The sequence below is a fragment of the Gossypium arboreum genome, chromosome 10, assembly GCF_025698485.1.
Source record: "Gossypium arboreum isolate Shixiya-1 chromosome 10, ASM2569848v2, whole genome shotgun sequence".
NCBI lineage: Eukaryota > Viridiplantae > Streptophyta > Magnoliopsida > Malvales > Malvaceae > Gossypium > Gossypium arboreum.
This window is the reverse complement of record NC_069079.1, coordinates 2966805-3038893: the sequence shown is the minus strand read 5'-3', so window position 1 is coordinate 3038893 and position 72089 is coordinate 2966805. Positions and strand designations below refer to the sequence as shown.

At 34.5% G+C, this 72089-nt stretch overlaps 2 protein-coding genes across 9 annotated transcripts; both read left to right on the top strand.

Moving 5' to 3' along the window:
- Window positions 1-1580: 1580 nt before the first annotated feature.
- Window positions 1581-6460, top strand: LOC108487329 (agamous-like MADS-box protein MADS1). 5 transcript variants are annotated; one of them, XM_017791639.2, is made up of 9 exons: window positions 1581-1966; window positions 2150-2385; window positions 4855-4933; window positions 5098-5159; window positions 5255-5354; window positions 5495-5536; window positions 5743-5784; window positions 5952-6136; window positions 6232-6460. In XM_017791639.2, exons 2-9 carry the CDS (start codon window positions 2159-2161, stop codon window positions 6233-6235), a joined length of 741 nt encoding a protein of 246 aa, XP_017647128.1. In that variant the 5' UTR covers window positions 1581-1966; window positions 2150-2158; the 3' UTR covers window positions 6236-6460. The 5 variants fall into 5 exon arrangements, with proteins under 5 accessions (XP_017647128.1, XP_017647129.1, XP_052876044.1 ...); XM_017791640.2 differs by having other exon boundaries at window positions 1724-1893; XM_053020084.1 differs by having other exon boundaries at window positions 1955-2031.
- Window positions 6461-31166: 24706 nt separating this feature from the next.
- LOC108486896 (agamous-like MADS-box protein MADS1) lies at window positions 31167-41202 on the top strand. 4 transcript variants are annotated; one of them, XM_017791056.2, is made up of 9 exons: window positions 31167-31402; window positions 31664-31899; window positions 34853-34931; window positions 35152-35213; window positions 35319-35418; window positions 35539-35580; window positions 40443-40484; window positions 40584-40768; window positions 40868-41202. In XM_017791056.2, the coding sequence occupies exons 2-9, from the start codon at window positions 31673-31675 to the stop codon at window positions 40869-40871; spliced, it is 741 nt and encodes a 246-aa protein (XP_017646545.1). In that variant the 5' UTR covers window positions 31167-31402; window positions 31664-31672; the 3' UTR covers window positions 40872-41202. The 4 variants fall into 4 exon arrangements, with proteins under 4 accessions (XP_017646545.1, XP_017646539.1, XP_017646544.1 ...); XM_017791055.2 differs by having other exon boundaries at window positions 31168-31480; XM_017791050.2 differs by having other exon boundaries at window positions 31167-31899.
- The last annotated feature ends 30887 nt before the right edge of the window (window positions 41203-72089 follow it).

Below are 72089 nucleotides of genomic sequence, written 5' to 3'. Positions count from 1 at the left end.
ATTCTGATACATAAAAGAGGGTCAATTACTCACTACAGAAATTTAACGTTTTAGCAAAACGCCGCAAATATTATAAATTAGTGGCACTAATGAAATCAAACAAACAAGGCGAAACATGGAAGAATGGTATAAAACATTTCAGCAGCAATTACTTTTTTGACTTAAAATTAACATGTATTTTGTGGGTTGAAAAAGACGGGATTGTAATCCTCAAATGATGTATTTTCGTGTCCAAAGGGATTTAGATTTCCATAAAAGCAATTGACCAATTAGTTTGATCATTAATATGCTTTTCTAATGTCTAAGTAATTATAGTTAGACAACTAAGATTAGAAAATAAATCTCAATAATTTAAATTTATCACTTAATTTTTCATTAATTATTTATTTAGCACTTAATTTTTCAATTTATCAAATGTATACTTAACTATATTGAAACCACAACATATGGATATCTTCCATACAATTTGACCAAACAAAAATCAATGGTGTATTTGAAAAGCCACTTAGTAATTAAATTTGAGAGTAATTTCTTATAATTACATATGTATGAAAATTTTGGGTAAATGTTATAATTATTGGATCTCAGTGAACTGAATATAATTGGTGCACCTAATTATTTACTCTAGTTCTTATGAAAAGTTGAAAAATAGAGAAATTATTCAGACGAAGTATTCACACACGTAGTAGAGACGTAAACACTCTACTAAGGTTGAGCAAAAAACCGACCAAACCAAAAACGAGCTGGAATAGAGGTATTTGGATAGTTTATAGAATGTAAGTTTAAAAATTGTGGTTACTCGAAATTGAACTGAAATCTGTTTTTTATTTAATATATAATTAATTTAAAATTTTAATGATATAAAATAAATATTTTATATTTAAAAGTTCTTGAAAAATTATTATTATTTAGAAATATTTATGAAAAAGACTTTGAAATTTTGTCAAATAATATTCAAAAGTCATAAAATAAATATTATATTTTTTCAAAACAGTCTAAAAATTCAAAACAAAAAATTAATATGAAAAAATCAAGAATCGAACCAAATTATGATTGACAGTTCAAAAAATAAAAAAAAAACCTAACCGAATTAAACCTAAATCACCCCTACACTCTAAAGTCCAAAGGGAAACACTCAAATGAATACTACTACTTACTTCTTCGGTTATATAAATGAACATCTCTTAACTACGAGGCAAATCATAAATATTAAATTTCTTAAAATTACACCTTCTTACAATTTCTATAATGTTGAAATTTAACCAATTGCATTTTATTGGAACGTCCTGCCTCATGTAACCATGATGGAAAACTATGGTTTGAGGTAATAAAAATAATGTTTTTCTTGTCATCCAAACAACAAATCTATATAACTATGATTTACTTTCAAAAGAAAAATTTTCTTATAGAAGAGAATTTGAAGTAAACAAACGTAGCCTTAGCCTAACGTCTCATCCACCACCATTAATAGTCCTTTTCAAAAGGGTCCCTTTCTCTTCTCTCTCTAATGCAATGCCATCCCTTCGTTCACATGAAAAAAAAAAAAATAGAAAAAAAAAGGGTTTAATGGTTAATGGTGTCTGAACCATTCAAGTGATGATTCCCAACTTTAACCTTTCTTTTTTATTCCCTTTAACTTTAAAATATAATACACCACTTATATTATTAAAATAATGAAAAAAAACCCAAATAGTACTAAAAATGGGATACATAATAGTATTTAAAAATGGAAGATTAAATTAACTGGTTATATAAAAATGATGATAAACACAACAGAAAAGGGTTTTCTGGTTTATTTACATTTATAAATAGAAAACTCTCAACCCTTCTTTGCTTCCATTTTCTGCATCTCTTCTGGTCAGAGATTGCAGCTAAAAAGAAAAACAAAGAGAAGTAAATCAAAAACTCTTTTCTTCTTTATTTTCTGCCTTTAATTATCATACTTGCCTTTTCTTTTCCTTTCAAGGTTAGTCAGCCATAAACTGAAAACAAAATTATTTTAATCACATCTTCTTGCTTCACTTACTTTGGGTTTTTTTTTTACCTCTCCTTGATCATCAAATTCTATATATGTACTTTTCAAATAATATAGTAAATGATGTTATTGCTTTCATCATGGTTTTTCTTTTGGTTTTTTGGTTTGTTCCAGTTAGGAAGCATGGTGTACCCCAATGAATCCCTTGAAGACTCTCCCCAGAAGAAAATGGGGAGAGGAAAGATCGAGATCAAGCGGATCGAAAACACGACGAACCGCCAAGTTACCTTTTGTAAGAGGCGCAATGGTTTGCTCAAAAAGGCTTATGAGCTATCGGTTCTTTGTGATGCTGAGGTTGCTTTGATTGTCTTCTCTAGCCGTGGTCGACTCTATGAGTATGCTAACAATAGGTATGACCTTTGATCTTAATTTTCTCAAAGTACAATGAAAATTTTGTCAATGGAACTATATATAGGAATGGATCTTTGATCAGTGGAAGTATTAATATTTATTATATAGTTTTTTTTTATATATTTTTTGGTGAAAAGCTATAGATTGAGTTCACTAAAACTAAGATTCAGTTGTCTTTTTTTTCCCTTCTATTTTGTCTTTTTTTACTTGTATAAGCTTTAGGGCTTTATATATATTTCTGTTTATGATCTTTTTCTGAAGTTCCTAGTTTGGTGGATACATGGATCTGGTGCAATAGATGGAAATAGACAGCATTATGTTTTTGCGGAAGTAACAATTTAAAAGCATAGGTTTTGGGGATATGATATATATGTGTGTGTGCGTGTGTGTATATATATATGACTGTTGGACCTGTGAGAGATCAGCCTTCTGTGCTTTCTATATCCTCCATTGATGTTAAAATTTATCCTTCCTTTCCTTTCTTTCTTTCTTTCTTTTTTTTTCTTGGGGCTGAGCCTGTCTCAGCCATGGGGCTAAAGGGCCTATATACATGAATATCTGTCATGTTCCCATTAGCTCAAAAAATCATCCTTAATGGATGTCAGTTGAAAAAGATCAAGATAGTAAAAGGAGTTTGCCCAAAAGGAAACTAGAAAAAAAACACACATTTTGTCTAAATTAAGAACCCCCAATGTAAGAAAATCAAATTAGGGTTTCATTTTTTTAAAATAAACATGGTGTTTTTTTTTTTTTTTAAATTTGCTAATGGGAACATGTTAGGACTCCTTTTTACAACCAATCACAACCAAATTCAATAAGATCTAAATTAGGGTTCTTCATAAACGAAATTTCCCTAAATCTCCACTTTGGGCACCACGTGAATTCCCCTCCTTTCACAGTCAAACATAACCAAATTAGGGTTTGGTTTTCTTTTTTCTTTTTCGGTTATTAACCACATAAGGCTAACAACTCTCACCAAAACCCTTTTAATTGGTAACCCTTAAATCAAGCAAAGTAATTTCCCCGCAACAACTCACCAAAATTTTTTTACATAGTTTTAGAGATACTTTTTTTTCTCTTCCTTTTTATCACCAATTTGGGTCTTTTTTATGTACTTTTAAATCTATCTAGGGTTTATAGATTTGGGTTTTAAATTTTGGGTCTCGAATTCAATTTTTTTTATTTATTTTTAAATCTATCTAGGGTTTTGATGACTCCATGACTAAGATTAGGTGTGGTGTTTTGTCTTAGTTACCAGAATCTTTTGGTCACGTCACACACGATTTTCTCAGTTTCTTCACTACTTGACAAAATGAGTTTTCTTACATTATTCCAAAACCTCAGTTTCTTTGTCTTGTTTTTTTTTTTTTCATCATTGCAAACCCATTTAGCCAATGGAAATAAAGCTCAAAAACTGCTCAAAGGGTCATCATCATCATCATTTATAATGAATGACTTACTGTTGGCATTAGCTTCCCCGGTTTTCATTTGTGAAAAGATCTTTGCTTAGATATATTCGTGCAAGTTCAAATTAAGAGAGAGAAGCAACACTTAAAAAAGTAAAAAAAAGAAAAGAAAAAGTGAGTCAGCACACAGCAGTGTTGTCTGAGAGAGACAACGTACGGCAACTGCGAACCAATGGGAGTGTTCTGAGGTTTTGGCTTCTACTGTGAAACTTGTAACTATGGCTGCTGCTGCTCCTCACAGTTTTCAGACACTGACAGAAGCTGATAAAATCACTGTTCTATATTTTTATATCAATTAAATTCTTCTCTCTCTTTTTTTGGCTTTTGCTTTATACTATTTGTTTATTAAATAAGGTGGGTTAATAACTAAAATAACGTACGAACTCTTTAAAGTATTATCCTCCGTGTAATTGGTTAATGACACCTGGCACAAATAAAAAACTCTGAGCCAATCATACTGCTAGAAACAGTGCTAGCATTGGCAGGGACGGCCAATCAGAGGCTCGACGAAATTAAGGTATCAGAAAGGAAATTAAAGTTGATTTGGGGATGACTACCGAGGTGACTTAAGGGTTCTCATCAATCAAATATGGTCCATATATATGTGAACAACACAGCTAGCCATTGCTCCATTGTTATTGTAAACTTTGGGGGGTTCAAGGTTTCGTATTAGATTCAGTTAACTGACACATTGGTTGATTTGACCATTTTGCTTAATAAAACAGCTACCTACTAGCATTACATGTGATGATGATGATGAAGATGAAGATATAATGTTTCTAAACACCATTATGCTCTAACTAATTTTTAATTAATCATAATGACATTGCTAAAGGTTGGTAATATGGATCACATGCAAGCATTTCATGAATGATTTATATGTGTACTTTTTACATGAGTTATATATATATATGTATATAGATTTTTCAAATAATTAACTGTGTTATTTGCCTTGATTGTTGATATAATTTGTTTTATTTAATTAAAACAATGTTTTTGCAGTGTTAAAGCAACAATTGAGAGGTATAAAAAGGCTTCTGATTCCTCCAATACTGGATCAGTTGCTGAAGTTAATGCTCAGGTATTAACTTAATCAATCTTCATTGTTTTAATTTGCATTTAATTAAGTCCTTAACCTTAACATTTCCCTGAAGAAGCTCTTAACCTTTACTATCTGGTTTTGTTCAACTCCTTGGTTTACTTAATAAAATTTCTTTGGTAATGCCATACGGATGTAAATCTCAGTTCTATCAGCAAGAAGCTGACAAACTCCGAAATCAAATCCGGAATTTGCAGAATGCAAACAGGTCATTTCCCCATGGTTTTAATTCACTTCCATCATATACAATTTTATTTCAAAACCCTTTTTGTTTAACAATGCTATGTGTATATATGTTTGCAGGCATATGCTGGGAGAGTCCATAGGGGGATTGCCTATGAAAGAGCTTAAGAGCTTGGAGAGTCGTTTAGAAAAAGGAATTAGCAGAATCCGTTCCAAAAAGGTATCTGATAATAATTTATGTAATTAAAAATAGTTCCTTTAAGATTATTAATTATTATTGCTACTGACAAATTTTCCCTTCTCCTTTAATTTATCAAATTTTCCCTTCTCCTTTAATTTATCCCCTTTAAACTCTACCAGAATGAGCTGTTGTTTGCTGAAATTGAGTATATGCAGAAAAGGGTAAGTACTTTTTCCTCTTCACATCACCATTTAATCCAAAACTGATTAATTGCTTGCCTGAGAGTGTTATATAAGGCAATTACTTTGGTCTTTGGCCATCAGTTAAAAGGGGGGTCTCAATGGTGTTTTATTTGATTGAACCATGTAGGGGCCGATCCATAGTATGTTCTTAGTGTGTATGTTTATAATTTTGTCCTTTGCTGCAGGAAATTGACTTGCATAACAATAACCAACTTCTTCGAGCCAAGGTCTGATCTCTCTTTCTTTACTTTAGTTTAACATTGTTGTTGCGGTTGAAAAAACCTTTGATTGGCAAAAACCCTTTGTTTATCATTGCTTTTGCCGTTAAAAAGTGCTGTTGGACAGCCAAAAGCCATGCTTAACGCACCATTTGTGCCATTACTGTATGTTTCAGATAGCTGAGAACGAGAGGAAGCAGCAGAGCATGAATTTGATGCCCGGAGGTTCAAGTGCTAACTTCGAGGCCCTACATTCTCAACCATATGACTCTCGGAACTACTTCCAAGTCGATGCTTTACAACCCGCCACCAATTATTATAACCCTCAGCAGCAGCAAGACCAGATAGCTCTTCAACTAGTGTAAGAATCTTTGCAGAAAAAAAGGTCTTTGTATTACCAAATATTTTTTCATCTTAGATGAAACTATATAACATATTCCTATGGTTTGTGTGCAGCTAATGTTATGGGGGCGTGCATGGTTCATTGCTGCTGTTTCAGTTTTAGTGAAGAACATCTTAGCATTGTGTCAGATGAAAGCTACTATATAAGGCAGGAATATTATGTTAACTTTCCTTAAATGGAGGACCCTAGATCTGATCTTCTGCCATGTTTAAGATGCGTAGAGTGTGTAAGAATGATAAGTTTGATTTTCAGACAAGAATGTCCTCTTCCATTTGCTTAGAACATGCATTAAGATCCTACAAGATTATCCCCCATGAATCATGGCATTTCCACTTACTATGAAATATATAATATACATATATCTAGGAACTGATTATAAGCTTGTTAAGGTTACTGTAAAAGGAAATGGGGCTAAATTTACTTTTGATGTGTACTTGGAAAATTAAAATATTCATGTCTACTACACCCCACCTTTTTCTAGCTTTTAGATGATGAATTAATTAAGTTAATTAGAATTATCAAAGTAGAGAATTATTATTTTTAATAAATTAAGAACTAATTCTGTGATATGATGTGTTGATATAAAATTAAAATAATTCATATTTAAAGTATTTTATTTAAAATTAACTTGATCTGAGTAAGATTAATATATGATGTAACACAAATTAAAAGAAAAAATAATTAATAAAATGATAAATTAAATATATCCATCAAGTAAATAACAAGTTTAGGGATAAATAATAAATTAATAAAGATACTACTTATCATATCTCTCTTATAAACTCTTCCTCGAGTTAGCTTTATCCTCTAGACATGTCTTGTCTATAACCACTCTTCCACATTCTTCTTTAAAATCACATTTCCCTTTAGTTTCATTTGATAATTTGATAGGTTTAACTTTGTAGGCAACTCTTGTAATATCTTTGATTATCGAACATTTTGAAAAAGTGGTTTTTCCATTGATATATGCATCATCTAAATGATGTTCTCCTTTCGACCATTATCAACTACCAAGTTGTAAATGTTACCAGATTGTGCAACTAGTTTGGAAATGTTGTTGGCCTTGGGTTGTATCTTCATCCTTCAATTTTAATATCTTTCGTATTGCCAAAATGTGTCCATCTACTGAATTCTTTCTATTGCTGTCACCATCATGTTTGCATATTATTTCATTTCCTTCCTCAAATTCTTCTTTGTAATCGCTACGTTCTATAACGTCAATTTCCTTTCTTCTTGGACAATCATTAGCGCAATGTCCAGGTAGATTACACCGACAACATTTTTTAGGAATTGACTTAGCATATGGGTTCTTTGATGGTTGTGACTGTGTTTGTCTCAATCCCTTCCGCTAATTTCTTTCTCGTTGCTTTGTCATAATTGGATTTTTATGTTTGAATTTGCAAGTTTCCAGTTTCTTATTATTCTCCAAAGTTGCTAGTGCAAACTGATAGCAATTCTTCTTAGTCCAAGCCACCTTCTTCCATTGTATCATTTCTTTAACTCCATATTACGTGCTTCGGTGATGTTTTACAACATTTTCACACCAATCTTGTCCTAGATTAATGTAGGTCCCAATCCATTTAGGTATTTGGCTACGATTTGGCTATCGGAATCCATCAAGTTGTTGCGTTCAGCAAGCCTCATGAACTTTGTGGCGTAGTCGTGCATTAATCTCTGTATAGGTAAAAATCGACCTTGAGCAATTGTTTCATTTTGTACCATGTTCGTATTTGGCCCTTTCCCTCACGCTGTATTGTGTCTTGTAAACATTCCCACCAGGATAAGGCTCCTTCCTTTAATCTGTATACTACGAATCTTACCCTTCACTCCTTAGGATTCTCCGTATGGTTGAAAATTCTGTCTACCTCTACAAGCCAATCCATAAAACCCTAAACATTCAAATTACCATCAAAGTGAGAAAGAACTATCTTTGACAGAATTCACCATCTCATGCATATTGTTAAGCAGTTTTGTTGTGTTAGATATTATTATGGGATATTATCGTTTAGGAATATCTAAATATATTATATATCTTTCCTATTCCTACGTGACTATTGCAATATAAATATGATGTATGCTCTTGTGGTTTATCATCAATAAGATTGAAAGGAATTACCCTATTTTATTCATGGTATCAAGAGCCTAGGTTTCCTTGTATTTATTTTTTTTCTTCTTCAAGCAGTTTGCTTATTATCTTTTGTTTTGCCCGGCGGAGCAGCAATGTTAACCTTCGGGCTGATTATCATCCACCTTTTAACACAATTTTTTTTCATTGTTCTCAATGGCTAGTGGTGGTTCTACTTCTCCACCACCACCACAAGTCGATCAAGGGACATGGTGATGACTTTAAAAGAATGAGTGGTTAATCTCGAGGAGTCTATGAGGGACGTGAGAGAGACGCTCGAAGAGGTCGAAGGGCGCATCGATGAGTTTGATTCAATGAAGGATCAACTTAAGGACTTTTGTGTTGGAGTCTCACAATACCAATGTGGAAAAGATGCAAAGGGCACTCAATTTCACTAGAAATAAGCTGATAGAGAAGAACGATGCTTTCGAGGCCATAGTCAATCTGTGTTGCATATTGCAATTAAAGTGGATTGTTACTTTGTTTGAGATGCAATAGTCAATTTTCTTTACATATTGCAATTGAGGTGGATTGTCACTTTGTTCGGGATGCAATCCAAGATGGGTTGATTGCACCTTCTTATGTTCCGACATCCGCTTAGTTGGTTGACATTTTCACAAAGGCGCTTGGTGAACCGCAATTCGATGGCCTCTCAGCAAGTTGGGCATTTATGATTTGCATGTTCCAACTTGAGTGGGGTGTTAGGTCATTTGTTTAGGACAAATTAATTACTATTTGTTAGTAATTGACTTTTTCATTAAGGAAGATGTAATAGTTACTATAAGATGAAATATGATTATATTAAAAATCACTTATTAAGTTGCTTTTTTAATAGTATATAATAAGGGAGATTTTAATCATGTTACATAGAAATGCAAGGCAACCAACACCCTAACCGAAACTAGAAAAAATTGACGATTGAGCGAAAAGTCACCATGTATGGTGACTGGCGTAAGTGAGGTGGGTAGAATCGCCCAAAACATTGGATGGTGCGCGACAACTGCGTTGGGTAGTTGTGAGGACGAGACATGTAGGTGGTCAGGGCATTGCACCTAGCCAGTGCACAAGGGGCGACCTAAACCAGGGCATTGAGACTTGGTTGGTAAGGTCGCGCCAGGGGCCATGACATTGCGCCCCAACCAGATACGAATGAGCGGATGAAAGCGAAAGCGGATCATAAAGTTTGTTTAAGTCGCGAATTTAACTTAGGGCTCTAGACGTTTAGAAAGAAATTTGGATTTTGACACAATCTGAAACACAATCAAATCCAAATAAAATAAAAGAAATAAATAACTAAGATAAATAAATAGAAAAATAAATCAAAGATTGGAACAATAAAGAAGAAAATAAAAAAGATAAATGAAAAAGATAGAACGTGATATGTAGAAGTCCTAAGAAGCCTTGCAAACGACAAAAAAAAGTTTGAAGATAATCCCTACTGAAAAAATTGTTAAAACTCTTCTAAAAAAAACTCAAAATAAATTGAATAATAATGAATTGATTCCTTTGTATACAATACAAAGGCCTATATATAGGTTAGCTAAATAAATCTAAATAAAACACTTAAATATACTAAAATTATAATTAATCTAAATAATAAATAATTTTAAACTAAACTTCCTTATTGACATAAAACTCCTAAATAATTTAAACTACTTCATAATTATTAAAATTTGAAATAATAAAATAATAAAATAATAAGAGTTGATAAATATAATATTGGACTCATATATAATAATAATCAAGCCAAAACCCGAACTCAATATGATTTAAAGTCGAATTAAAAGCTAGAAACTCGTAATTCCTGTCATATCCTGCCCAAAAATTTTATTCGTGCAGTTTTTATTAAAACAGTCATAACTTGAGCTCCCGAACTCAAATTTGAGTGATTCAAAATGCGTTTCGAAGCTAAGAGATAGATCTTTGAACAAAATGTAGAAACCCAAATTGCCCGGGCCCGATTATATCAAAACCCAACCAAACCTCTAAACCCACTAAAACCCTTAACCCATGACCCATTTACATCTACCCAAACCCATTACAAAACCCAAATATTAATCCCAATTCAAAAGCCCATTAAGCCCTCCCCAAAAAAAAAACCTAACAAAAAAAAAAAAGAAAAAACCTAACCCAAAAAAAAAAAAGAAAAACCTAACCCCCTCCAAAAAAAAAACCAAGAAACCCTAGCCACCTAACCACTTTCCCACTTGCCCCATTTTTCCTCCCATTTTTGATATCCATTGTCTACCACCACCACCTACAAAATAGAAAAAGAAATAATAGAAAATCATGTAAAAGATAGCTATAAAAGCCATTCAAAAATCATGTAAGAGGATTTTACAAAGATTGAAAAAAAACACAAAAATCCTTCAAATTTTGAACACAAAAGAAACATCAATAAAAGGTTGCATCTTTTCTTTTTTCCTCTTCTTTCGAATCTTTTTTCTTTTTTTGTGTTGTTTTTTCTTTTTATATATACATATATTGTTTAAAAATTTTACCTTTTCCGGTCACCGTATGTGGTGACGACAAGCAATGATGACCATGATCGACCGATGACCGAGCCCCCCCTTGGCGGATTTCCTTTCCCCTCCTTCTCTCTTCTTTCCCCTTCTTTTTTTAGGTATTTTATATATATTATGTATATATTTTTAATGCTATTAGTTATATATTTCTTATGTATATATTCTTAAATACTATTATATACATATATATATATATATATTTTAAATACCATATTGTGTATATATTATTATTACAAATTATTACTATTGCTAGTATTATTATAACTATTATTATATTAGTGTATATTTTATGTACATATGTATATATATATATTTGCACATATCATTATTTTATATTATTGTTGTAAATTTTTATGTATATATTTTTTATGTACGTTTCCTAATATTTTCTTTTATTGTATATACTATTATTATTATTATTACATACTTTTATTATATGCATATATATATATATGTATTTTATGTACATATTATTATTTTATATTATTATTACCAAATATATCATTTTTCCTATTTTATTATTAGTACATGATTTGTTTTTATTTTGTAAATATTATTATTATTGTTATTCTAATATTCTAGTATTCCATGTTAATATTTTTCATTAATGATATCATTTTTTCGTCCTTTATCTATTTTAATTTCTCACTTTAGGAATATTTTTCTCATGTTTTAATTAATTTCAAAAATAAGGCAATGTACCGATTTAATATTAAGCCATCGATTTCATCGCTACGTTGGGTGAAATTCGCTTAAACTTGTGTTAAAAAACAGGACACCCTTTCTAAAAAAATCGAAAACTAAAATTCTCATTTTCAATCGGATCACGATTAAATATTATATTGAACTCGTATTTTTGAAAATCAAGTCAACACATGTTTATGAGATACCAATTTTGGGCGTCGCGAGGTGCTAATACCTTCCTCACGCGAATCGACTCCGAACCCCAATTTTTCTCTGGACTTTCATGTAGACCTAAATTTGGCCTTCTTTTTGTTTTAAAATAATTTTATTAGGTGTCCGATCACACCTATAAAAAGGATCGTGGCGACTCCTTTGTTAATAAAATCGAAAGTTGGTTTTCAAATGTTTAATAAATCGCCACAATTAGCGACCAAGCGAAACTAAATTTTTTACGTCGCTACATTTGGCGACTCATTGGGACCTCCATTTTTAGAGTCGAGTTGAATTAAACGCGTGTTGTCAAAATTTTCAAATTTCCGTGTTCAAATTAATATTTAATCATGATCCTTAAGTTTTTTTGAAAAAATCATACATACGTATCTCCTAATTTGTTTTATCTTTCGTTTTAGTTTTGTAGTTTTAAAATAAATGGAAGGATTGCAAGTTTCTCCCACACACGTGCACTTGCATTTTGCATAACATAAGCTCTCTACCCGGCTCTGTCTGTTTAAGTGAAAGTAAACGCTATGCCTTCGTGAGTTAACTCGTCCCTCCGCATGAGCTAGTGAATACTTTCGGGTTACATATGACTTATGCTTTCGTGAGTTAACTTGTCTCTCCGCATAGGCATAAGTAAATGTAATCCCTCGAATTGAACTCGTGAGCCTGTGATGGGTTATGACCGAGGCTTCGTGCTAATCTTAGCAGATGATAGTACGAGCAATTCGAGTACCTGTCTAGAACCAAAACCGCATATAGTAAACCATATGAGACACCCAACTAGAGCCATGCCGAACCTCCGCTCGTTTAGTAGTCACCGAAATAAGTATACGGGAAAAACACATCTTACCTTTTATTTCTTTTACATTTGTGCTTTCTAAGCAAGGGAATCGAGTCCACTGGACCAAGTAGCTTAATTTGTTAAATTTTCCATAGTTTTTCTCTGTTTATATGTGTTGCACTAACCAAGGTCGTTTGTCTGTATTTTTATTTTTCATCATGCATCGAAGGCATCTTGTTAGGAAGGTGTTGATTAGAGATTGGTTGCCAAAAACGGGTTTCTAATGGAGGAGTCAATTATACGAGTGACCGAAACGTTGTGTAATACTCCTTTGATTAAGGAAATGCCTAAATAGGGGCTATCTTGAAATTAACACCAAATTTTTGCATATTCATTCATGACTGACATTCATTTGACATTCATGCATTCATTCATACATTGCATATCCCATACTCGGTCACTGAAGATAAAATATATAATTTGCAATTGTAATACCACAAGACTGGAACCACGTTATCCGTATAAAACGCGCCGACAAGTTAGAGTAATGGAGGCTGAATTCAATGAGAGAATTGAAAGGATGGAAAGGGCTCAAAAGGAATTACAAGAGCAATTAGCCAAATCGCAACAACAAACGAGAGACCTAATAGTGAAATCTCGAGAGGAATCACTCGAGCAAAGAGATCAGATGGCCAAAATGATGGAGATGATGACAACTTTGGTCAAAGGAAAAGGACCCGTGCAGAACCCCGATGTTATGGAACCTCAGTCAAGAATTCACCACGATCAGGATCCACTCTATCCCCCGGGATTCACTCCACCACCCGCATATACAACACAAAGAGGGTATACTCAAGGGGAACCCACAGCCTTGGAACAACGACCTATGCCACCTACTCCACCCACTAATCTGGGGCAAGGAATATTCATGTTGAACCTAGGGGCAAGCCCTGCTGATCCACTAGTTCTAGATCTGGACGACCCAGTAGAGGTAGCCAAGTTGAAATTGGATAATCATGATGCAAAATATAGAAGTCTAGAGGAAAGACTCAAAGTAATAGAAGGCACTGAAGTCTTCTCCGCACTAGGTGCCAAAGAACTCAGTTTGATACCTGATCTAATCTTGCCTCCGAAATTCAAGGCGCCTGATTTTGAAAAGTTTGATGGGACAAGGTGCCCAAAAGCACATCTCATCATGTTCTGTCGAAAAATGACCAGTTACGTGAATGAGGATAAGCTACTTATACATTGCTTTCAAGATAGTCTAACAGGGTCAGCTCTTCGGTGGTACAACCAACTCAGTAGAGAAAAGATTCGATCCTGGAAGGACTTGGCGTCAACATTTTGCGGGCAGTACAAGCATGTGTCGGATATGGTGCCAGACCGGATGACCTTGCAAATGATGGAGAAAAAGCTATCAGAAACCTTCAGACAGTATGCGCAGAGATGGAGAGACGTCTCGGCCCAAGTGGAACCCCCACTAATAAAAACGGAGATAACTGTTCTCTTTATCAACACCTTAAAGGTGCCATTTTATGACAAATTAGTGGGAAGTGCCACGAAAGAGTTTGCGGATATTGTAATATCTGGTGAGCTCATAGAGAATGCCGTCAAGAGCGGTAGAATGGAAGGTTCAGAAGGTTCAAGAAGGGCAGTGCCTATGAAGAAGAAAGAACCTGAAGCCCATATGGTGGGAATGAGAAACCGTTATGCCCCTAATCCATATCCAAATCAACCCCGACCTCAAAATTATCCACCTCCAAATTTTTATTATCCTCCTCAAACCCCTTATTACCAAGCACCACCTCATTCCTATCCCGTTTACGCCACGAACAATCAAAGACCCGTCACCTCATTCCCACAAAACACGGTACCCGCTTAAAGCCAAACCAGAAATGAACCAAGACCAGCAAGGCCTAATCTCGAGAGACCGCAGTTTACTCCCATCCCTGTGTTGTATGGGGAATTGTACCCAAAACTTTTGGAGAAACAACTGATTTCTCCCCATTACATGGCACCCCTTAAACCTCCATACCCGAAATGGTACGATCCAAACGCTAGTTGTGCATACCATACCGGGAACCAGGGGCATTCTACTGAGAACTGTCTTGCTTTCAAGAGGAGAGTTCAAGGGCTCATTGATGCAAGCATTTTGCGATTTGATGGTATTGGTGGTACGACCGGGAATCTATTCCCAAACCACACCGAAGGGAATGTGAGCGCAGTAGGAGAGGAGGACAAACGACAAAGTAGAAGATGGGTTACTGAAATAAAAACACCTCTGCAGAGAATCTGGGAGGTACTAGTTGAAAAAGGGTTGCTCTGTCGTTTTAACGGAATATTTGAAGGAAAATATGCAAAAGGTCACAATTTTTGTGAGTTCCATGGCATTGAAGGGCACGACATTCAGTCCTGTGAGGAATTCAAAAATTTACTGCAAAATATGATGGATAACAAGGAGACTGGGATTTTTTGTAAAGCCAAAGAGGCCGATAGTGGAGAAATATGTGCCTCTGACAATCAATCATCAGGTTTCCCGTATAGCACCGACCGACCGTTAATAATTTATTATGACGCGAAGAAGGAGCCGGTGAAACCAAAAATGATAATCGAAGTACCATCTCCTTTCCCTTATAATGACAATAAAGCGATCTGGTGGAAGTACAATGTCAATATCGTCGCTTTGAAGGGAAAAGCACGCCACAATCGAAGACATTGGGAAGTAGGTCATTTTACCCGATAGGCGTTGTTATTCGAAAGAAGTCGAATCAGTAAAAAAGAATAGTGATTGGAAGCAAAAAGGGAAAGCAGTGATGCACGAAGTCGAAGTCGAGCAAGAAATTCCACCCGTGCAAGAAACCAAAAAGCCTATGAATGAGGAAGAAGCTCAGGAATTCTTGAAATTTATCAAGCACAGCGAGTATAGTGTGGTGGAACAATTGAGTAAGCAGCCAGCACGAATCTCAGTTTTATCTCTACTGTTGAATTCAGAGCCACACCGGAATACTTTATTGAAGGTGTTAAATCAAGCTTATGTGGCCAACAACATATCCGTCGAGAAGCTTGATAGGTGGGTAAATAATCTAAATGCGGACAATTTCAACTCTTTTAGTGATGATGAGATACCGCCAAATGGTAGAGGCTCGGTGAAAGCGCTGCATATCACGACTCGCTGCAAGGGCTACATAATACCAAACGTGCTCATCGATAATGGGTCAGCGTTAAATGTTATGCCATTGGCCACGCTTTCCAGAATACCGATGGATTTGTCCTACTTAAGACCCTGTCAGTCCACGGTAAGGGCATTTGACGGGACAAGGCGAGAAGTTATAGGAAATATTGAGATCCCTCCGGAGGTGGGCCCTTATATTTATGATGTTGAGTTCCAAGTCATGGACATTACGCCCTCTTATAATTGCCTTTTGGGAAGACCCTGGATCCATTCTGCTGGAGCAGTCCCATCATCCCTCCATCAAAAGGTGAAATTTATCATGGACGGCTGTTTGGTCACAGTCGAGGGCGAAGAAGATATTGTCGCATCTGTCTCTGCCGATGCACCGTACTTGGAAGTGAACAAAGACGCACTAGAATGTTCCTTTCGATCCCTTAAATTTGTCAATGCCACTTTTGTTGTTGAGGGAAACAAAATTCCGGTGCCAAAACTGTCAAGAAATACTAGAATGGGGGTCAAATTGACTGTAGGAAGGGGAGCTCGAGCAAGAAGAGGTTTAGGTAGATATCTGCAAGGAATAGTCAGGGCTTTAAAGCCAGTGCACCACAGGGCCCGATACGGTTTGAGGTTCCAGCCTGACATGCGTCAAAGAAGAAGACAGTGGAAAAAAGATCAGGAAAGAAGGATTGCAAGAACTTTGGGCCGAGAACCAGAATGGGAACCAATAGAGTACCCTCCTTTGTCAAAAACATTTACATCTACGGGAATGATGTACCCTGGACAAGATGGTCCACGAAACACGCTATGGTTAATTGAAAAGGGTCTTCAAAATGTCAGTATAAATGTTATTGACAAAGGGGCTGATTTGAGTAAAGACGTCTCGAGGATACGCCATTGTCCTCCTGGTTTCATGTTGAATAATTGAACTGCCGATGACCTTCTTGTAGTTTATAAGTCTTCAGAGTAATGCTCAAACATTAACCTTCTATTATGTCCTTAGATATAATAGAATTCTTTTGTAAGAGCTTGCATTCGCTCTTTATCATTTAAATGAATATCAATAGAGATGCATTTTGTCACGATTTTTCGCATTCTCACTAATTTCATAATCATTTTCTCATTTCATAGCCTATCCTTACATTTGCCTCATTGCCATGACATAACATTTTATTTATTGTTTCCAATACTTGGATGCCCCTCTATAGTTTCCTTTTCCATTCAACTTTCAGGTGCTCAGATATCAATGGCATAAACAAACCCGTTACGAGTCCTGAAATCGATTTTGAGAAGGCTGTTTGTTTAGGAGAATTCGAAGCCGAAGAAAATGCTGAAGACTATGTCTCGTCTCCTGACTTGCTAAGAATGGTAGAACAAGAGGATAAATAGATTTTGCCTCATCAAGAATCTGTTGAAATAATAAATCTGGGAACTGAATAAAGGAAGCAAGAAGTGAAGATTGGGACTTCTATTTCAGGGGGCAACATGCATAATTTGATTGCTTTGCTCCGCGAGTACAAAGATGTATTCACATGGTCATATCAGGACATGCCAGGATTGGATAAAGATGTAGCGGTCCATAAGCTCCCATTAAAGCCAGAATGCAAACCTATTCAATAAAAGCTAAGACGGATGAGGCCTGAGATGTTGTTGAAGATAAAAGAGGAAGTCAAGAAGCAATTTGATGCTGGCTTCCTACAAGCCTCCAAATATCCAGAATGGGTGGCTAACATAGTCCCGGTACCAAAGAAAGACAGTAAAGTACGAATGTGCGTGGATTATCTTGACCTAAATCGAGCAAATCCTAAAGATAATTTTCCCTTACTACACATTGATACGTTGGTGGATAACACGGTAAAACATTCATTGTTTTCTTTCATGGATGGATTCTCGGGGTACAATCAGATCAAAATGGCCCCGGAAGATATAGAGAAAACTACCTTCATAACGATGTGGGGAACATTCTGCAACAAGGTGATACCTTTTGGGTTAAAGAATACAGGGGCAACATATCAGAAGGCTATGGTGATGTTATTCCATGATCTGATGCATAAAGAAATAGAGGTCTATGTCGACGATATGATTGCTAAATCCCGAGGGGAAGAAGAGCATGTAGTGAACCTGAAGAAGTTGTTCGACTGACTGAGAAAGTTCCAGCTAAAGCTCAATCCGGCCAAATGTACGTTTGGAGCTATCTCAGGAAAATTGCTTGGTTTCATTGTCAGCGAGAGAGGTATTGAAGTTGATCCAGATAAAATAAAAGCCATTCAAGAGTTACCACCTTCGCGCACGCAAAAGGAAGTCAGAGGGTTTTTAGGGAGATTAAACTACATCGCCCGATTTATCGCTCAACTTACCGACCAATGCGACCCAATCTTTCAACTCCTTCGAAAACATAATCCCGGAGAATGGAATGAGGAGTGCCAAGTGGCTTTTAACAAGATAAAACAGTATTTGTCTAGTCCTTCAGTACTAGTACCGCCAACTCCGGAAAGACCATTAATTTTGTATTTGACAGTGTTCGAAAATTCAATGAGTTGCGTACTGGGGCAACATGACGAGTCAGGAAAGAAAGAAAAGGCGATCTACTACCTCAGTAAAAAGTTCACTGAATATGAGGCAAAGTATTCATCCATTGAAAAATATTGTTGCGCTCTGGTTTGGGTAGCTCGGAGGCTCAGGCAATACATGTTGTATCATACGACATGGTGAATTTCAAAGCTAGATCCAATAAAGTACATGATGGAATCACCTGCACTCTCAGGAAGAATGGCACGGTGGCAGATCTTACTATCAAAGTACGACATCGTCTATGTGAGTCAAAAGTCAATAAAAGGAAGCGCAATAGCTGACTTTTTGGCGACCCGAACAATGGATGAATATGAGTCATTGAGATTTGAATTCCCGGACGAAGATTTGATGTGCATTATAGAAAAAGAATGCGAGTCACCAAAAGAGAAGTCATGGAAGATGAGCTTTGATGGTGCATCAAAAGCATTGGGGCACGGGGTTGGAGCAATCTTAGTATCACCAGAAGGGAACCATTACCCACTCACTGCCAGGTTGAACTTCTTCTGTACTAATAACATAGCGGAATATGAGGCATGTATCATGGGACTTCGTGCAGTTATTGAACGAAACGTCAAAACTTTAGAGGTATACGGAGACTCAGCTTTGGTGATTTACCAAATCCGTGGAGATTGGGAAGTGAGAGACTCGAAACTGGTTAAATACAGTGACTTGGTGGCAGAATTGATTAAAGAATTCGAAGAAATAACTTTTAATTACTTCCCACGAGAAGAAAACCAGTTAGCTGATGCCCTAGCCACGTTGGCTTCAATGTTCAAAACGAGCAGAGAAACTGAAATAATGCCTCTTCAGATGAGCATATACGAAGTCCCTGCCCATTGTTTCAGCATTGAAAAGGAGCCAGATGGACGGCCATGGTTCCATGATATCTTAGAATATATCAAGAATCAAAGGTATCCCGAACAAGCGAATGAGAACGATAAAAGAACAATTAGAAGAATGGCAGCGGGATTTGTTCTTGATGGGGATATCTTGTATAAAAGAGGAAAGGATCAGATGCTTTTGAGATGTGTGGATGATGTTGAAGCCAGAAAAATACTTGGAGAGGTCCATGAGGGAATTTGCGGAACGCATACTAATGGTTTCACTATGGCCAGAAAGACTATGAGACTCGGTTACTACTGGTTGACGATGGAAAGCGACTGCATTAGTTTTGCCAGAAAATGCCACAAATGTCAAATCTACGGCGATAAAATTCATGTAGCCCCTTCGCCCCTTCACGTCATGACTTCTCCGTGGCCTTTTTCTATGTGGGGCATGGATGTCATAAGGCCTATTTTCCCGAAAGCTTCTAATGGACATCGATTCATTTTTGTGGTCATTGATTACTTCACAAAATGGATAGAAGCCACTTCGTTTGCCAATGTGACCAAGACTACAGTTTGTAGGTTTTTGAAGAAGGAAATCATTTGTCGATATGGTTTGCCTGAAAGAATCATTTCAGATAACGCCATGAATCTGAATAACAAGATGATGAAGGAAGTATGCGAGCAATTCCAAATAAAGTATCATAACTCCTCGCCTTATCGCCCAAAGATGAACGGGGCTGTTGAAGCAGCCAATAAAAATATTAAGAGGATCATTGGGAAAATGACTGAGACGTTTAAAGATTGGCATGAGAAGCTTCCATTTGCTTTGTTTGCATATCGCACATCTCTTCGAACATCTACGGAGCAACTCCTTTCTCTCGGTTTATGGAATGGAAGTCATGCTACCTATCGAAGTTGAGATCCCTTCTACGAGTCTTAATGGAATCAAAGTTAGAAGAAGCAGAATGGGTACAAGCTCGATATGATCAGCTGAACCTCATTGAAGAAAGCGTCTCAAGGCAATTTGTCACAGGCAAATATACCAAAAGAGAATGATCGCAGCCCATGACAAGAAGGTACGACCAAGAGAATTCTATGAAGGAGAACTCGTGCTGAGAAATATTCTCCCAATACAAAAAGACCTGCAAGGAAAATGGGCACCAAATTAGGAAGGACCATACGTTGTAAAAAAGGCATTCTCAGGCGGAGCTTTGATCATTACCGAGATGGATAGGAATGAGCTACCGAATCCAGTGAACTCAGATGCAGTGAAGAAATATTATGCTTGAGATGAAAACTCGAAAAGGGCATCTAAAAAAAAAAAAGGGATCAGAGCAAAAACCCGAAAAGGGCGCTTTGGTTAAACATAAAAGATTAGGATGAAAACCCAAGAGGGCGTTCTAATGAAGCAAATATTCGGCTTATAAGGCAAGGCGTTTTAAATTGTACGACAAACAGTGAGACTACAGTATTTGAAGCATCTCTGAAAGCTCGAAATCTTCTACGCAAGGAGCCAGGCTCTAAAAGATTCTTGATTCAGGAACGTGAAGAGTTCATGTGTCGAATATCTAAAGCATTTGTATCCGTTGAATACGATCTCTTCTTTGCACATTTGTACTATCATTGGTTAACTTTCTTTGTTTGCCACATTTGAAATAAAGGAATATGAGATATCCTTTTTGTCCCTACCTGACCATTTTCATGCATCTCATTATGTGTTTATTTACATGATAAATGGAGAAATGACATACTCTAAACAAAAGAAATGTTAAGCATTACCTGGATGAAAATTTGATAAGCACAAGAGTCTCAAAGTAAGAACAAAGTTCAATCGGGGGTAGAAGAGTGATATCTGAGAAACGTCGGTTACTCGTGAAGCTTGAAGATAGGTATAAGGCCTGAAGAGAAAGTCTAGAATCAAAGCAATGAATACAGATCCTCAACAATCATGGCTAAATGGACATACGACAAACATGCTTAAGGAGCACTGCATAATCATGTAGGCATAAAAGCATTTAAGACAAACATGTGCACATCATGATAACATCATACATGGCATATACAGGTACTCCAACAGAGCAAGAAATCTTGAATGAGAGTCGCACTGAATCAAAGGAAAAGACACCCGAATTCTACCAAAGGACAGGTTTTGGTATTTTGATGTTTTTAATTCATGCTTTTCAAGGAAAATCAACTCATATTGCGAGAGATGAGTTGAGCCTCAAGACACGTTGAGGTATTTTTAATTGTTGTTTTCAAAATCAACTCATATTGCGAGAGGTGAGTTGAGCCTCAGGTCACGCTAAGGTATTTTCAATTTCTGTTTTCAATTTACGTTGTTCAAGAATCAACTCATATTGCGAGAAGTGGGTTGAACCTTTTAATTTCTACTTTTTCAAAATCAGCTCATATTACGAGAGGTGAGTTGAGCCTCAGGTCACGCTGAGGTATTTTCAATTTCTGTTTTCAATTTATGTTGTTCAAGAATCAACTCATATTGCGAGAGGTGGGTTGAACCTTTTAATTTCTACTTTTTCAAAATCAGCTCATATTGCGAGAAATTAGTTGAGCCTCAAGACATGCTGAGGTATTTTAAATTTCTATTTTTCAAAAAAATCAACTCATATTGCGAAAGGTGAGTTGAGCCTCGGGACACGCTGAGGTAATTTCAATTTCTGTTTGTCAAAAATTAACTCATATTGCGAGAGGTGAGTTGAGTCTCGGCTCACATCTTTGAGGTCTTTTAATTTCGCTTTTCAATTTCTTTTTTCAATTTATATTTTCAAAAATCAACTCATATTGCGAGAGGTGAGTTGAACCTCCGATCACATGTCGAGGTATTTTCAAAATCTGTTTTCAAATTTCATTTTCAAAATCAACTCATATTGCGAGAAGTGAGTTGAGCCTTGGCTCACGTGCTGAGCTATTTTCAATTTCTGTTTTTTTCAAAAAATTCAACTCATATTGCGAGAGGTGAGTTGAGCTTTTTAATTTCTGCGAGAGTTGAGTTGAGTCTTTTAATTTCTATTTTTCAAAAATCAACTCATATTGCGAGAGGTGAGTTGAACCTCCAGTCACATATCGAGGTATTTTCAAAATCTGCTTTTCAAGTTAAGTTTCAAAAAATCAACTCATATTGCGAGAGGTGAGTTGAGCCTTGGCTCACGCGCTGAGCTATTTTCAATTTCTGTTTTTAATATCTGTTTTTAGAGAGTCAATTCATATTGCGAAAAATGAGTTGAGCTCAGGATCACATGCCGAGTAGAGAATAAAGATTGAAGCTGATTGAAGACGTCAGATTCTGTCTCCTTAAAGTTGTAGTGGAGTTGATCGAGGGCATCAGATCTTGCCTTTCTGGAGTCGCAGAAGAGAAGACCAAAACCTTATCTCACTGAAGTGATAGAAGAGCATATTGAAGTTGTAGATCTTATCTTTCTGAAGTTACAGTGAAGCGGATCGAAGCCACAAATCTCATATCCTTGAAGTTACATTGGAATAGATTGAAGCTACAAGGCATATCTCCGAATTTTCAGTGGATTGAACCAAAGCTACAAGATGCGGTGGACTGAAAAGGGACTAACTAAACAAGAAGAGTTCCAAAGCAAGTCAAGACCTAGCAAGATCGGGCAAGTTTGGTCTTCCTTGAAAGTCTTTGCTCTATTATCGTTGCACGACAATGAGCAAAGAGGGGCAGCTGTAGAATCTCAAATTGCCCGGGCCCGATTATATCAAAACCCAACCAAACCTCTAAACCCACTAAAACCCTTAACCCATGACCCATTTACATCTACCCAAACCCATTACAAAACCCAAATATTAAACCCAATTTAAAAGCCCATTAAGCCCTCCCCCCCCAAAAAAAACCTAACCAAAAAAAAAAGAAAAAACCTAACCCAAAAAAAAAAGAAAAACCTAACCCCCTCCAAAAAAAAAACCAAGAAACCCTAGCCACCTAACCACTTTCCCACTTGCCCCATTTTTCCTCCCATTTTTGATATCCATTGTCTACCACCACCACCTACAAAATAGAAAAAGAAATAATAGAAAATCATGTAAAGATGGCTATAAAAAGCCATTCAAAAATCATGTAAGAGGATTTTACAAAGATTGAAAAAAAACACAAAAATCCCTTCAAATTTTGAACACAAAAGAAACATCAATAAAAGGTTGCATCTTTTTCCTTTTTTCCTCTTCTTTCGAATCTTTTTTCTTTTTTATATATACATATATTGTTTAAAAATTTTACCTTTTAGGTCACTAGTGGTGGTGGTGTGGTCGATTGACGCATGGCCGTGATCGATCGAAATGTGGCCCCCCTTGGCGGGTTTCCTTTCCCCTCCTTCTCTCTTCTTTCCCCTTCTTTTTTAGGTATTTTATATATATTATGTATATATTTTTAATGCTATTAGTTATATATTTCTTATGTATATATTCTTAAATACAATTATATACATATATATATATATATTTTAAATACCATATTGTGTATATATTATTATTACAAATTATTACTATTGCTAGTATTATTATAACTATTATTATATTAGTGTATATTTTATGTACATATGTATATATATATTTGCACATATCATTATTTTATATTATTGTTGTAAATTTTTATGTATATATTTTTTTATATACGTTTCCTAATATTTTCTTTTATTGTAGATATTATTATTATTATTATTACATACTTTTATTATATGCATATATATATATATATATGTATTTTTATGTACATATTATTATTTTATATTATTATTACCAAATATATCATTTTTCCTATTTTATTATTAGTACATGATTTGTTTTTATTTTGTAAATATCATTATTATTGTTATTCTAACATTCTAGTATTCCATGTTAATATTTTTCATTAATGATATCATTTTTTCGTCCTTTATCTATTTTTAATTTCTCACTTGAGGCATATTTTTTCTCATGTTTTAATTAATTTCAAAAATAAGGCAATGTACCGATTTAATATTAAGCCATCGATTTCATCGCTATGTTGGGTGAAATTAAATGGCTTGTGTTAAAAAGCAGGACACCCTTTCTAAAAAAAATCGAAAACTAAAATTCTCATTTTTCAATCGGATCACGATTAAATATTATATTGAACTCGTATTTTTGAAAATCAAGTCAACACATGTTTATGAGATACCAATTTTGGGCATCGCGAGGGTGCTAATACCTTCCTCACGCGTAACTGACTCCCGAACCCCAATTTTTCTCTGGACTTTCATGTAGACCTAAATTTGGCCTTCTTTTTGTTTTAAAATAATTTTATTAGGTGTTCGATCATACCTATAAAAAAGGATCGGTGGCGACTCCCTTTGTTAATAAAATCGAAAGTTGGTTTTCAAATGTTTAATAAATCGCCACAATTAGCGACCAAGCGAAACTAAATTTTTTTTACGTCGCTACACAATATAAGACATCTCAACCTAAAAATATATGGATCCCATCCAAAAAGTCATCGAAAGTCAGTTGATTTCTCAAACTTGAAAATTGGCAGCTTTGGTGAATGAAATTTAATAAATTTCATCCCATCTGTGCATGTATCACAACCTGACAATAATAGTCGAGCATAATTGGTAGTAGGCAAGGGGTGTCGTGCCCCAACTTGGTTGGTTGGGCGACAGCAGCGCGCAAGGGGTTGCACAAACAAGCCACAACCGGTGTTGGTTGGAAACTGTGCGAACGACTGTTGGCAGACGTCTACAACAAGTTGATTGACAGCAGTGCTAACGATGGCTGGTGGAAGTGGTGGTCAACGATGATAGTTGTTTTAGTTTTTAGGTTCGTGTTTTTGGTTTCGAGTTTAGTTTTGGCGCACAAATTCTTTTTAGCAAAACCCAAGATATTCAACTTTTACCTAGAAGACCTAAAGGATGCTTTGGAAATAATATTGTAATTTTAATTATTTTATTTTTCTTAGGATGAAACTATGGAAACTTTTGACTGGTCAGAGTTAGTTTAATTTTCAATTTTATGATATGTTAGTATTATATAAGAATGGGAATGATTAAGTAAAAAACTACGTACATGCATATGTGATATAAGCGTGCCATATAGTTTAAAAAAAGAATGTCACTCTTACTTGTTATAAGCATGTTTAATCATTCATGACTGAAATTGGTTAAAACCTTGCATTTTTTTAAATATTAAGTGGGAGAAAGTCCATAAACAAGACCCACAACCTCCAATGATGGTTTCTGTAGGATAGCATAATAATACTTCGAGTCAATTTCACCTTGACCGCAACTTGCAATAAGCATTATTATTGTGAAAAATAAAATAGAATAAAATAAATAAAAATAAAGAACACATAATTTTTTTTTTTTTTTACGTGGAAACCCTTTCGGGAAAAAAACCACGGGCAGAGGAGAAGAAAATTCACTATGTCGAAAAATTTTTACTCAATTACAAGAGGAATAGACTATGTCTATTTATAGGCTTGCAAAGCCATATTCTAGTAGGATTGAAACACCTTATCCTAATCAATATAAAATAGATGGAGTTTAATAAGGTTTAAAAACCTTATTCTAAAATAAAATAAAAGAAGTCTAGTTCTATATGGATTTTACTTTTATTTTATTTTCCATCGTATTTTATTTAAATAAGAATTTGGGTCACTTAATTCTAACAATCTCCACCTTGACACAAATTCTCAATGAACAAGTTCTTCATCGCGAACTTTCAATAAACAAGTTCTTCACCTCTTCCAAAAACCCTTAAGGGTTTAACTTCAACAATGAACACCAACCAAGTCTAAGCAATGCTCAAACTTGGTTATAGGAAGTGACTTAGTCATCATATCTGCAGGATTTTCATGAGTGCTAATTTTGCTCACAACAATATCACCACGAGCAATAATATCACGAACAAAATGATACCGAATATCAATGTGTTTTGTTCTCTCATGAAACATTTGATCTTTTGTAAGAAAGATGGCACTGATTGTCATAAAATCTTGTCTTTGATTTGAAGGTCTTCATTGAGTTCACTAAATAGTCCCTTCAACCAAATAGCTTCTTTACAAGCCTCATTAATCGCCATGTACTCAGCCGATTGGTAGACAAAGCGTGTAGTTTGCAAAGTGGCTTTCCAACTAATTTCACAACCTCCGATTGTAAAGACGTAACTTGTGAGAGATCTTCTTCTATCAAGGTCTCCAGCAAAATCAGCATCAACATACCCTATAACTCCATCTTTAGTTCTTCCAAAGCGTAAGCAAACATTAGTAGTGCCTCGTAAGTATCTTAAAATCCATTGAAGCGCTTTCCGGTGTTCTTTACGAGATTCGCCATGTATCCGCTAATCTGACCGATCGCATATGATAAATCGGGCGTGAACAAACCATAGCATACATGAGAGATCCTCTGCACTAGAGTATGGAACATGTGACATGTACTCAATCTCATTATCGATTGAGGAGATAAGGCCGATGAAAGTCCGAAATGAAATTGCTAAAGGAGTACTAACAGCTTAGCACTCTGCATATTGAACACGCAAAGAACTTTCTCAATGTACCCTTCCGACTTAGGTACAATTTACTTGCTTTTCTATCTCTCGAGAATCTCCATACCAAGTATCTTCTTTGCTGGTCCTAAATCTTTCATCTCAAATTCTTCACTTAGTTGGGCTTTAACCTTTCTTATCTCTCTTTTATCTTTCTTTGCTATCAACATGTCATCAACATAAAGAAGTAGATACACAAAAGAACCATCCTTTTTTTTCTTAAAGTAGACACAACTGTCAAAACTACTTCTTTTGAAATCATGAGAAGTCATAAAGGAATCAAACCTCTTGTACCCTTTGTCTTGGTATTGTTTCAAACCGTAAAGGGACTTTTTGACAAGCAAACATAGTCCTCTTTTTCGAGACTATAAAACCCTCGGTTGTTGCATGTAAATATCTTCCTCAAGTTCTCCATGCAAAATGCGTTTTACATCTAACTGCTCAAGCTCCAAATCATGCATGGCCACAATACCAAGCAAAACTCGAATCGAACTATGCTTAACAACCTGGAGAGAACACATCTGTGAAGTCCACTCACGGAATTTGGTTGTAACCCTTTGCAACAAGCCTTGCTTTATATCCGGGTTCTTCAACTCCTGAGTCCTTCTTTCTTTTAAACACCCATTTACAACGAATGACCTTTTTACCTTTAGGAAGTTTTACAAGATCCCATGTTACATTTTTGTGGAGTGATTCCATCTCCTCTTGCATAGCAAACATCCACTTTTACGAGTCTTCACACTAATCGCCTCGAATAATTAAATGGCTCTTGATTCGCTTCTATATTTTCAGCCACATTTAAAGCATAAGCAACTAGATCAACCTCGGCATACTTCTTTGGAGGTTTAATTTCTCTTCTTGTCCTGTTTTTGGCGATAGAGTATTGCGGTGAAGAAGCAACTCTATTCTCAATTTTTGTCTTGGCTTGAGGAGTTGATTACGTATTAATCGATGCTCCACCGCTTTTGGTTTTCTTTATTGGAAGAGTCTTTAAGAGATAAGTTAGGTAGCATAGCAGTTTCATCAAAAACAACATCTCTGCTAATCACAACTTTTCTATTTTCGGGACACCATAACTTATAGCCTTTTACACCAGCTTTATAACCAAGAAAACGCATTTAATGGATCTCGGTTCCAATTTTCCATTATCAACATGAGCATCGCAGGACACCCAAAAATCTTTAAATCGGAATAATTAGCGGGATTACGGACCATACCTCTTGTGGAGTCTTTTTCTCAATGGCAGCGGATGGAGATCGGTTGATAAAAAACATGCGATGAGGCTACTTACGCCCAAAATGACTTGTAAGTTGGCATTTGACAACATACATCGAACCTTCTCCATGATCGTTCTGTTCATTCGTTCGCAACGCCGCTTTTCTTTGTGGAGTATGACGAGTGTCAAGTGTCTCATGATCCCTTCCGACTTGCACAATCTATTAAACTCATCGAGCGAACTCTAAGCCATTATGCATGCGGAGGTATTTTATCTGCATTTTCCGTCTGTTTTTCAATCATAATTTTCCAAGACTTAAATGTGGAAAACACATCGCTTTTACGCTTGGGAAGAACGCTCAAACTTTTCGGAAAAATCATCAATAAAGGTTAGCATATAATTAGCTCCACCTCTCGAAGGCACTCTGGACGGCCCCACGATCGAATGGATATACTCAATGTTTCCTTCGTGTTATGGATTCCTCTAGTGAATCGAACTCTCTTTTGCTTCCCAAAACACAGTGCTCACAGAAATTCGGTTTGCAAATTCCTTGCCCATTAAGAAGTCCTCTTTGCTTAATTCGCCATGCCATTCTCACTCATATGCCCTAGGCGCATATGCCAAAGTTTAGTAATATCATCATCGACAAGGAAGAGGAAGCGGCAATTTGCATCACCGATATGATAGAACCACATAAAACATATAACTTGGCAATCTTTCTTTGCCCTTTCATCACAACAAGGGACCCTTTGAAATCTTTAAAACCCCACTTTCATGTGTATCATGCCCTTTTGAATCAAGAGTACTTAACGAAATTAAATTTCTTTTCAATTCGGAACATGCCGCACGTCACTAAGTGTTCGACAACTCCATCAAACATCTTAACTTTAATTGTTCCAACACTGCGATTTTACATGAAGCATTATTTCCCATCAAAACAACACCTTGAGACATTGTTTCATAAGTTGTAAACCAATCCCGATTGGAACTCATGTGGAAGGTGCAGACTGAATCAAGTATCCACTCCTCGCCACTTTAGAATCATTGATGAAGCAACTAGAAGTTCACCATCGTTGTAGTCTTCTACAACATCACTTCACCGAATTTTTCATTTGTTTTCCTTTTGATTCGCGACCTCCTTTTAATCTTATTTTGTAGCTTATAGCACTTTCAGATTTAATGTGCCCTTTCTTCTTGCGAAGTTGCAAGTTTTACCTCTGTTTGAAGATTTCGATCTACCCTTAGATTTACCACGAGGATTCCGTTCTGTGTTCTACCACGATCATCATCAACATTCCGGTCTTGTCTCCCACGAACAATGAGACCCTCTCCACGAGAGTTGGGTTTAACCACAAGATGCTTCATCTTATCATACGAGGTTAAAGAATCATAAACCTCATCAACTGTGAGAGACTCATGGCTATATAAAATCGTGTCTCTAAAGGTTGAATAAGGCGGGCAACGAACAAAGTAGAATCAACCCTAGATCTTCCTTATCATCTTGAACCTCCATGGCCTCCAAGTTTGAGAGAATTTCTTTAAACAACATTAAGTGTTCGTGTCTGACGACGCACCTTCCTCCAAACGATGAGCATAAAGACGCTTCATATGCAACTTGCTTGTTAGAGTTTTCGACATACATATTTGTTCTAGCCTCTTCCATAATGCGTGGCGGTTTTCTCTTTCATCACATCCTGCAAAATTTCGTTGGACAAATGCAAATGTAATTGTGTTAATGCCTTTCGATCCTTACGCTTCTTCTCTTCATCTGTTAATGTCGAAGGCATCTTATCTATCCTTAGCAGGGCATCCTCTAGATCCATCTGCAAGAAGCGCTTGCATCTTAATTTGCCACAACGCAAATCGGTGTTGCGATCAACAATGAATTTCATACTTCAAAGACGCCATTACCGTGATCGAGATGAATAACCGGAAGCTCTGATACCAATTTGTGAAAAATAAAATAGAATAAAATAAATAAAAATAAAGAACACATAATTTTTTTTTTTTTTTACGTGGAAACCCTTTCGGGAAAAAAACCACGGGCAGAGGAGAAGAAAATTCACTATGTCGAAAAATTTTTACTCAATTACAAGAGGAATAGACTATGTCTATTTATAGGCTTGCAAAGCCATATTCTAGTAGGATTGAAACACCTTATCCTAATCAATATAAAATAGATGGAGTTTAATAAGGTTTAAAAACCTTATTCTAAAATAAAATAAAAGAAGTCTAGTTCTATATGGATTTTACTTTTATTTTATTTTCCATCGTATTTTATTTAAATAAGAATTTGGGTCACTTAATTCTAACAATTATGAGGGTTCATTAGGGAGGCTTCCTGTAAAAATGACAACTAGTCATATATGTTACTCATTGAGATTGTCTCACGAGGACTCATAAAAGAGTATATATCTATAATGGTTGTTGAGTTGACGATTAGGCATTCACGATTATTTTAGTTAAGTAACTTCCCACGAAGCTTTACTTAAGTTAAATTAATAGCCAAATGTGAAACGATTATAAATATGTGTGAATAACTAATGAATCAAATTCACGTATTAATTGGATAAAAATTCATATTCGTACTAGTTGTTTACTATTAGTGGACGATATTAGAAATTGAGTAATTTCTATGGGGGTACCGCTTGAATTCTTGTTGATTCATATTTGATGATTTTGATTTGTTGTAATGTTGTTGGATTGTAAGTTTACATGATGTCATTGTTTTTTACATTAGGATTGGGATTTGATGAAGTGTGGTGATTCATTTAAGTACGAGCATAATTTTTAAGGTGTTAGAAGATGGTTAACACTTAAGTTATGATATCTTATTTTCGACGCTTTTGAAAGGGTTTTTTTATGTTGTATTCGTTAAATGAGATGTTTTTTTTTTGGAGCTCGTCGTTGTAAGCTGTTTAGAGATTTTTATTTTAAAAAAAAAAAGCAATTCAATTTAATAGGTGAAAAAATTATGGTTACAACAATTTACAAAACCTGCCAAAATATCTAAGAATACGAGCTTAGAAAATTTGGTATTTTGAAAAAAATCTTAATAGATGCTTAGATAATATGAATTTAATTAGTATACTAAAAATTCGAACGATGTTCTATAAAAATTGTGATATATACTAAACTATCTAAAATTACGCCTTTAAAGTGATAAAAGCTTAAGGCTAGATACCATATGATTTTATATTCTCTAAAAAAATTTTGGTATTCACATATAAGGCATTAAATAAATTATTATTATTATTTTTTTGAGCTCAGGCTGCAACAACCGGTCTCAATCATAGAAGTGATGATTCCCAACTTTATCCTTTCTTTTTTATTCTCTTCATCTTTAAAATATAATTCTCAGGTTAGATTATTAAAATACTGATAATTTAAAAAAAAAAATACAGCCTTCAAAAAACCCAAATAGTACTAAAAATAGGATACATGTATGTGAAAATGGAAGATTAAATTAACACAGAGCAGGTTTATTTACATTTATAAATAGAAACTCTCGACCCTTCTTTGCTTCCATCTTCTGCATCTCATCTAGTCAGAGATTTGCAGCTAAAATGAAAAACAAAGAGAAGTAAATAAAAAAACCCTTCTCTTTCTTTTTCTGCCTTTAATTATCATACTTGCCTTTTTCTTTAATTTTCCTTTCAAGGTTAGTTAGCCATAAACTGAAAACATAATCCTTTTAATCACTTGTTCTTGCTTCACTTACTTTGGGTTTATTTTTTCATTGGCTATTTTAGCTCTCCTTTGGTCATCAGATTCTATATGTCTGCTTTTCAAAGAAGATAGTAAAAATGGTACTATTGCTTTCATCATGGTTTATTTTTTTCAGTTAGGAAGCATGGTGTACCCCAACGAATCCCTTGAAGACTCTCCCCAGAAGAAAATGGGGAGAGGAAAGATCGAGATCAAGCGGATCGAAAACACGACGAACCGCCAAGTTACCTTTTGTAAGAGGCGCAATGGTTTGCTCAAAAAGGCTTATGAGCTATCGGTTCTTTGTGATGCTGAGGTTGCTTTGATTGTCTTCTCCAACCGTGGTCGACTCTATGAGTATGCCAACAATAGGTATGTCCTTTGATCTTAATTTTCTCAAAGTACAATGAAAATTTTGTCAATGGAACTATATATAGGAATGGATCTTTGATCAGTGGAAGTATTAATTTTAATTATATATTTTTTGGTGAAAAGCTATAGATTGAGTTCACTAAAACTAAGATTTACTAGTCTTTTCTTTTTCCTTCTATTTTGTCTTTTTTATCTGTACAAGCTTTAGGGCTTTATATATATATATATATATATATATATATATATCTTTTTATTTTTTTCTGTTTATGATCTTTTCTTAAGTTCCTAGTTTGATGGATACATAGATCTGGTGCAAGAGATGGAAATAGACAGCATTATGTTTTTTGAAAGTAACAAATTAAAAGTATAGGTTTTGGAGATATGATATGATATATCCTCCATTGATGTTAAAATTGTGCTTGATTCCCTTTTTATTATTTTTTTTTTTTGGGGGGGTGGGAGGGAGAGCCTGTCTTAGCCATGGGACTAAAGGGCCTATATACATGAATATCTGTCATGTTCCCATTAGCTCAAAATTTGTACTTAATGGATCTCAATTGAAAAAGATCAAGATAGCAAACAGGGTTTGCCCAAAAGGAAACTAAAAAAAATACACAATTTGTCTAAATTAAGAACCACCAATGTAAGAAAATCAAAATAGGGTTTCGATTTTAGAAAACCCCAAGTTCTTTTTTGAAAAATTTTCTGTCATTGGGAACATGTGAACACTCCTTTTTACAACCAATCACAACCAAATTCAATAAGATCTAAATTAGGGTTCTTCATACACGAAAAGTTCCCTAAATCCCCACTTTGGGCACCATGTGAATTCTCCTCCTTTCACAATCAAACATAATCAAATTAGGGTTTTGTTTTCTCTTTTTTCTTTTTTTGGTTATTTTTTTCTCGGAAATAAAATATATATTAATAAGATAAAAAGGCAATACCTAAGATCATATACAATAACAACAAAAATCACCAAAAACAATAATAAAAGATACCATTCTCTTGGCTCTTGAAACATCCGGAAACTCATCTTACAAGAATTGTGGTAACACCTCTAAAAGATTCCAAGGCTGAATTCATACACCATGAAATAGTGAAGCTCAATTTCAAAGCTTTAAGCACAATAAAAGAACAAATCTCAGCAGCATTTTGTGACACCAGATCAGCAATGTTACCCACATGAAATATCCCACTTTGTCTGTCATTAAAAACGGAAGAAAGAAATCAAAATTCATCCTTGAAGCATAGTCTCCAAAACTACAAATCAATGTTTGCATCCTAGGAGAACCACATCAAATTTGTTTGATTCCCATTAGCCTTCAAACCCCAAAATTTACCCAATTCCCAACCCTCTTTCGCTTCTTTTTAAATTACTAATTTCCTCTCCCTTTGTTATTGGCCCTCATATTTGTAAGCCTCCATTCCTCTAATTCTTACTAAGACTTCACTTTTCTCGACTTTTGTCACCCAACAATTGCCCTACATGTCTTCCTTCTCTCATTGTCTCACCTTCAAATTTCGACATATTAAGATTCTTTTTCGGTTATTGACCACACAAGGCTAACAACTCTCCCCAAAACCCTTTTAATTGGTGACCCTTAAATCAAGCAAAGTGATATAACTCACCAACGTTTTACATAGTTTTAGACATACTATTTTTTCCTTCCTGTCTATCATCAATTTGGGTCTTCTTTTATGTACTTAATCTATCTAGGGTTTATAGATTTGGGTAAAAAGAATATATGGTTTTGATGATTTCACGACTAAGATTAGGTTGGCGTTTCGTCTTTAGTTATGGAATCTATTGGCCACACGTCACACACGATTTTTTCAGTTTCTTGACTAGTGGGTTTTCTTACATTATTCCAAAACTGAGTTTCTTTGTCTTTTAAATTTTCTTTCTTTTCATCATTGCAAATCCATTTAGCCGATGAAATAAAGCTCAAAAACTGCTCAAAGGGTCATCATCATCATTTATAATGAATGACTCACTGTTGGCATTAGCTTCCCCGGTTTGCATTTGTGAAAGATTTTTGCTTAGATATATTGGTCCAAGTGGATATTAAGAGAGAATCAACACTTCAAAGTAAAAAAGAAAACGTGAGTCAGCACACAGCAGTGTTGTCTGAGAGAGACAACGTACGGCAACTGCGAGCCAATGGGAGTGTTCTGAGATTTTGGCTTCTACTGTGAAACTTGTAACCATGGCTGCTGCTCCTCACAGTTTTCAGACACTGACAGAAGCTGATAAAATCACTGTTCTATTATATTGCTTTATAATTAAACTCTTCTCTCTCTCTCTCTCTCGCTTTATTGGCTTTTGCTTTACTTTACCTCTTTTAAATTGTTATTATATTTTTTACACTATTTGTTTATTAAATAAGTTGGTTAATAACTAAAATAACGTACGAACTTCTGAAGTATTATCCTTCGTGTAATGGGTTAATGACACCTGGTACAAAAAAAAAACTCTGAGCCAATCATACTCTAGAAACAGTGCCAGCATAGGTAGGGATAGCCAATCACTGGCTCGACGAAATTAAGGTATCAGAAAGGAGATTAAAGTTGATTTTGGGGGATGACTAACGACGTGACTAGGGGGGGTCTCATCAATCAAATATATATGTCAACAGCACAGCTAGCCATTGCTCCATTGTAATTGTAAATTTTGGGGGGTTCAAGGTTTCGTATTAGATTCAGTTAACTGACAAAATTGGTTGATTTGACCATTTTGCTTAATAAAATAGCTACCTACTAGCATTACATTTACATGTGATGACGGTGATAATGACGACATAATATAATTTTGAATTAATCATAATGACATTGCTAGAGGTTGGTAATATGGATCACATGCAAGCATTTCATGAATGATTTATATGTGTACTTTTGCATGAGTTATATATATATATACATTTTTCAAATATTTAACACAATGTTTTTGCAGTGTTAAAGCAACAATTGAGAGGTACAAAAAGGCTTCTGATTCCTCTAATACTGGGTCAGTTGCTGAAGTTAATGCTCAGGTATTAACTCACTTAATCTTTATTGTTTTCTTTTAGCAAGTCCCTTTAATTTCAATTTGCATTCAAATAAGTCCTTAATTTTAACTTTTCTCTAGAGAAGCTGTGAACCTTTAATATAAATAGTTCTTTGCTTGACTAGCTTTTTACTACCTGGTTTTGTTAACTCCTTGGTTTACTTAATAAAATTTCTTTGGTAATGCCATGCGGATGTAAATCTCAGTTCTATCAACAAGAAGCTGACAAACTCCGAAATCAAATCCGGAATTTGCAGAATACAAACAGGTTACTTCCTCATGGTTTTAATTCATTTTCATCATATATAATTTTATTTCAAAACCCTTGTTGTTTGACAGAGCTATATATGCATATATATATATATGTTTGCAGGCACATGCTGGGGGAGTCCGTAGGGGGATTGCCTATGAAAGAGCTTAAGAGCTTGGAGACTCGTTTAGAAAAAGGAATTAGCAGAATCCGTTCCAAAAAGGTATCTCATAATAATTTATGTAATTAAAAACAGTCCCTTTAAGATGATTAATAATTATTATTATTGTTACTGACAAAATTTTCCTTCTCCTTTAATTTATTCCCCTCTAAACTCTACCAGAATGAGCTGTTGTTTGCTGAAATAGAGTATATGCAGAAAAAGGTAAGTATCTTTTTCCGTTCTTGTTGCTCTTCACATCGCTATTTAATCCAAAACTGATATTTTGTGTTTTCACAATTCCTAGCTGCTGCTAGTTTTCACTCTCACGCCTAATATTTCTTATGCTTTTCAACACTCAATATCTATTTCTCACTTATACTTCTTTTTTCTTTGCTCACTTATACACACTACACATCTAAACGTGTATGTATATAGGCTATATAAACCGACTTAGAGGCTTAACCTTGCTGCCATACTTTCAGCAAGCTACCACCTTGCTTAGGTTCTTGCCACATTGTTTCTATCCATGCATTGTCAATTTAAAACCATTTATAACTTTCCACCTAGCAAGCCAACTTATCAACTTATCTCTATGATTAGCCGACCTTGAAGTGGATTTGACTTTTAACACTTCCCCTCAAATCCGGCTTTTTAATTATATGTTTTTCTTTTAAGTTTGTGGAATATGTTTGTCTTCAGTGAATTTGTAAAAATATCTGTTAATTAATCTTTCGTCTTGCAATTGACTAGCTGAACGTTTTTATTCTTCACCTTTTCCCAAATAAAATGTTATTTTATATTAATATGCTTGTTTCGGCCGTAAAACACTAGATTCTTTGTAAGAGATAATGTAGATTTATTGTCAACATAAATTGTAATTGGATCTTTTTGTGTAAGAGATAATTCATTCAAAATATTCTTTAAACAAATTGTTTGACAAGCACCTATATATTCTACTTCAAATGTTGAGAGTGCTATTGTTTTTTTTTTCTTTGATGACCTTGAAAATGTTGCAAAGCCAATATGGAATAAATATCTAAAAGTGCTTTTGCGATCATCCAAGTCTGCCATAATCACTATCTGAATAATCAATTAATTTTGAATTTTGTGAGAGTATGAAATAAACATTGATCTATCATACTTTTGACATATCTTAAAATTCTTTTTGCTACAATTAAGTTGTCTTGTTTTGGCTTTTAAATAACATTGGATTTACCTGCTCTCTCCTTGAATCAACACTTAATTTCATGTTTGGTTCTAATGGCGTGGCTATTGCCTTGCAATCTTTCATTTTAACTTGCTTAAAATCTGTTTATTCCTTTGGGGACATAAATGTTCCATCTTTCATTTATTTTACCTCAATTCCAAGAAAATCTAACATCTCACTAATGTCTATCATTTCAAATTCTTTAGTCATAATTTTCTTAAAATCATTAAACATACCTGGATTATTTCCTTTGAAGATCTTACCATTCATGTATAAACACACTTTGATGATATCATTATCTCCATTTTTCTTCGTATATAAGGAATGCTCATACAAACATTTTATAAACCCATTCTTCTAAAAGTACTTGTATATTCATTTGTTCCGTACTCTTGAAACTTGTTTCAGTCTATATAAAGCTTTCTTCGAGCAGTAGACTTTGTCTTCTAGTCCTTGTTTGCTATATCCAAGTGGTTGCTCAATGTAAACTTCTTTTTCTACATAACCATTAAGGAAAGTTGACTCCACATTCATTTGATAAATCTTCCATTTGCTTTATGCTGCAATTGTTGTGAGAAGACTTATGGTGTCGGTTCTTGCTATTGGAGCAAATACTTTATCATAATCCACTCCATGTTTTTGCTTGTAGCTTTTGACAACCAGTCTTGTCTTGTACTTCTCCTACTTTTCCGTTTTTATTACTTTTGTCTTGTACACTCATTTAACTCCAATTAAATTGTGTTCTTCTGGCAAATTTGTTAACTCCTACCTATTATTTCTTCTTATTGCTACGATTTCTTTTTCCATTGCCTTCTTCCACTTTGACACCTTCAATTCTTCGTATGTTATTGGATCACATTTTGTCATTAAAAAGAATAATGATTAATTAAGAGTTGTCTCTATAGGTTCTATAGCATTGTATATGTCATGTAGACTACATATTCTCTTATGTGCTTCCTCTAAACTGCTACTACTATTTGGTGATGACGATGTAGATGTAAGAGTTGTTGCAGTAGGACATGTGGGAAGACTTTGATCATCACTTTGGTCATGTTGATTGATGAAGTCATCATCTTTATTATCATTGAAAAGTAATGCTTCAATTTTCTTTTCTTCGGTGCTCTTATCTCTAGTAATCTGGTTCAGCAAACTTAACATTTCTTAAAATAATAACTTATTTTGGTGAGAGTATTGTATAGTTTAAAGGCCTTACTTTTTTTAATAGTCAATGCGGATGCACTTGACTCTTTGTCAATTTAAGCTTCCTTATTGTCCGATCAAGTACGTAAGCATATGCGATGTATTCGGAAACCTTGAAATGCCCATCTCTGGGGTTTTGATGAATCCAAGCTTCATTCGACGTTTTGTATTTCACACTCTTTGTTGGACATCGATTCAACAAATAAACAACACATTGAAAAACTTCAACTTAGAAAGTTTTTGATATTTGTTTACCTTAAACCATACTTCTTGCCATATCAAGAATAGTGTGGTTCTTTCTTTCAACAACTTTATTTTGTTGTAACGTGTATGCAGTTGTCAATTGGTGAATGATTCCATGCTCCTTGCAAAAGCTTTCAAACAATTTTGAGGTATATCTGCATCTTCTATCAGATATGAGTATCTTTAGATAATGTCCACTCCTTTCTTTTACCGTAACTTTGAATTCCATGAATTTATCAAGTGTTTCTGATTTTATTTTAAGAAAGTATATACAACTTTTTCTACTAAAGTTATCAATAAAGGTAATATAGTACCTGTTTTCGCCAAGTGATGGTATATCAAAAGGACCTGCGATATTAGTGTGCACAATATCCAATGGTCTCCTGACTCTTTGGGATTTTTCAAGTTCAAAACTTTGTTTATGTTATATCCCTTTAATGCAAGCTTCACACAATTGATGAAGAGGATTAATTTATGGTAATCTATTCGTCATATTTGCTTTTGACAATAGCTTCAAGCTAAAAAAGCTAAGATGCACAAACTTTAAATGTCACATCCATGAATCATCTTTGATTGCAGTCTTTATACGCTTCACTTCTCTTGATTCAATGTCAATAGTGAACAATCAATTCTACATCATATCAATTAGTGCAATTAATTCTCCACTATTATTTGTTAGGGCACGTAGGTGATTCTTCATTTGCACTTCATGTCCTTTTTTTGAAAGTTAGCCAAGGTTAATAATGTTGCTTTCCAAAGTTGGTACATAATATAAACATTTGATATGTACTTCTCTCCATTCTTTTGAGTAATTGTGACTTTGTCTTTACTTTTAATTGCGGCATGTGATTCACCTCCAAAAGTTACTTATCCATGAATAGTCTCATCCAACTTTGAGGATAGGTCTTTTCGGCCACACATGTGATTGTTGGCACAATTATCAATATATCAAATATTTTTCTTTAATTTTTCATGTTCTTTTGTGTAATTGTAACTAAATATTTGTTGCTCTTCACTTGTTTGTCCTCTACCATATGATTGAGTGCCACATCCACGTGTTCCTCACCCACCTCTATTTCCATCTTTGTATCCTTCACAATATCCTCCACGATTGCAAGTCTAGAGCTACTACTAGCCCCACCTTCACTAACAGATAACTTGTTTTACAATACTTGTTCCAAATTTCCAATATCATCATTGTGCTTCATTTTTTGCTCATGGGTTGGGTTCCACAAGTTCATTGATAGATATTTGTGACAAATCTTTTGATTCTTTGATGACAATAACCATATAATCAAATTTGCGTGTCAATGATTGCAATTTTTTTTCATTACTCTAGCATCATTGAAAGTTTCTCTTTTTTTTTTCTTTTCATTTCATTCACAACCGTTTTCACTTGAGTGACATAGTCATCAATACTTTCCAAGTTTTTCATTTTCAACATCTCAAATTCAACTTTCCTTTACGACTCCTTGAAAGGATTTTTGCAAAATGCTGCAAGCTTCCTTTTATGTCTTCGCATCTAAAATTTTTTCAAATGTTGATTCATCAACTCCTTAAAAAAAAAAAAGAACAATGCTTTCTTGTCCTTTTTACGAGCTTGCTTCAATGCTCTTTTCTCTTCATTTGTCAAAGCTGATTTGGTAGCTGCATTTTTGTCAATATCCCAACGATCTTGAAAGTCGAGCTAAAGCTTTATTGAAATGCTCCAATTACCATAATTTGTCTTTGTTAATTTTGAGATTTACGGTTGAATCATGTTTGTCATCATGTCGTGGTCACAAACTTAGCTTGAATACCGCTTGTTAAAAATATAATGTAGACTTAAACCAAAATAATTTTATTACTCAAGAAAAATAACAAAATAACACAGATATATTTTGTAGTTTCACAATTGCTGCTAGTATTCACTCTCACGCCTAGTATTTCTTATGCTTCTCAACACTCAATCTCCTTTTCTAACTATACTTCTTTTTGCTTTGCTCACTTATACAAACTACACATCTAAACGTGTATATATATAGGCTATATAAACCGACTGAGAGGCTTAACCTTGCTGCCATACTTATCCTATAATTATTATTATCATTATTTATTTATGTTTTCAATCCTTGAAGGAACTTTCAGCAAGCTACCACCTTGCTTATGTTCTTGCCACATTGTTTCTATCCATGCATTGTTAGCTTAAAGCCATTATAACTTATCACCTTGCAAGCCAACTCATCAACTTGTCTCCATGTTTAGCTGACCTTGAAGCCGGCTTGACTTCTAACAATAACTGCTTGCCTGAGTGTGTTATATAAGGCAATTACTTTGGTCTTTGGCCATCAATTAAAAGGGTTCTCAATGGTGGTATTTATGATTGAACCATGTAGTGACCGATCCATACTATGTTATTAGTGTGTATGTTTATAAATTTTATCCATTGCTGCAGGAAATTGACTTGCATAACAATAACCAACTTCTTCGAGCCAAGGTCTGATCTCTCTTCTTTCTTTGCGCTAATTTAGCATTGTTGTCGCGGTTGAAAAAAAAAAAACCTATATTTCGCTCGTCCATTTACTGTATGTTGCAGATAGCTGAAAACGAGAGGAAGCAGGAGAGCATGAATTTGATGCCCGGAGGTTCAAGTAATAACTTCGAGGCCATACATTCTCAGCCATATGACTCTCGGAACTACTTCCAAGTTGATGCCTTACAACCCGCCGCCAATTATTACAACCCTCAGCAGCAGCAAGACCAGATAGTTCTTCAACTAGTGTAAGGATCTTTGCAGAAAAAGAAATGTCTATGTATTGCCCAATATATTTTCATCTTAGATGAAGCTATATAACATGTTGTTTCCTATGGTTTGTGCAGCTAATGTTGTGAGGGTGTGCATGGTTCATTGCTGCTGTTTCAGTTTTAGAGAAGAACATCTTAGTATTATGTCAGATGAAAGCTACTATATAAGGCAGGAATATTTATATTAACTTTCCTTAAATGGAGGACCCTAGAACTCATCTTCTGCCATGTTTAAGATGTGTAGAGTGTGTAAGACTGATAAGTTTGATTTTCAGACAAGAATGCCCCCTTCCATATGCTTAGAACATGAATTAAGATTCTACAAATTAAGATCATATGTATATCTAGGAACTAACTAAAAGCTTGTTAAGGTTGATGTAAAAGGAAAAACTGGACTCAGAAAATTAAAATATTTATGTCTACTGCATGCACGCACAATGTGAGAACAAAGTCTGGTTAATTGAATAGAGTGGTTAGACGTGAAAGAGGAAATTATAACTACTTTAATGGCAAATTGAGGATTATAAATTTGTAGGGGTGGAAATGAAAGTTGGAGAGCAAATGATGAACAGCAAGTATCAGCTAAACATGATGTTTTCACTCCCTTTTTATCTAATTTTTTTTATCTATACTATTTAAGTGTACGATTAAATTGATATCGAGATCATTAATTTATATTATTATAGAATATTTATATATTTTCATACTTTTATGTAAAAATTAAAATTTTGTCATCCAATCAAAATTTTTTATTGTCTTATATGACAATATTTTACATAAAATTTATAATTTGATTTTAACATTGAAAATTTTTAACATGATAATTTTTTTTATGTGCTATAGAAAAATGATAATACCATGATAAATAATTGAAGTGTATTTATTATTCTTAATCTGATGTGTAGAAGCCCAAATTGCCAGGGCCCGATTTCATTAAAACCCAACCAAACCTCTAAACCCACTAAAACCCTTAACCCATGACCCATTTACATCTACCCAAACCCATTACAAAACCCAAATATTAAACCCAATTCAAAAGCCCATTAAGCCCCCTAAAAAAAATCTAACCAAAAAAAAAAAGAAGAAAAAAGAAAAACCTAACCCCCAAAAAAAACTAAGAAACCTTAGCCACCTAGCCACTTTCCCACTTGCCCCATTTTTCCTCCCATTTTTTATATCCATTGTCTACCACCACCACCTACAAAATAGAAAAATAAATAATAGAAAATCATGTAAAAGATGGCTATAAAAAGCCATTCAAAAATCATGTAAAAGAGGAGGGGGATTTTACAAAGATTGAAGAATGAGACAAACACAAAAATCCCTTCAAATTTTGAACACAAAAGAAACATCAATAAAATGGCTGCATTTTTTTCTTTTTTCCTCTTCTTTCGAATCTTTTTTCTTTCTTTTTTTTGTGTTGTTTTTTTTCTTTCTTTCGGCCGGTGACCGGCCCCCCTTGGCCGGATTTCCTTTTCCCCCTCCCTTCTCTCTTCTTTCTCCCTTCCTTTTTTTTTCTTTCTCTCTTCAAAATGATCTTTTTTTGTCAAAAATTGGCCTTAAAGTATGTAGCGCTTTGCGATTTAGTCCCTCTTGCTATGTTATGTTTTGAGGGAAGGAATATTTTCTGTTTTGGCCCCCCACTATTTCCGCGCGTGTTCAATATAGTCCTTTCCTTTTATTTTTATTTCAATTTAATCATTTTTTTAGTTATTTTACTATTTAAATTAATTATTTTAGTATTATTATTATATTTTATTTACTTATGTAGTGTGTTAATAATTTTATCATTTCTAATACGTATATATATATTATATGTATTTTATATATATTATGTATATATTTTTTAATGCAATTAGTTATATATTTCTTATACTATTTCATGTATGTATTTTATATCATCTTATGTATATATTCTTAAATATTATTATATAAATATATATATATATTTTAAAATACCATATTGTGTATATATTATTATTACTAATTATTACTATTGCTAGTATTATTATAATTATTATTACATTAGTGTATATTTTATGTACATATATATATATATATTTTGTACATATCATTATTTTATATTATTGTTGTAAATTTTTTTATGTATATATTTTTATGTACGTTTCCTAATAATTTCTTTTATTGTAGATATTATTATTATTATTATTATTATTATTATTACATACTTTTATTATATGCACATATATATATATATATATTTATGTACATATTATTATTTTATATTATTACTACCAAATATATCATTTTTCCTATTTTATTATTAGTACATGATTTGTTTTATTTTCTTTTTTTTGTAAATATCATTGTTATTGTTATTCTAATATTCTAGTATTCCATGTTAATATTTTCATTAATAATATCATTTTTTGCGTCATTTATCTATTTTTAATTTCTCATTTTAGGAATATTTTTTCTCATGTTTTAATTAATTTCAATAAATAAGGCAATGTTCGCATTTTGGAACATCGAAGAATTGTGCCCTAACTTACAGGGTTTCGGTTCTTTCGTTGGTTTTAAATAGCTAAATATCCTTTTGAGTTTTGAAATACACGGATTTCCAATTTAAATTAAAAGACGACCTTGTGCTCGGGAATTCATGGTATTGTGTCCTAACTTACGGGATGTGATACTCCGACATCTCGAGATAAGGAAATCATTAAACAAATCGATTTAAGCTAATTCAAGAATTTTAAAATCAGTATTAATAGAAAAGATCGTATTTCAAGTCCCTTCCGATTTTTAATTTTCGACATTAAGACAATAACTAATCAATTGGTACCAGTTTTTTGGGCGTGTCGAGGTGCTAATCCTTCCTCGCATGCGTATCGACTCCCGAACTCATTCTCTCAAGTTTCAGAGACCAAAGGCCTGTTTTAGTAAACTAAAATTGATTTATTAAAACAAAGGTGATCCGATCACACCTGATAAAAGATTGGTGGCGACTCCCGTTTAAATTTTCACTTTCAAACAAAGTCGATCTCCGTTTTCAAAAGAATGGTTTCGACAGCTTGGCGACTCCACTGGGGACCTCTAGAGTCGAGCCTTAAATTGATTATTTTTTTTCTTTTGTCAAAAATCGAAAATCAATTTTAAATTTACTGCATTGCACGTTGTCTGTTATTTTCACGACTCTCTTCATAATATACTTGCTTTAAGTGGTTTAATTCTTTGAGGTATCTTTGCATATCGCATGGCATTATTGGTCAATTTCACCCTCTTAAGTGGAAGTGAAAAACTACTCCTTCGTGGGGTCTTCACCTCCAGTATAGGATAGTGGATCGCTTTGGGATACATCCGTACTGCGTCTTCGTGAGGTTTTCACCTCCAGATAGTAGTAGGGAAATGTATCCCCGAATCGAACTCGATCTGTATGAACCTATAATGGGTGAGGATCGAGGAATCTGGGTTTGGGTACCCTACTTTAGAACTAAGCAGCATATAGAGAGACCTAGGAGCTCACCCTAGGTAAAGCCACTCCGAACTCCTAGCAGTTACCCGACTAGGTGCTTTATTTGATTTATTTCTCCTGTGCTAACGTGTTTTGTTTTTGTTTTTTTTATATAAATGCATTGCATTACATCATTATAGAAATGAGGTATTGATTCATATTTGATTGCTAAATAGAGCAGTTTGTCATAAGAAAACGAATTTCTTGATAAAGTAGATTATAATACGGTTGTCTAAATATGGTCCAAGTGAACACATGAAGAAGACTGATAGCCCGTGAAGAAATACAAGACTTTGCTTCATTACCTGAAGACAGAAACTAACAAAGACTATTCGAGAGCCGTCCCGTCTTGACCTTCTTAAAGGAGCTGACAAGTATCACAGTAATAAGTGAGCAACGAGTCGCAGCCTGGATCGAGCAAAAAAGGAGTTAATATAGACATCTCTTGGAGAATTCGTCAGACTCGACTATAAGATCCGGATATGAAGAGGAAGATAGGTGTCTTCACTTGGAATATGAGAGAAAAGCCGTATATGTAGTCTGTTTTATGTAAAGGAATTTGCTTTCTAGAAAAGTTGTTCTAATGAAATTAAATTTAGAATCAATGCCTTCCTTTTTCTTTTTTTTTGCATCTATGCATTTGCATTACATTACATCAAAGAAAAGAATGTGTTGATTCGAAATTCGATTCCTAAATAGAATAGTTTATCATAAGGAAACGAATTTTTTGATAAAGTGAATTATAGTGCGGTCGTCTAAATATAGTCCAAATAAACACGATGAGAGAAAGCTGATGTCCACAGAGGAATACATGATGTAATTACCGGAGATTCAAGCCAACAAAGGTTATCCAAGTGCATGACGAGAGAAAGATAGAAGTCCACGAAGGAATACATGACTGGATTTAATTACCGACGAAGATTATCCGAGAGCTGGTACTTTTTGATGAGTATCATGGAGATAAGTGAGCAAGAGATCGAGGCTCAGATTAAGCAGCAATGAGCTAGCAAAGACATATTTTGGAGAATTTACAAGATTCGACCATGAAGAAAAGATCAGCGTTTACTTGGACTATGAAAGGCAAGACCGCATATGTAATCTATTTTCATGTAAGGGAATTTGTTTTCTAGAAAAGTTGTTCTAATGGAATTGAATTCAGAATCAACACCTTCCTTTCTTTTGCATTCATTCCATACATTTGCATTGCATTGCATTGCATCATTGGCATTAAACTTTCATTAAAAGACCCTAATTAGGTAAACTTATTTCAGAACCGACAAAGGATATGGACCAAAGGTTGGAAAGAATAGAGCAAAGGCAAATACAGATGCAAGAGCAATTGATCCAAATTTAACAAGATATGCGATAACAAATGCTGGAACTCCAAAAAATATGATGGGCCAGTTAACCCATTTACTGGCCAAAGAATTTGAAAAAAAGAGTAGCCCAGTGGTTAATAGTGAGAATGATGAAGACATCGTCTATTCCCCAAGTCTTGCCCAGTAAGCGTCCTGATCAAACCAAACATGCAAGGGGCACTCGTCATTATCGGACCCCAATATCGGACTGATGCCTCGGTACTGTCGAACTTCCCGATAGGTTTAGGTTTTAACCCAGAAAATGATCAAGCCAAACTAGTTGTTTTGGCAAATATGAAAGAAAAGGGAGAGTGGACTTTAAAGGCCCCGGAGAATAAGAAAAATGAATCAAATGATGCGTGTAGGTATAACAAGGGTTGTTCGAAGGCAACTACCAGCAATCAAGTTTTCTAAAGGCAAGGACCCAATCCGAGACTGAACTCGAGAAAACCCCAGTTCGCGTCCACCCCAATCACGTATAGGGAGTTGTACCATATTTTGTTCGATACACATGTCGTATCCCCTTTTTACATGAAACCCCTGAAACCCCCGTACCTGAAATGGTACGATCCAAACGCTAGTTGTGCATACCATGCGAGAAACCAGGGACATTCCACGAAAAACTGCCTAGCCTTTAAGAGGAGAGTTCAAGGACTCATTGATGCGGGTATCCTACGATTCGATAGTGCCAGTAACGCAATTAGGAACCCGTTCCCTAACCATACCGAAGGAAATGTGGGTGCAGCAGGGAAAGAAGGGGAATGGCAAGTTAGAAGATGTGTTTCGGAAATAAGGACGCTTTTGCAGAAAATCTGGGAAGCACTGGTTAAGAAGGGATTACTCTGTCGCCCCGACGATAATCTCAGAGAAGAAGGTCAGGTTTTTTGTGATTTCCATGGAATTGTAGGGCACGGCATTCAATCGTGTGAAGAATTTAAAAGGTTACTTCAAGACCAGATGGATAATAAGGAGATTAAGGTCCTTAATAAGAGAGAAAAGGCCAACGAAAGAGAAATATGCGCCTCTGATAGCCAGTCATCTGGTCCCCCTTATAGCACAGACCGACCATTGGTAATTTATTATGACGGGACGAAGGAGCCAGTGAAACCAAAAATGATAATCGAAGTACCGTCTCCTTTCCCGTACAAGGACGACAAAGCCGCACCATGGAAATACAATGTCAATATCGTCACACCTGAAGATGAAAAACCCAAAGCCATGACTGAAAGTGTTGGGGAGGTAGGTCATTTCACTCGTAGTGGAAGATGTTATTTGAAAGAGGTCGAACTGGTGAAAAAGAACAGTGACTGGAAGCAAATAGGGAAAGCAGTGATGCATGAGGCTGAAGTCAAGCAAGAAATTCCACCGGTGCAAGAAACTAAAAAGCCTGTGGATGAGGAGGAAGCACAGGAGTTCTTAAAATTTATCAAACACAGAGAATACAATGTGGTGGAATAATTGAATAAGTAACCAGCACGAATCTCGGTTTTATCTCTGCTGTTAAATTCGGAGCCACACCAGAACGCTTTCTTGAAGGTGTTGAATCAAGCTTACGTGGCAAACAACGTATCCGTTGAAAACCTGGATAGGTGAGTGAACAACTTGAATGCGGATAATTTCATTTCTTTTAAGGATGATAAAATACCACCCAATGGTAGAGGCTCAGTGAAAGCATTGCATATCACAACCCGTTGTAAGGGCTATATAATACCGAATGTGCTCATCGACAATGGATCGGCACTCAATGTCATGCCTTTAGCCACACTTTCCAGGATTCCGATGGATTTGTCCTATCTAAGGCCCCGCCATTCTCTGATGAAGGGCATTCGATGGAACAAGACGAAGTTATAGGAAAAATTGAAATCCCTTTAGAAGTGGGTCCCTACATATACGATGTTGAGTTTCAAGTCATGGACATTACACCATCATACAATTGTCTCTTGGGAAAACCTTGGATTCATTCTGCCGGAGCGGTCCCATCATCCCTTCATCAAAAGGTGAAATTCATCATGGATGGCTGTTTGGTCACTGTCGAGGGAGAAGAAGGCATTATAGCATCTATTTCTGCCGATGCACCATATATAGAAGTGAGTAAAGATGCTATGGTGTAACACCCCTAACCCGTATCCGCTGCCAGAACAGGGTTTCGGAGCATTACTACCATTTACAGATCACTAAAAAATTTAAATACTTACCGATTCAATGCATCATATAAATAAATATATTACCATTCAATCAACAGTTTGACAGTTGTATAAACATCAAACAGCAACATTGTTAGTATACTTGCACATATCTCATATAAATTCAACACTGATATATCTATTTTCTCGACATATCACACTTGAGTTTAATAATAGTCTCAATTACATAATTTCCTTGTATCAACATATCAAAGATAATCATATATGTACATGTCATGAAACATATCATGCTCTTACCGTTTCTTCATAAGCATATATCATTCATTTCATTATATCAATATTTCATGCTCCATCATTTCCATATATTTTATGTACATTTATTAGGTAATAGCTTATATCAAACTTAACATAAATTATATTTCATGTACTTATACTTATTTCGTTTATCTATCTTCATAATTATTTCATATAACCATTCGTCATCGATACATATTACTTGAATATCAATTGTTCAATGATGCTAGAGCGTCTCCCATCCACGGTCTTATTTATCTTTGACATGATGCCATAGTGTCTTTCAACTATGGTCTTACTCATTTTCGTCATGTTGCCATGGTATCTTTCAACCATGGTCTTGTTCATTTCATATCACGTTGCCATGGTATCTTTCAACCATGGTCTTACACATTCATATCGAGTTGCCATGGTATCTTTCAACCATGGTCTTACACATTTTAATCAAAGTTGCCATGGTATCTTTCAACCATGGTCTTACACTCGAGTTGCCATGGTATCTTTCAACCATGGTCTTACACATTTCATATCGAGAGTACACTCTGCGAACCTCATCCTTGCAATTTGGATTACGGTCAGAGCTAAATCCTCGCAATATAAACTCATAGAGTATTGTCGGGATTACCAGTCCAGGCTAAATCTCCTGCAACGACAATTACTCTAATGAGCTTGGATTTGAATTACCAGTCCAGGCTAAATTCAGACCCTGATTCGGATTACCCGTCCGGGCTAAATCCATTTTACACATATTCTTGGAGGGCTATATCAGATAGGATCACCCGTCCGGGCTAGATCTTTTTACCGTCAATTCCTTTTCGAGATCCATCGAATTTTCCTTTCATTCAACCGGATTTCTTCCCATTTTATCAAATATATCAATGTTTTATAAATTTTCATACAATGAACATTCAAATCATATTCACATCAATAACATACAATCTCAAGCATTTCAGAATATAATTCAAGTTACACGAACTTACCTCATTGATTGCTCGTGTTTATTATTTCATTATTCGATATATTTTCTTTCCATGATCAAGTCTCGTATTTGTGTCGTCCGGATCTTTATAAATAAATTTGATCATCATTTTCATTCATTTCATATTCTAATACATTTAATTAATGCTCTAGGCAAAATTACCATTTTGCCCTAAACTTTAATTAATGACGATTTCATCCTTAGGGACGGGAAAGTAAAATTCTTGCAATTTAATCCTTATTTCCAACTATTATTCTCATATATATTGATAACAGTCCATGAATTCTATAAAATATCAAAATTTTCCATAATTTCAACACTTTTCAATTTAATCCCTAAAACATGTTTTCCCCCGATCTTGAACTAAATTGATAATTTTGTTAATTTTTTGTAATTTAAATAATAAAATAATCTATTTCATGCAATTTAGTCATTTCTGACATTTTTACAAAATTGCCCATAAAATTTTACTTTTATTCAATTTAGTCCCTGAGCCTAAAACATGCAAATTAGCCATGCTAGATGAATATTCATACATATTTTCCTCCTCCTCCTCCTCTCCATTCCACATCCTTAATTTATATAACATACAACAAGTAACATTATCAATAATTTCACTATTTACTTATATGTACATTCAAAACTGTCCATTTGCGTCATAGTCACTAAATTATTTATATATTAAGCTACAGAACTCGAAATTAAGATCCGTTAATTTTTCCTGAAACTAGACTCACATGTATTCTTATCATAAAATTTTCAGAATTTTTGGTTTAGCCAATTAGTACAGTTTATTCATTAAAGTCACCCCTGTTCTGCTGTCTGACAGTTCTGACCCTTCTTCACTAAAAATTAGTTATCTCCTTTTACAGAATTCAAATGATGTTCTAGTTTGTTTCTAATAAAACTAGACTCATTCAGGATTCTATAAATATAAATTTAAGCCTCTAATTATTTTTCTTCATTTTTTTATTATTTTTCAAAGTCTGAACAGGGGAACCCGAATTCATTCTGACCTTGTCTCACAAAATTCATTATATATCAAAATTTACAAATTCATTGCTTACACTGTTTCTTCTATGAGAAACTAGACTCATTAAGATTTAATTCCATATTTTTTTCATCTTCTAATTCAATTTATAAAATTTATGGTGATTTTTCAAAGTTGGACTACTGCTGCTGTCCATAACTGTTTTAGTGCAAGATATTAATTACCATGTTATAACACCCTTATTTTCTTTTTCTACACCATTTCTCATCACTTTCTTTTATTTTCTCTTCACTAACATATCAAGAACATAGGACCTTATGTAATAAAACTCTACTATAACATTATTTCCATGATTTATCAACAATAACAAACTTAAAAACATATTGAAATCTTGATGTCTTACCTTATTCTCTTGATACCAATCTTTAACTTGATTTTCTCTCTCCTCCAGCTTCTATTTCTTGAATCCAACTTGATATTCTAACTCCCCATGTTCTCCTTAACATTTTTCTCTCTTGGTAGCTATGGAAATTCATTTGATTTTTGGGTGAAAATGGTGAATTTTTGGTAAAAGGACCAAATTGTAAAGAAAGTAAAACTTTTTTTCTTCCTCTCTTTCTCTCACGTTAGTTTGCATGGAAAGGAAAGATGATGAAAATTCTTCATCTTTCTTTCCTTATATACTAAATATATAATAATAAAATAATATTAAATATCTCATAAAATATTAATAAAATAATATTTATCTAATTAATTAATTTAAAATATCATTAACATAATCATTACATTCTAGAATTCTCTCTCTTACTAATTGACCATTTTGCCCTTCATGATCTTTTAGAATTCCATCCTTGAGTCACCATTTAATTTGGTAAAATTGCAATTTAGTCCCTCATAGTTCTTCACTTATTCAATTTGGTCCTAATTCATCCATTTTCCTTAGTTTCTAGATCATTCTACCCTTAAAATATTTACACTATTGGTCCTTCAACTTTTCATATTTACACTTTAACCCTTTAAGTCTTGAGTATTTACTCTTAGGCAACAAAACTTTTCTAACTTTTACAATTTAGTCCTTTCTGAATCAAGATATCATAATTTACTTCCCAATGTTGCCATAACTCAAAACTTCCCTTTTTATCACTTTATTTCCTTATTTTATTATATCAAGGATAATATATTACTGTAAAGATTTTAAGGGTATTACATTTCTCTCCCCCTTAAAATAAATTTCGTCCTCGAAATTTTCTTGTTTTCTTTTGATCATGAATTTCATTATTTCTATAGTTCTATAGTTTCTTTCTGTACATATTTACCCAGTTTATCATTTATATCCATTCTCTATCTTTTCATTTCATAATTTATTTTCAATACAATATTTCACATTTACCTTTCAGAGCTTCTACCAATAGAAATAGAAAATAATATCATATGAATCTTATTATCAAGTGTTCTATCACATATATTAGCTTGAAAAACCAAAGAAAGATAGAGTAGTACCACTTGTGAATCAATCAGACTTGCGATAATTTCTGTCTATTAGCATATTTATCCAACCTTTTCATATATTGATTATAGCATCCAAACATGAACAGTTCCATATGCCTCGAAAATATCAATATATATAAGATACCCATATAAAATCCCAAAAATTTACTATAATATACCCAGTTATAACGGCTATATTCAAATATTTTTGCAATCTATTCACCAATCTATTGACTAGTATAGTCATCAATAATTTCACATCATTTACTCCACTAAAAAAACTAATTGGAAGAAATTTTCAGTTAACTATTTCGTAAATACCATATTTAAATAAATCGATTTTCCCATAAATAACTTCTTTCTTTAACGGTGATCTGTATATCTCATCTAGTTTAAGAAAAATCGATATCTTTATTCGAACCCATCTTTACTTATTAACTCATTCTCGATTCATTGCATTATCAATTGTTCAACCATTGAGTTTTTTCACTTTCCGCTTCGAACTTAATCAATATAAATCTCATGAATTTCATTGCATATAATTGTACTAGTAAAGGGTATAGATCGTAAAGTCTCATAATTTAATTGTCATATATTTACTCATATAACATTTATCTTTCTCAACTACTATAAAACATTTATTACGTACTTTTACGAGTTCTACTTCATCATAACTAACATTTTTACTCGGAGATAATCCTTTACTTAGAATTGAAAATTGTTTACTTTTTACTTAGCAGAGGCCCAGAGACTAGATAGAACACTTGGATATATGGGACTTATATAGAGGTGCATTATTATGCACTATTAATGAAAACTCTTGAAGTGCTATCTGAGAAAGTACAAATGTCTTGAATGTGCTAATAATCGTAAAGCATCTTGAGGTCCCTTAATATACTAGTAGTTCTAATCTTGTCTACTTGGGCAAATTATTTCATGCACACATATCACTTTTACACCTTTCGCATGATACTTTTACATGCTTTACAATTTAATCCTTGTACCAATAATTCATATACTTATATCTTTCGTATCTTCCATACATGTAATATATTTCAAAATTCACTATTTATTCATAATTCTCTAATAATCCTTATCATGTACTTCATATATTACTTTTATATATTTTGTAATTTAGTCATCAAGACAATATTTCATGTAGTAATATAATTTGCTTTTAATAATACATATAGCATCATATTCATCATCGACATGTATTATAAAACATTTATTCATACCATTTTTTTTATACCGATTTATCATAATCAACTTTCTACTCATATACTTGAGTATCGCTTTTAACATTATCGAATTAGCTTGGTTGAAAAACATCTCTTTCTATAAATAAAACAAATCTCATCGAGTCGAAAGATATCACACTATCACATATTATAATGACATGTGTTTTAGACTTCACATGTACTACGTTTGGTCCGAGAATCGACTAAACCATAGCTCGATACCACTAAATGTAACACCCTAACCCGTATCCATTTGCCGAAGCAGGTTTGAACATTACTACCATTTACAGATCACTAAAAATTTAAATACTTACCGATTCAATGCATCATATAAATAAATATATTACCATTCAATCAACAGTTTGACAGTTGTATAAACATCAAACAACAACATTGTTAGTATACTTGCACATATCTCATATAAATTCAACACGATATATCTATTTTCTCGACATATCACACTTGAGTTTAATAATAGTCTCAATTACATAATTTCCTTGTATCAACATATCAAAGATAATCATATATGTACATGTCATGAAACATATCATGCTCTTACCGTTTCTTCATAAGCATATATCATTCATTTCATTATATCAATATTTCATGCTCCATCATTTCCATATATTTTATGTATATTTATTAGGTAATAGCTTATATCAAACTTAACATAAATTATATTTCATGTACTTATACTTATTTCGTTTATCTATCTTCATAATTATTTCATATAACCATTAGTCATCGATACATATTACCTAAATATCAATTGTTCAATGAGATGCTAGGCGTCTCCCATCCACGGTCTTATTTATCTTTGACATGATGCCATAATGTCTTTCAACTATGGTCTTACTCATTTTCTGTCATGTTGCCATGGCATCTTTCAACCATGGTCTTGTTCATTTCATATCACGTTGCCATGGTATCTTTCAACCATGGTCTTACACATTTCATATCGAGTTGCCATGGTATCTTTCAACCATGGTCTTACACATTTTATATCAGTTGCCATGGTATCTTTCAACCATGGTCTTACACTCGAGTTGCCATGGTATCTTTCAACCATGGTCTTACACATTTCATATCGAGAGCACACTCCCTGAACCTCATCCTTGCAAATGGATTACGGTCGGGCTAAATCCTCGCAATATAAACTCATAGAGTATTGTCGGGATTACCGGTCGAGCTAAATCCCAACGACAATTACTCTAATGAGCTTGGATTTGAATTACCAGTCAAAGCTAAATTCAGACCCTAATTCGGATTACCCGTCCGGCTAAATCCATTTTACACATATTCTTCGGAGGGCTATATCGGGATAGGATCACCCGTCCAAGCTAGATCCTTTTTACCGTCAATTCCTTTTCAGAGATCCATCGAATTTTCCTTTCATTCAACCGGATTTCTTCCCATTTTATCAAATATATCAATGTTTTATAAATTTTCATACAATGAACATTCAAATCATATTCACATCAATAACATACAATCTCAAGCATTTCAGAATATAATTCAAGTTACACGAACTTACCTCATTGATTGCTCGTGTTTATTATTTCATTATTCGATATATTTTCTTTCCATGATCAAGTCTCGTATTTGTGTCGTCGGATCTTTATAAATAAATTTGATCATCATTTTCATTCATTTCATATTCTAATACATTTAATTAATGCTCTAGGCAAAATTACCATTTTCCCTAAACTTTTAATTAATGACGATTTCATCCTTAGGGACGGAAAGTAAAATTCTTGCAATTTAATCCTTATTTCCAACTATTATTCTCATATATATTGATAACAGTCCATGAATTCTATAAAATATCAAAATTTTCCATAATTTCAACACTTTTCAATTTAATCCCTAAAACATGTTTTCCCCCGATCTTGAACTAAATTGATAATTTCATTAAATTTTTGTAATTTAAATAATAAAATAATCTATTTCATGCAATTTAGTCATTTTTGACATTTTTACAAAATTGCCCATAAAATTTTACTTTTATTCAATTTAGTCCCTGAGCCTAAAACATGCAAATTAGCCATGCTAGATGAATATTCATACATATTTTCCTCCTCCTCCTCCTCTCCATTCCACATCCTTAATTTATATAACATACAACAAGTAACATTATCAATAATTTTACTATTTACTTATATGTACATTCAAAACTGTCCATTTGCGTCATAGTCACTAAATTATTTATATATTAAGCTACAGAACTCTAAATTAAGATCCGTTAATTTTTCTGAAACTAGACTCACATGTATTCTTATAATAAAATTTTCAGAATTTTGGTTTAGCCAATTAGTACAGTTTATTCATTAAAGTCACCCTGTTCTGCTGTCTGACAGTTCTGACCCTTCTTCACTAAAATTAGTTATCTCCTTTTACAGAATTCAAATGATGTTCTAGTTTGTTTCTAATAAAACTATACTCATTCAGGATTCTATAAATATAAATTTAAGCCTCTAATTATTTTTCTTCATTTTTTATTATTTTCAAAGTCTGAACAGGGAACCCAAATTCATTCTGACCTTGTCTCACAAAATTCATTATATATCAAAATTTACAAATTCATTGCTTACACTGTTTCTTCTATGAGAAACTAGACTCATTAAGATTTAATTCCATATTTTTTCATCTTCTAATTCAATTTATAAAATTTATGGTGATTTTTCAAAGTTGGACTACTGCTGCTGTCCATAACTGTTTTAGTGCAAGATATTAATTACCATGTTATAACACCCTTATTTTCTTTTTCTACACCATTTCTCATCACTTTCTCTTATTTTCTCTTCACTAACATATCAAGAACATAGGACCTTATGTAATAAAACTCTACTATATCATTATTTCCATGATTTATCAACAATAACAAACTTAAAACATATTGAAATCTTGATGTACTTACCTTATTCTCTTGATACCAATCTTTAACTTGATTTTCTCTCTCCTCCAGCTTCTATTTCTTGAATCCAACTTGATATTCTAACTCCCCATGTTCTCCTTAACATTTTCTCTCTTGGTAGCTATGGAAATTCATTTGATTTTTGGGTGAAAATGGTGAATTTTTGGTAAAAGGACCAAATTGTAAAGAAAGTAAAACTTTCTTTCTTCCTCTCTTTCTCTCACGTTAGTTTGCATGGAAAGGAAAGATGATGAAAATTCTTCATCTTTCTTTCCTTATATACTAAATAAATAATAATAAAATAATATTAAATATCTCATAAAATATTAATAAAATAATATTTATCTAATTAATTAATTTAAAATATCATTAACATAATCATTACATTCTAGAATTCTCTCTCTTACTAATTGACCATTTTGCCCTTCATGATCTTTTAGAATTCCATCATTGAGTCATCATTTAATTTGGTAAAATTGCAATTTAGTCCTCATAGTTCTTCACTTATTCAATTTGGTCCTAATTCATCCATTTTCCTTAGTTTCTAGATCATTCTACCCTTAAAATATTTACACTATTGGTCCTTCAACTTTTCATATTTACACTTTAACCCTTTAAGTCTTGAGTATTTACTCTTAGGCAACAAAACTTTTCTAACTTTTACAATTTAGTCCTTTCACGAATCAAGATATCATAATTTACTTCCCAATGTTGCCATAACTCAAAACTTCCCTTTTTTATCACTTTATTTCCTTATTTTATTATATCAAGGATAATATATTACTGTAAAGATTTTCAAGGTATTATATATGGAATGTTCCTTCCGATCTCTTGAATTTGTCAATGCCACATTTGTCGCTAAGGGAAACAGAATTCCCGAGCCAAAACTGTCGAGAAATACCAAGATGGGTGTCAAGTTGATTGTAGGAAAGGAGCCGAGCAAGGAAAGGTTTGGGAAGGTACTGCAAGGAATAGTCAGGCCCTAAAGCGATGCACCACAAGGCCCGATCACGGTTTGGGGTTCCAGCCGGACATGCGTCAAAGAAGAAAACAGTGGAAGAAGGATCAGGAGAGAAGGATTGCAAGAACTTTGGGCCGAGAAATAGAATGGGAGCCCATAACGTACCCTCCTTTGTCAAAAACATTTATATCTGTAGGAATGATATACCCCAGACAGGATAATATACAAAGCACGCTGTTATTAATTGAAAGGGGTCTTCAGAATGTCAGTATAAATGTCATTGACAAAGAAACTAACGCAAGTAAAGACGTCTCAAGGATACGCCCTGTCCCCTGGGTTTGAATTTGAACAATTGGACTGCCGAGGATCTTCTTGTAGTTTATAAGTCTTTAGAGTAATGCTCAAACGTTAACATTCTGCTATGTCCTTAGATATAATAGAATTCTTTTGTAAGAGCCTGCATTCGCTCTTTATCATTCAAATGAATATCAATGAAAATGCATTTCGCCATAATCTTTCACATTATCACTAATTTCATAATCATTTTCTCATGTCATAGCCAATCCTTACATTTTTCTCATCCCATGCCATAACATTTTGTTTGTTGGTTTCAATACTTGGATGCCCCTCTATAGTTCCCTTTTCCATTCAACTTTCAGGTGCTCAGATGTCAACAGCATGAACAAACCCGTTACGAGTCCTAAAATCGATTTTGAGAAGGCTATTTGTTTAGGAGAATTCGAAGCCGAAGAAAACGCTGAAGACTATGTCTCGTCTCCTGATTTGCTAAGAATGGTGGAACAAGAGGATAAACAGATTTTGCCTCATCAAGAATCTATTGAAACAATAAATCTGGGAACTGAAGAAAGGAGGCAATAAGTGAAAATTGGGACTTCTATTTCAGGGGGCACCAGGCATAATTTGATTGCTTTGCTCCGTGAATACAAAGATGTATTCGCATGGTCGTATCAGGACATGCCAGGATTGGATGAAGATGTAGCGGTCCATAAGCTCCCATTAAAGCCAGAATAAAAGCCTATTCAACAAAAGCTAAGACGAATGAGGCCTGAGATGTTGTTGAAGATAAAAGAGGAAGTCAAGAAGCAATTTGATGCTGGCTTCCTACAAGCCTCAAATATCCGAATGGGTGGCTAACATAGTCCGGTACCAAAGAAAGACGGCAAAGTCACGAATGTGCGTGAATTATCGTGACTGAATCGAGCAAGTCCTAAAGATAATTTTCCTTACCACACATTGATCGTTGGTGGATAACACGGCAAAACATTCATTGTTTTCCTTCATGGATGGATTCTCGGGTACAATCAGATCAAAATGGCCCGGAAGATATGGAGAAAACTACCTTCATAACGATGTAGGGAACATTCTGCTACAAAGTGATGCCTTTTGGGTTAAAGAATGTAGGGGCAACATATCAGAGGGCTATGGTAACGTTATTCCATAATATTATGCATAAAGAAATAGAGGTCTATGTCGACGATATGATTGCTAAATCCAGGGAAGAAGAGCATGTAGTGAACTGAAGAAGTTGTTAAGCAGATGAGAAAGTTCCAACTAAAGCTCAATCCGACCAAATGTACATTTGGAGCTACCTCGGGAAAATTGCTTGGTTTCATTGTCGTGAGAGAGGTATTGAAGTTGATCCGGATAAAATAAAAGCCATTAAAGAGTTACCACCTCGCGCACGCAAAAGGAAGTCGAGGATTTTAGGAGATTAAACTACATCGCCTGATTTATCGCTCAACTTACCGACCAATGCGACCCAATCTTTCGACTCCTTGAAAACATAATCCCGAGAGAATGGAATGAGGAGTGCCAAGTGGCTTTTAACAAGATAAAACAAGATTTGTCTAGTCCTTCAAGACTAGTACCGCCAACTCCGGAAGACCATTAATTTTGTATCGGCGGTGTTCGAAAATTTAATGGGTTGCGTCTTTGAGCAACATGACGAGTCGAAAGAAAGAAAAGGCGATCTACTACCTCGGTAAAAGTTCACTTGAATATGAGGCAAAGTATTCATCCATTGAAAAATATTGTTGCGCTCGGTTTGGGTAGCTCGGAGACTCGGGCAATACATGTTGTATCATACGACATGGTTAATTTCAAAGCTAGATCCAATAAAGTACATGATGGAATCACCTGCACTCTCAGGAAGAATGGCACGGTGGCAGATCTTACTATCAGAGTACGACATCGTCTATGTGAGTCAAAAGTCAATAAAAGGAAGCGCAATAGCTGACTTTTTGGTGACCCGAATAATGGATGAATATGAGCCATTGAGATTTGAATTCCCGGATGAAGATTTGATGTGCATTACAGAAAAAGAATGTGAGTCACCAAAAGAGAAGTCATGGAAGATGAGCTTTGATGGTGCATCAAACGCATTGGGGCACGGGGTTGGAGCAGTCTTAGTATCACCAGAAGGGAACCATTACCCACTCACTGCCAGGTTGAACTTCTTCTGTACTAATAACATAGCGGAATATGAGGCATGTATCATGGGACTTCGTGCAGCTATTGAACGAAACGTCAAAACTTTAGAGGTATACGGAGACTCAGCCTTGGTGATTTACCAAATTCGAGGAGATTGGGAAGTGAGAGACTAAACCGGTTAAATCTGATGACCTAGTGGCAGAATTGATTAAAGAATTGAAGAAATAACTTTTAATTACTTCCCACGAGAAGAAAACCGTTAGCGATGCCACAGCCACGTTGGCTTCAATGTTCAAAGTGAGCAAAGAAACTAAAATAATGCCTCTTTAAATGAGCATATCGAAGTCCCCGCCCATTGTTTCAAACATTGAAAAGGAGCAGACGGACCATGGTTCCATGATATCTTAGAATATATCAAGAATCAAAAGTATCTGAACAAGCAAGCGAGAACGACAAAAGAACAATCGAGAAGAATGGCGGTGGATTTGTTCTTGATGGGGACATCTGTAAAAGAGGAAAAGATCGGTGCTCTTGAGATGCGTAGATCTTTGTTGAGGCTAGAAAAATACTTGAAGACGTCCATGAGGGAATTTATGGAACACATGCCAATAGTTTCACTATGGCCGTGAAGATTATGAGACTTCGGATATTCTTGGTGACGATGGAAAGCGATCAGTATTAATTTCGCGCGAAAATGCCACATATGTCAAATTTATGGTGATAAAATTCATGTAGCCCTTTGCCTCTTCACGTCATGACTTCTCCGTGGCCTTTTTCTATGTGTGGCATAGATGTTATAGGGCCAATTTCCCAAAAGCTTCTAATGGACACGGTTCATTTTGTGGTTATTGATTACTTCACAAAATTGATAGAAGCCGCTTCATTTGCCAATATGACAAAGACTGCGGTTTGCGATTTTTGAAAAAGGAAATCATTTGTCGATATGGTTTGCACGAGAGAATCATTTCAGATAACGCCTTGAATCGAACAACAAGATGATGAAAGAAGTGTGTGAGCAATTCCAAATAAAACATCATAACTCCTCACCCTATCGCCTAAAGATGAACGAGTTGTGAAGCGACCAATAAGAATATTAAAAAGATTATTGGGAAAATGACCGAGACATATAAAGACTAGCACGAAGCTACCATTTGTTTTGTATGCATATCGTACATCCGTGCGGACATTTACGGAGCAACTCCTTTCTCTCGGTCTATGGAATGGAAGTATGCTACCCATCGAAGTTGAGATCCCTCTCTACGAGTCTTAATGGAATCAAAACTAGAAGAAGCGAGAATGGGTTCGAGCTCGATATGACCAGTTAAACCTTATTGAAGAAAACGCGTCTGCAGGCGATCGCCATGGACAGATGTACCGAAGAGAATGATCGCGACCCATGACAAGAAGGTACGACCAAGAGAATTCCACGAAGAAGAACTCGTGCTGAGGAAGATTCTCCCAATACAAAAAGATTTCCGAGGAAAATGGGCGCCAAATTGGGAAGGTCCATACGTCGTAAAGAAGGCATTTTCGGGCTGAACTTTGATCCTCACCGAGATGGATGGGAAAGAGTTACGAGTCCAGTAATTGAGATGTTTGAAAGAAATATTATGCTTGAAAAAGGAAACCAAGATGAAAACCCAAAAAGAGCATACAAAAAAAAAAAGAAAAAAGGGTGATCAAGGTGAAAACCCGAAAAGGGCGTCTTGATTAAACACAAAATATTAGGATGAAAACCCGAAAGGGCATTCTAATGAAGCAAACCCGAGCTTAAAAAACAAGGCATTTTGAACGGTGGGTCAAATAGTGAGACTATCGTATTTGAAGCATTTCTGAAAGCTCGAAATCTTTTACGCAAAAAGCCATGCTCGAAAAGATTCTTGATTGAGGAATGTGGAAGAGTTCATGCATTGAATATCTAGAGCATTTGTATTCGTTGAATGCAATCCCTTTTCTCTTTATGACACTCTTTTACTATCATTGGTTAACTTTCTTTGTTTGCTACATCTGAAATGAATAAATGTGAGGTATCATTTTGTCCCTACCTGACCATTTTCACGCATCTCATTATGTGATTCATTTACATGATAAATAGTGAAATGACATACTCTAAACGAAAGAAATGTTAAGCATTACCCGAGTAAGAATTTGATAAGTACAAGAGCCTCAACGCAAGGACAAAGCTCAACCAAGGGCAAAAGAGTGATATTTGAGAAACATTGATTACTCGTGAAACTTGAGGATGGGTACAGAATAAAAGCCTATTCAACAAAAGCTAAGACGAATGAGGCCTGAGATGTTGTTGAAGATAAAAGAGGAAGTCAAGAAGCAATTTGATGCTGGCTTCCTACAAGCCTCCAAATATCCAGAATGGGTGGCTAACATAGTCCCGGTACCAAAGAAAGACGGCAAAGTACGAATGTGCGTGAATTATCGTGACCTGAATCGAGCAAGTCCTAAAGATAATTTTCCCTTACCACACATTGATACGTTGGTGGATAACACGGCAAAACATTCATTGTTTTCCTTCATGGATGGATTCTCGGGGTACAATCAGATCAAAATGGCCCCGGAAGATATGGAGAAAACTACCTTCATAACGATGTAGGGAACATTCTGCTACAAAGTGATGCCTTTTGGGTTAAAGAATGTAGGGGCAACATATCAGAGGGCTATGGTAACGTTATTCCATAATATTATGCATAAAGAAATAGAGGTCTATGTCGACGATATGATTGCTAAATCCCGAGGGGAAGAAGAGCATGTAGTGAACCTGAAGAAGTTGTTAAACAGACTGAGAAAGTTCCAGCTAAAGCTCAATCCAGCCAAATGTACATTTGGAGCTACCTCAGGAAAATTGCTTGGTTTCATTGTCAGCGAGAGAGGTATTGAAGTTGATCCAGATAAAATAAAAGCCATTAAAGAGTTACCACCTCCGCGCACGCAAAAGGAAGTCAGAGGATTTTTAGGGAGATTAAACTACATCGCCCGATTTATCGCTCAACTTACCGACCAATGCGACCCAATCTTTCGACTCCTTCGAAAACATAATCCCAGAGAATGGAATGAGGAGTGCCAAGTGGCTTTTAACAAGATAAAACAGTATTTGTCTAGTCCTTCAGTACTAGTACCGCCAACTCCGGGAAGACCATTAATTTTGTATCTGACAGTGTTCGAAAATTTAATGGGTTGCGTACTGGGGCAACATGACGAGTCAGGAAAGAAAGAAAAGGCGATCTACTACCTCAAGAAAAGTTCACTTGAATATGAGGCAAAGTATTCATCCATTGAAAAATATTGTTGCGCTCTGGTTTGGGTAGCTCGGAGACTCAGGCAATACATGTTGTATCATACGACATGGTTAATTTCAAAGCTAGATCCAATAAAGTACATGATGGAATCACCTGCACTCTCAGGAAGAATGGCACGGTGGCAGATCTTACTATCAGAGTACGACATCGTCTATGTGAGTCAAAAGTCAATAAAAGGAAGCGCAATAGCTGACTTTTTGGTGACCCGAATAATGGATGAATATGAGCCATTGAGATTTGAATTCCCGGATGAAGATTTGATGTGCATTACAGAAAAAGAATGTGAGTCACCAAAAGAGAAGTCATGGAAGATGAGCTTTGATGGTGCATCAAACGCATTGGGGCACGGGTTGGAGCGATCTTAGTATCACCGAAGGAACCATTACCCACTCAACGCCAAGTTGAACTTCTTACGTACTAATAACATAGCGGAATATGAGGCATGTATCATGGGACTTCGTGCGACTATTGAAGCAAACGTCAAAACTTTAGAGGTATACGGAGACTCACCTTGGTGATTTACCAAATTCGAGGAGATTGGGAAGTGAGAGACTGGAACCGGTTAAATCTGATGACCTAGTGGCGAAATTGATTAAAGAATTGAAGAAATAACTTTTAATTACTTCCCACGAGAAGAAAACCAGTTAGCTGATGCCCTGGCCACGTTGGCTTCAATGTTCAAAGTGAGCAAAGAAACTAAAATAATGCCTCTTTAAATGAGCATATACGAAGTCCCTGCCCATTGTTTCAGCATTGAAAAGGAGCCAGACGGACGGCCATGGTTCCATGATATCTTAGAATATATCAAGAATCAAAAGTATCTGAACAAGCAAACGAGAACGACAAAAGAACAATCGGAAGAATGGCGTGGATTTGTTCTTGATGGGGACATCTGCATAAAAGAGGAAAAGATCGGTGCTCTTGAGATGCGTAGATCTTTGTTGAGGCTAGAAAAATACTTGAAGACGTCCATGAGGGAATTTCGGAACACATGCCAATAGTTTCACTATGGCGTGAAGATTATGAGACTCGGATATTCGGGTGACGATGGAAAGCGACTGTATTAATTTCGCACGAAAATGCCACATATGTCAAATTTATGGTGATAAAATTCATGTAGCCCCTTTGCCTCTTCACGTCATGACTTCTCCGTGGCCTTTTTCTATGTGTGGCATAGATGTTATAGGGCCAATTTCCCCAAAAGCTTCTAATGGACACCGGTTCATTTTTGTGGTTATTGATTACTTCACAAAATTGATAGAAGCTGCTTCATTTGCCAATATGACAAAGACTGCAGTTTGCAGATTTTTGAAAAAGGAAATCATTTGTCGATATGGTTTGCCTGAGAGAATCATTTCAGATAACGCCTTGAATCTGAACAACAAGATGATGAAAGAAGTGTGTGAGCAATTCCAAATAAAACATCATAACTCCTCACCCTATCGCCCAAAGATGAACGGAGCTGTTGAAGCAGCCAATAAGAATATTAAAAAGATTATTGGGAAAATGACCGAGACATATAAAGACTAGCACGAGAAGCTACCATTTGTTTTGTATGCATATCGTACATCTGTGCGGACATTTACGGGAGCAACTCCTTTCTCTCTGGTCTATGGAATGGAAGCTGTGCTACCCATCGAAGTTGAGATCCCCTCTCTACGAGTCTTAATGGAATCAAAACTAGAAGAAGCAGAATGGGTTCGAGCTCGATATGACCAGTTAAACCTTATTGAAGAAAAACGTCTGCAGGCAGTCTGCCATGGACAGATGTACCAGAAGAGAATGATCGCAGCCCATGACAAGAAGGTACGACCAAGAGAATTCCACGAAGAAGAACTCGTGCTGAGGAAGATTCTCCCAATACAAAAAGATTTCCGAGGAAAATGGGCGCCAAATTGGGAAGGTCCATACGTCGTAAAGAAGGCATTTTCGGGCGGAACTTTGATCCTCACCGAGATGGATGGGAAAGAGTTACCGAGTCCAGCGAATTCAGATGCTGTAAAGAAATATTATGCTTGAAAAAGGAAACCAAGATGAAAACCCAAAAAGAGCATACAAAAAAAAAAAGAAAAAAGGGTGATCAAGGTGAAAACCCGAAAAGGGCGTCTTGATTAAACACAAAATATTAGGATGAAAACCCGAAAGGGCATTCTAATGAAGCAAACCCGAGCTTAAAAAACAAGGCATTTTGAACGGTGGGTCAAATAGTGAGACTATCGTATTTGAAGCATTTGAAAGCTCAAATCTTTTACGCAAAAAGCCATGCTCGAAAAGATTCTTGATTGAGGAATGTGGAAGAGTTCATGCATTGAATATCTAGAGCATTTGTATTCGTTGAATGCAATCCCTTTCTCTTTATGACACTCTTTTACTATCATTGGTTAACTTTCTTTGTTTGCTACATCTGAAATGAATAAATGTGAGGTATCATTTTGTCCCTACCTGACCATTTTCACGCATCTCATTATGTGATTCATTTACATGATAAATAGTGAAATGACATACTCTAAACGAAAGAAATGTTAAGCATTACCCGAGTAAGAATTTGATAAGTACAAGAGCCTCAACGCAAGGACAAAGCTCAACCAAGGGCAAAAGAGTGATATTTGAGAAACATTGATTACTCGTGAAACTTGAGGATGGGTACAGGGCCTAAAGAGAAAGTCAGGAGCCGAAGTAATGAATACAGATCATCACGAAAATTGTGATGAAAAAGGGCATACGACAAACATGCCTAAGACACATAGCATAATCATGTAGGCATAAAATCATTTACGAAAAACATGTGCATATCATGATAACATCATGCATGACATATACAGGTACTCCAGTAGAGCAAGAAGATGTGATGATAGCTGAAAAGACACATGAGTTCCACCAGATAACATGTTCTGGTATTCTAATGTTTTATTTCAAAATTCAATTCATATTGCGAGAGGTGAGTTGAGCCTCGGGACACGCTGAGGTATTGTCAATTTTCTGTATGTTATTTTTAAAAAAATCAACTCATATTGCGAGAGGTGAGCTGAGCCTCAGGACGCGCTGAGGTATTTTTAAAAAAATCAACTCATATTGCGAGAGGTGAGTTGAGCCTCAGGACACGCTGAGGTAATTTCAATTTCTGTTGTCAAAAAAATCAACTCGTATTTCGAGAGGCGAGTTGAGCCTTAGGTCACACGCCGAGGTATTTTCAATTTCCATTTTTCAATTTCTGCCTTTCAAAAAAATCAACTCATATTGTGAGAGGTGAGTGGAGCCTCAGGACATGCTGAGGTAATTTCAATTTCTGTTGTCAAAAAAAAAAATCAACTCATATTGCGAGAAATGAGTTGAGCCTCAAAACATGCTGAGGTATTTTCAATTTTTGTCTTTCAAAAAAATCAACTCATATTGCGAGAGGTGAGTTGAGCTTCGGGACACGCTGAGGTAATTTCAATTTCTGTTTTCAAAATTCAACTTATATTGCGAGAAATGAGTTGAGCCTCAAGACACGTTGAGGTATTTTCAATTTCTGTTTTCAAAAAAAAAAAATCAACTTATATTGCGAGAGGTGAGTTGAGCCTCGGTTCACATGCTGAGGTATTTTCAATTTCTGTCTTTAAAAAAAATCAACTCATATTGCGAGAGGTGAGTTGAGCTTCATATCACACACTGTGGTATTTTTTTCAATTTATATTGCGAAAGGTGAGTTGAGCTTTTTAATTTCTGCGAGAGGTGAGTTGAGCCTCGAGTCACATGTCGAGGTATTTTCAAAATCTGCTTTTCAAGATAAGTTTCAAAAATCAACTCATATTGCGAGAGGATCACATGCCGAGTAGAGAATAAAGATTGAAGCTGATTGAAGACGTCAGATTTTGTCTCCTTAAAGTTGCAGTAGAGTTGATTGAGGGCATCAGATCTTGCCTTTCTGAAGTCGCAGAAGAAAAGACCACAAACCTTATCTCACCAAGCGATAGAAAAGAAGATTGAAGTTGTAGATCTCACCTTTCGAAGTTACCAGTGAAGTAGATCGAAGCCATAAATTTCATATCCTTGAAGTTACATTGGAATAGATTGAAGCTACAAGGCGTATATCATAAGATGCAGTGGAGTGAACCAAAGCTACAAGATGCGGTGGACTGAAAAGGGACTAACTAAACAAGAAGAGTTCTAAAGCAAGTCAAGACCTAGCAAGACTGGGCAAATTTGGTCTTCCTTGAAAGTCTTTGCTCTATTCTTGTTGCACGACAATGAGCAAAGAGGGGCAGCTGTAGAAGCCCAAATTGCCCGGGCCCGATTTCATCAAAACCCAGCCAAACCTCTAAACCCACTAAAAGCCTTAACCCATGACCCATTTACATCTACCCAAACCCATTACAAAACCCAAATATTAAACCCAATTCAAAAGCCCATTAAGCCCTCCCCAAAAAAAACCTAACCAAAAAAAAAGAAGAAAAAAGAAAAACCTAACCCCCCCCAAAAAACTAAGAAACCCTAGCCACCTAGCCACTTTCCCACTTGCCCCATTTTTCCTCCCATTTTTGATATCCATTGTCTACCACTACCACCTACAAAATAGAAAAAGAAATAATAGAAAATCATGTAAAAGATGGCTATAAAAAGCCATTCAAAAATCATGTAAAAGAGGAGGGGGATTTTACAAAGATTGAAGAAGGAGACAAACACAAAAATCCCTTCAAATTTTGAACACAAAAGAAACATTAATAAAAAGGTTGCATTTTTTTCTTTTTTCCTCTTCTTTCGAATCTTTTTTCTTTCTTTTTTTGTGTTGTTTTTTTCTTTCTTTATATATACATATATTGTTAAAAAAATTATTTACCTTTTTACCATCGCCCACGGTGGCGATGTGATCTTGGCTTTTGACGCGTAAACGATTGGCCGGTGACCGGCCCCCTTGGCCGGATTTCCTTTTCCCCCCTCCCTTCTCTCTTCTTTCTCCCTTCCTTTTTTTTTCTTTCTCTCTTCAAAATGATTTTTTTTGTCAAAAATTGGCCTTAAAGTATGTAGCGCTTTGCGATTTAGTCCCTCTTGCTATGTTATGTTTTGAGGGAAGGAATATTTTCTGTTTTGGCCCCCCACTGTTTCCGCGCGTGTTCAATATAGTCCTTTCCTTTTATTTTTATTTCAATTTTGCCCCAAATATTTTTTTTTAGTTCAATTTAATCATTTTTTAGTTATTTTACTATTTAAATTAATTATTTTAGTATTATTATTATATTTTATTTACTTATGTAGTGTGTTAATAATTTTTATCATTTCTAATACGTATATATATATTATATGTATTTTATATATATTATGTATATATTTTTTTAATGCAATTAGTTATATATTTCTTATACTATTCCATGTATGTATTTTATATCATCTTATGTATATATTCTTAAATATTATTATATATAAATATATATATATATATATTTTTTAAAATACCATATTGTGTATATATTATTATTACTAATTATTACTATTGCTAGTATTATTATAATTATTATTACATTAGTGTATATTTTATGTACATATATATATATATATATATATATATTTTGTACATATCATTATTTTATATTATTGTTGTAAATTTTTTTATGTATATATTTTTATGTACGTTTCCTAATAATTTCTTTTATTGTAGATATTATTATTATTATTATTATTATTACATACTTTTATTATATGCACATATATATATATATGTATTTTTATGTACATATTATTATTTTATATTATTATTACTAAATATATCATTTTCCTATTTTATTATTAGTACATGATTTGTTTTTATTTTCTTTTTTTTTTTTGTAAATATCATTGTTATTGTTATTCTAATATTCTAGTATTCCATGTTAATATTTTTCATTAATGATATCATTTTTTGCGTCATTTATCTATTTTTAATTTCTCACTTTAGGAATATTTTTTCTTATGTTTTAATTAATTTCAATAAATAACGCAATGTTTCACATTTTGGAACATCGAAGAATTGTGCCCTAACTTACGGGGTTTCGGTTCTCTCGTTGGTTTTAAATAGCTAAATATCCTTTTGAGTTTTGAAATACACGGATTTCCAATTTAAATTAAAAGACGACCTTGTGCTCGGGAATTCATGGTGTTGTGTCCTAACTTACGGGATGTGATACTCCGACATCTCGAGATAAGGAAATCATTAAACAAATCGATTTAAGCTAATTCAAGAATTTTAAAATCAGTATTAATAGAAAAGATCGTATTTCAAGTCCCTTCCCGATTTTTTAATTTTCGACATTAAGACAATAACTAATCAATTCGGTACCAATTTTTTGGGCGTGTCAAGGGTGCTAATCCTTCCTCGCACGTAACCGACTCCCGAACTCATTCTCTCAAGTTTTGTAGACCAAAGGCCCTGTTTTAGTAAACTAAAATTGATTTATTAAAACAAAGGTGATCCGATCACACCTGATAAAATATTGGTGGCGACTCCCGTTTAAATTTTCACTTTCAAACAAAGTCGATCCCCGTTTTCAAAAGAATGGTTTCGACATGATGTACTTACCTATTAATTTCTTTTTACTCGCGATTTAAACTGTGTTTCTCATTGAAATGTTGTACATATTGTATATATGTTGCAATTAATAGTTTCAAACTATACATTTTATTATTTATTATATATTATTTTTAAAGGCATATATATATTTTAAATACATTTTTTAACACCCTTTATCTTATCTGTTTTGAAAAAATCTAGTATTACCGTAGGAGGGAGATCAAAAATATGTAAATCTTGTTTTTTAACCAAAGCTAGTTTGGCTAAACCATCTGCAACTTGATTACGCTCTATAGGGATGTAGTGCAAGATTCACTGTTCACTGTTCTTCTTGTGACAAAATATTCTGAATTCGTCTAATCAAGGCCGAATTCGAAGTGGTGGAGATGCTTCAGTGAATTGCTTTAACAACCTCCAAGCTGTTAGAGAGAATTATAATATTGTCATGACCTCAACGTTGGTTAAGCTTGAGCGCCTCCAAAGGGCCTAAAATACATCTTTTTCCATCAAATCTATTTGTTTTTTTTTCTCAGTAAAAAGTATTACAAAATCGCAGAAGCAGTAGCCACTGACTAATGTAAAAAAGAATTGTTATGGTGCTAAATACTTTTGTTAATACATTATAGAGTAAAGAGCAATTTAATTCTTAATTGAAGGAAGTTAATTTTTATAGTGTTTGAAATTGAGCAAATAAAAAAAATTGAAGAATTAATTATTCCATCAAATAAAAGTTAACCTGATTAAAAGGGAAAAAAATAAATACAATTGTGAAAGAATGTCAATGCGTAAATCTACAAATTGTTCGGTCTTTGAAGTTGAGCTATGGGGTATTTTTGATAGGCTGAATCTTTTACAAGATTGAGGATTGAACAGATTATCGATTCACACGGATAGCCTTGAGGTGGTTCTTCTTTTTGCAAAGGAGTTTTAGAACTAGTTCGAGTTCAGCATAAGTTAGGCAAATTCAATAGTGTAGCGACATAAAAATTTTAGCTTAGCTTGGTCGCTAATTGTGGCGATTTATTGAAAAAAAGTTTGAAATTTGACGTTTGATTTTTGAAATAAACAGGGAGTCGCCACCGATCTTTTTTCCTAAGTGTGATCGGACACCTATTAGATCTCTTATTAAAACAAATAAAAGGCTAAGTTTAGGTCTACGTTAAAATCCAGAGAAAATTTAGGGTTCGGGAGTCGGTTACACGCGAGGAAGGTATTAGCACCCTCGCGACGCCCAAAATTGGTATTTTATTAAACACATGTTGTCTTGATTTTCAAAAATACGAATTCAATTTGACATTTAAGTGTGATCCGATTGAAGGAAATGAGAAGTTGCAAGTTTTTTGTTTTTAGAAGGGCGTCCGTTTTAACACGAGCGATTAATTTCACCCAACATAGCGATGAAATCGATGACTTAATGTTAAAATCGGTACATTGCCTTATTCTTAAAATTAAAATGTAAAAAGTTTTAAAATGATAGTTAAAAAAATCCAAGAATATTATTGTCAAAAAATGCGAATAATGATGTGAATAATAAAATATATAAAATATAAAATATTAAAATATTAAAATATCAAAATATTAGAATAATAATAATTAATATTGACAAATAAAAATAAAATAGAAATAAAAAAATGTACATAATATATATATTAGAAATAATAATGATGTTTAAAAATCAATACTATTAATAATACTACATCAATATGTACATATATAAAAAAATAAATACGTGATAATATTAAAAATATGTACATAATATAGTGTTAAAATACATACATAATATAGTTAAGATATATACATAAGATAACATGTAAAAAAAAATATATATATATATAAATAATATAATATTAATGATATATACATAAAATAGTATAAAATATATATATATATATATACGTAATATAGAATTTAAAATATACCTAATATATTAAAAGAATATATATAATATAATATTAAGAAATATAATAATAACAAAAAAGGAGAGAGAAGGAGAGGGTGGATGATTTTCGGCCATAAGGTCGGCCATCGTCCGGTCACGGACACATGGCAAAGCACCAGACATCGGCAATGGGACCTCAAAAAACTTTTTCGGTAAAAATGGGTAAGCTTCCTCCTTTTATTTTTTTTTTACTTTCGTATAAAAGAAACAAAATAAGATTGAAAGGAAAACAATAAGTAAACAAAGAACTTAAAATAAGAATAGACAAAGAAACCTCTTTTGCTTTGATCTTTGATTAATCTTCAAAAAAAACTAGCTTCTCCAAAAACTAGCCTTCACAATAACTCTTCTCCTTAATTACTTTAAAAAGAAACCTCTCCAAAAATCCTTTACAATAACTTTCTCTCCCAAAAACTCTCCAAAAAAAAATCCCCCATATACAAAATATGAGAAGGCTTATATAGTCATTTACAAAATATTTTTTTTATTGTTTATGTCTTCATTTGTAGGTACAAGTGGTGGTAGAGCAAGTGTGGTTAGTGGAGTAGGTAATGGAGCAAGTGTGGCTAGTGGATTTGGTGGTGGAAAAGGTGTGGCTAGTGGAGTTGGTGGTGGAAAAGGTGTGGCTAGTGGAGTTGGTGGTGGAAAAGGTGTGGCTAGTTGAGAAAAGTTTAAGTTGTGGGCTAGGTTTTTTATTTTGATTTGGGCTTAGGGTTTGGGCCATTGGGGTTTTGATGTAAATTGGGCTTTGGGTAGTTAAGATTTTGGGTTTTGGGTTTAATTTTGGTGGGTTAGGTAAGGCTAAATTGGGTTTTGATGTAAATGGGCTAAAATTGGCCTACAACAGTTGCCCCTCTTTGCTTATTATCGTGTAACGAGAATAGAGAAAAGATATAAAGAAAGGTCAATTTTGCCGGTCTTGCTAAGTATGGACTTCTTTGGTGCTCTTCTCATCCGGTAGTCTCTTTCCATCCATCGCATCTTGTAGCTTTGGTTCAATCCAATCGCAAATTCGGAGATATGCCTTGTAGCTTCAATCTGTTCCAATGTAATTCAATATGCTCTTCTATCGCTTCAGTGAGATAAGGTTTTGGGTCTTCTCTTACGCCACTTTAGAAAGGCAAGATCGATATCCTCGATTAACTCCACTTGCAACTTCGGGAGACAAAATCGGTGTCTTCAATCAGCTTTAATATTGATTCTTTGCTCAAGATGTGATCCCGAGCTCAAC

What these genes read in the sequence shown, in the direction of transcription:
- LOC108487329 (XM_053020085.1), top strand. Translation starts at nt 2,096, where the DNA reads ATGATGTTATTGCTTTCATCATGGTTTTTCTTTTGGTTTTTTGGTTTG. An exon ending in TTGCTGAAGTTAATGCTCAG is followed by an intron (nt 4,934 to 5,097) that starts GTATTAACTTAA and finishes TGTAAATCTCAG; the next exon opens with TTCTATCAGCAAGAAGCTGA. An exon ending in TTGAGTATATGCAGAAAAGG is followed by an intron (nt 5,537 to 5,742) that starts GTAAGTACTTTT and finishes CCTTTGCTGCAG; the next exon opens with GAAATTGACTTGCATAACAA.
- LOC108486896 (XM_017791050.2), top strand. Translation starts at nt 31,646, where the DNA reads ATGGTTTATTTTTTTCAGTTAGGAAGCATGGTGTACCCCAACGAATCC. An exon ending in AATTTGCAGAATACAAACAG is followed by an intron (nt 35,214 to 35,318) that starts GTTACTTCCTCA and finishes ATATGTTTGCAG; the next exon opens with GCACATGCTGGGGGAGTCCG. An exon ending in GCAGAATCCGTTCCAAAAAG is followed by an intron (nt 35,419 to 35,538) that starts GTATCTCATAAT and finishes AAACTCTACCAG; the next exon opens with AATGAGCTGTTGTTTGCTGA.